Raw genomic sequence first — 72,089 nt, forward strand, 5'->3', positions numbered from 1 at the left:
AGAGATGATCAAACACCACCAAAATAAATTTTGTTTGGGTGCTGCGCCACACGACCACACAATTGTCAGTTAAAGCGATTCAGTGCCGAATCGCAAAAAATGGCCTGTCATTCAGCAGCCAAATCTTCCTGGGCTGAAGTGGTTAATAAAATTAGGAATAATGGTTTTACTATTACATGGCTAGGTTCTTTGAGAACTCTCGGGTGTTAGCCACCTAGCCCTGGTGGTTTATTTATGGTAAGTTTTTCAAGTATTTTTTTTAGACACTGGCCAAGCGTACATTCAGTGATGTGTTACTAGCATTACAGTCCTGATTACTTATCCCTGATAAAAACAGAGAAGAATGCATTTAGGACAGTTGCCTCCTTATCATTTGTAACCAACTTCTCCCGATCGTCTTTTGTTGGGCCAATATGCGCTAATCTTGCTTTCCTTGTTATTAATATATTAAAAAATTTGGGAGGGGGCTATACTCCCCTCAGCTATGTGTCTCTATTGGTCTATTTTAGCTGCCCTGATTGCGCTCTTATATTACTTATTGCTATCCTTGTAGTGTTGGAATGTTGACAATGACCCCTCAGCCTTCTATTTTTTTAAAGGCCATTTTTTTTCTCTTTTAAAGATCTTTTTACATCAAAGTTTAGCCTCCCAGGTTTGGCTTGCTTTTATTTGCTGCCCATTGGCACCCCCAACAAGTCATGATTTCCCTTGGCTGTGGTAATTACTATGGCAGTGAAACTGATCAAATCACCTGTGCAAAATAATGGGGAGCCTGAAAACATGACCTGTTGGGGGTCCTTGAGGATTGGAGCTTAGAAACATTGCTCTAAAGAGCTCCCATTTTCCGTCAGTGTTCAATATTTCTAGAATTTGATCCCATTTAATATCTTGTAGTATGGAGCGCAGTTTAGAAAAGTTGGCTCTTTTGAACTTCTGTGTTCTTGCAGTACCCTTGTGCCTTCTTTTCCTATGATTAGAGCAGAATGTAATTACTGTGTGATCACGGTTTCCTAAATTATTCCTTATTTCCACATCTGCAATCAGATCTATGTTGTTTTTAACTAGTAGATCTAGCAGAGCATTATTTCTTACAATTTAAGGCATAATAATAATAAGATGGAAAATTTGCAACCCCGCCAATCATACCTGACCTGCAAGTGGCTGAGTTTTAAAGTTTATAAGAAAGGCCATACATTGCTACATTTCTTTTGTTCAGCCGGAGGACTGAGCTATTTTTCTGTTTCCTAGAGGCTTTTTTGAGAGGAAGGGATTATGTTTTGTGTGTTGTCTTTTTTTTCTTTTTTTGTGTATATTTGAATATTTGTATTATTTATATACTATAACATTTTTTATGTTACTTTTTTCACTTCCTTTTTTTATCTGTTAAAAAAATAGCAAGTCATTGAGTTGATTTCCTTGGTATGCTTTGTATTTAATGTTTTCCTTTTTTTAGTTTATTTGACTATTATTTGCATACTGTAACTTTAAAATATGCTTATCTACTTAACTACTACTTTTCTTTCTGTAAAAAAAAGGATAAAATAATGGGTAGAATCATTTATATCTTTAGTGTTCTTATATATTTTTTTGTATATTTGATTAATATTTGTATACTTTTACTTTAAACTTTTTATGTTAAATTCTTTTTATTCATTTAACGAAGGGTTACAAAACACAATGTACAAAAGACCTTAAAATCTCAGACACGATATAAGTACAATAACTTACATTTATAAAAGGTGTATCTCCTAAAACCTTATCACAATTACCAAATATATTGAGATTCTTCCCCCAGGAGGAGGCAAGAGGTAGCATGAGAGGTGTGGAGACACCCCGCATCTAAATGCAAAAACTCCAGCAGACCCCCCCCCCCCCCCCCCCCCCCCGGAACAAATCTACAAATCTAAAAAAAGAAAAAAACATGCCTAAAAACACAAGAGAAAAAGAAAAAATCATTGTGATAATCTAGGGGGCAAGATCTAGGAAGAACATGCACCTCCCCAGTTCTACCCTTACCTTCCCTCACCATACTCCCTTATCCATCCCCTTTATCCCTCTCTCCCACCCTCGTGATTACCCATTTAGACCCATTATGGGACATTTTTTTTCCATGAGCAAATTTACTATTCTAAATTACAGTAAAAAAAAAATCACCTGCCGCTCTATTGAGGTGTATGGAGGGTCCAATTGGGTCAGATAGATTGTGTGAGAGGCCAAGGCTGTTTTCACACTGATGCACTGCAAATTACCCTACATCGTGGGTGCAGAAAAGTGCACCTGTGGCTTTCCTGTAGACTTCCATTATGTCCTGCAGGTATGGTGCACTTTCTGAAAGTGCACCGAACCCGCAGGTAATAACAGAAGTCTATGGCTCAGTGCAGATAACCCGCAGGTACAGTGCAGTGCAGGATCAGTTTTTAAAGCAGCCCAGTAACCACTGCAAAACAGATATGCCCATATATACTGTAACGAAAGGTCCCACACTCCGCTTGAGTGCTTCTGTCAGCACACTGCTTCCTCCAGTCTGGAACTTTCAGATATTGTAAGAACCAGGCAAGACTAGCTAAGTTACACAGCTTGAACATGGAATGTTTATTTTAACAAACTCACCCAAACATATACATGAAGAGGACATCTCTCCAGCAATACAAACTGTAACCAGAAACATAGCTAATTAACTAGTCCCTTAAAGCAGCTGAGGTGACTTCATGGCCAACCTGGCCATTGCTGTGATTAACCATTTCAATACCAGGCACTTATACACCTTCCTGCCCAGACCAATTTTTAGCTTTCAGCGTTGTAGCACTTTGAATGACAATTGCTCAGTCATGCTACAATGTACCCATATGAAATTTTTATTATTTTGTTCCCACAAATAGAGATTTCTTTTGGTGGTATTTGATCACCTCTGGGATTTTTATTTTCTGCTAAACAAATAAAAAAAAGACCGAAAATTTTGAAAAAAAATGTTTCTTTTTTGTTTCTGTTAAAAAACTTTGTAAATAAGTAAGTTTTCTCCTTCACTGATGGACACTGATGGGGTTGCACTGACTGGCACTGATAAGGCCGTCCTGATGAGGTGGCACTGCTGGGCACTGATGATGGGCACTAATATGCAGCACTGATGGGCACCGATGAGGTGGCACCAATGAGGTGGCACTGATGAGATGGCACGAGGCACTGATGATGGGCACTAATATGAGGCACTGATGGGGCACTGATAGGTGGCATGGATGGGCACTGATAGGTGGCATGGATGGGCATGGATGGGCACTGATAGGTGGCACTGATGGATGGTACTGATGGATGCCAATCAGTGCCAAACAATGCCTGCCAATCAGTGATGCCCATTGTGGGCACTGATTGGCATCCATTGAAGGCACTGACTGGCATCCCTTGTGGGCACTGATGGCATTCCTGGTGGTCTAGAGTGGCATACCTGGTGGTGGCATCCCTGGTGGTCCTGGCGGCATCTCTGGTGGTCCAATGTGGGCATCCTCAGGGGAGCTGCGCTGATAATCAATCAGCACAGACCCCCCTGTCAGAGGAACAGCCGATCGGCTCTCCTCTACTCGCATCTGACAGACGCGAGTGAGGAAAAGCCAATTAACGGCTCTTCCTATTTACATTGTGATCAGCCGTGATTGGACACGGCTGATCATGTGGTAAAGTCTCTGTCAGAAACTCTTTACCTAGATTGGAGTTGCGGTGTGTCAGACTGACAAACCGCATCAACGATGGCTGTGATGCCCGCCCCCAGGGTGCGCAGTGGCTTGATATCCTGGCGACGTCATATGACGTCTGGTCAGGATATTGCAACCACTTTGCTGCCGTCATATTGCTATATGGTGGGCGGCAAGTGGTTAATCAGAATTTCACTACAGATCAGACTTGTCACCGAGCTTCACACAGTATAATATACATTATCATAACTATAAACACAGGATACCCTCTCACAATAGCAGGAGCTTCCAGTAGCAGACAAACCGTCTCCTACATTGAACAGAGGCCAATGGGATCAGCTCTTTCAATTAACATGTCGAGTTCAGAATCAAACAAACCAAGAATAGTCTTTATATATATCCTGGGAGATATTGTGGATAAATATTACTGTCTCATTTTAAGTAATCCAAGCCACATTTTCACAGTCACCCTGTGCCCCTAATGGACACAGGGTGACTTAGACATAGGGGGTACATGGGGAGCTGAAACAAGGGTTTCCCAACCTCTCCAAGGGATTCTGGGTTCCACGGGCCCTCCCGTCACATCTCTCCCCTTTCAGCAGAAGAGTAACACATGAGGAGACCTCAGACAGGTTGACTCTGAAGTTAGTCCATAGTTCCATTCCCCAAATGCCTGTAACCACACAGTGCCCCAAACAAATTGTTCCAAACAGAGCATTACTCACCCAGCCTACCTCTGCCTCTCTCAAGTGCGGACAGGTCCTTCCCCTGGAATACCTTCAGCCACTGGAGAGAAGACAGGGTGGCTGTGCTCGGTCCGTCATGCTGTTGGGGATCTGGACCGACTGCCTAGCCTCCCTGGGGTATACAAGTGGAGACAGTAGTCCCATCCACTTTCACAGGAAATCCATCCTTTGTTAGTGGAGGGCAGAGGCCAGCAGCACTCTGTCCTGTTGCCAGCGGTTCAGCTGGGTGTAGGAGCTTCACTACATCATCTGTTCCAGCTAACTGTTGGGGAGGGAGGCTGACTGCCCCGGCTCCCGGTAACTGCGCAGCTGTTGCCGGATCTGGGCAGAGGTTGGTAGCACGCTGCCCGGTTGTCAGCACTTCTGCTGGTTTTCTGTTAGTGGAGACCGAGGGCCCATCCACCGACACCAGATCAAGCTGCAGTTGTGAGATGCCGACTGCATTCTCTCCTTGATCTGCAGCTCGGGAGTGACCGCCACCTCCTCACCCTGGGCCTCCAGAACTGCGACAGAGGTGTGGGACAGAGGTCTTGGACCCTCTGTCCGGTTGCCAGTGCTTCAGCTGGGTTGGTGTCATAATTCTGGTGCATCTTCTGCTGCTGGAACTCTCTTTCTCTGGTATTGTCTCCCAGGTTGACAAATCCTTGTTGGGGAGGAGGAATGGCAGCTTTCCCCTCCTGCATCTCTGCAATCCACTGGGGAAGAAGAAATACCACCTCCTCACCCCGGGCCTCTGAAGCTGCCACAGGTGTGGAGCAGGGATCTGCAGTACTCTGTCCTGCTGCCAGCACTTCTGCTGGGGGTTTGCTAGGTGGTTCCTCCTCTACAGAAACGTCTATTAAATCCCCAGTCTCTGGAATTGCTAAAAGTCCAGGGCATGGGCTGGTGCCCCTTGGGTCTAGTACCAATACTTTGGCAGGGGACTTATCATGGATAACATCCTCTGATGAAAAGTCAATTAAATCCATTGCTGACACTTCAGCTGAGATTCCAGAGCTGTCTACTGGTACTTCATGATAGTCCCAGGCAAAGGGAGCCCAGCCCTGGTGCTGAGCAGAGTCTAGCAGCTGTATGTAGGCAATCTCCAGCTCCCATTCCTGAACGACCAGAAACTCTACATCTTCAAGTGCCCAATGCACTTCCGAAAAGTTCAGTATCTCTTCTCTGAAATCCATGATTTCGTCCAACCGCCACTCCAAATCGCCCCCAAAGTTAGGGTCAGCTTCACATACAACAGTCCCAGGCCACCATAGCCAAAAGCCTTTCATCCACTATCCAAGGGCATGCTTGGGATACATGCCACTGGAGGGCTCTGTAGCTCTCATCCAGCCACATCTCTGCCCAGACCAGCCTGCTTAACTCAGCTGTCTGCTCCTTGTGCATTTTTTCTCCCAAAAAAAGCACCTGCAATCCATACTGTGACCAGTACCTTTCCTAGATGGAGGGGAGAACTTTTCCCCGGTGGCGCTGCTCACGGGTTAGCGTTTCCTTCCAGAGTTTGCAGTGGATAGAATCATATCATCCCAGCAGAACCTGCACAGATACTGGTCCTCTGTGCTGTATCTGCATCTCTCGCAAACTTCCTTCCGAATTCCTCTTCCATGGCGGCTGGTATCTGTACCTCTCCTCTCCTGCTATCCGGACCTTGAATCCAGGTGGAGGTTTGGATGTCCCAGGCTGCAGGAAGTGTTCCACTGCTTGCCACCAATGTAACAAAAGGTCCCACACTCCGCTTGAGTGCTTCCGTCAGCACACTGCTTCCTCCAGTCTGGAACTTCAGATATCAGATACGGTGGAACCTCGGTTTGCGAGTAACGCGGTTAACGAGTGTTTCACAAACCGAGCACTGTATTTCTAAAAAACCTAACTCGGTTTGCAAGTAATACTCAAAATGACGGTACAGCGTCCTGTGAGCCACCACTAACTACCCAACCATAAGGGTCTCCAAAACCAATGCTTTTATATTAACTCAGCTGCTAGCGTTACACATGCCTCATAAATCATGCAAAAGATCAAAATAGACTATATAAATACGCTGCGCTATCAAAGAAGCATATAGCATAAATTGCTAAAATATGCAATCCATGCAATATTGCTATTAAAGTGATAATGTGCAAATACGTGAACAACTCAGTGACAACAATAATAGAGAATATGAACAAAGTCCTTTGAAAAAAATCTCAAAAATATAAAATATATATATATATATATATATATATATATATATATATATATATATATATATATATATATATATATATACTAGATGAAGAATATGTATATATCAGTGAAATATATTGAAAATTAAAATATAAAGTGCTGCAGTGTATTGTGCAATATTCAAAATAGTCCATAAGTGCTTAAAAAATCCATGCGATTCAGTGAAATGCCAAAGGTAAGGTGCTGTATCCACACACAGGTGCTCCCCCTAGGTGATAGCTGCTCACCTTAGGGTGTGTGACCTTGCTGCTAGGCTTGGTCAAAACACGCTTTTTGAACCACTAAAGGGTTCAGTAGTGCATCCGGGATCCTGGGTGGATCTTATGTCACTGTACATCAAAGGAGTGCCACTTTTACCTGCTGATGCTGTTACTTCAAGTTCTCCAGTTTCTCCTTTTAGCATTCACAAGAGTCTCTTTTAGCTGTATACAGCTGGTTTCTGTGTCTGCCACATTTATAGTTCATTTAGGTTTGCGAGTGTTGTCTCGTAAAACGAGCAGGATTCAGACCAAAAGCGGTGTGCAGTACCACTTTTGGCCTGAGGTGGGGGGCGCCGGAGCCGAGCAGAGCCGAAATTCGCCGATCGTCGGCGTTCGGAAATGCACGGAAAGGCCGTTTCCGAGGCTCTCCCCGGCGCACCCCGCCTCTGGCCGCATGCGGTATTGCATCCCATTGAAGTCAATGCGGAACTAATTATTTTCGCTTTGATATGAGAGTACTTTGGATTACGAGCATACTCCTGGAACAGATTATGCTCGTAATCCGAGGTTCCACTGTATGATGTATGATTATTATTATACACGATTTATATAGCGCCAACAGTTTACACAGAGCTTTACAATGTAGAGGGGGGACAGCACAATTACAGTAATTACAGTACAGTACAATACAGAAGGGACAGGAGGGCTCTGCTCGTAGAGCTTACATTCTAAAGGGAGGGCGTGGTGGTACAAAAGATAGTGGACACAGATTTATTGAAAAAAAAGAGTGTTTTTTTTTTTTTTTAAACAGAGTAGGTCAGTCTAGATCAGGGGTATGCAACCTTTCAGAGATTGAGATCTGCCTGGACAACATGGAGGAAATCAAACCAATAAAAAGAGGGCATTAGGAACACAGTGTGTCACTGTAGTGCCCTCTGCCCCCTTCACATCACCCCCCAACCCCCCACAATAATGTACTGTGGCCCTTCACAGTAATGTCTTCTTTCCGCTTCCCATCAGCAGTGATCTCTGTCCAGTCACTAGGCAGAACGAGGAAATGCTTTGTTTACAAAAGCATCTCCCCGTTCTACCTCTCCGTGACACGATAGCGGGCACCCGGCGGACATCGAGTCCGCGGGACCTGCGGTCACGGAGACCGCGGCGGACGTGGGCCCACAGCATCCCTTCTGTATGCCCTTTAGCCCACCAGTGCCATTCTGCCGACGTAAATCGGCGTGCGCTGGTTGGCAAGCAGTTAAGATACCTTTTAAAGCGGAGTCCCCACATCAAATAATGTAGCTGCTGACTTTCAATATTTTAATATTAGAACACTTACCTGTCCAGGGTTCCCGCAATGTCAGCACCCCAGCTGATTTTCGGAATGGCTCTCAGGTGCCATTCATGTTAAGGGCAACCGGCAGAGAAGCCTTATGGCTTCCCAGCCGGTTCTCTACTGCGCATGCGCGAATCGCACTACGCTTTCTAACTGGCCCGGGGCGGAGGAAGGAGGAGTGGGGGCGAACTCTCCTGAGCAATAGGCCATGCCGCTGTCTCCTGGATGTGGGGAAGGGTACCTGTCAAAAACCGGACACCAGAGGGGGGGAGGAATCTGATAAGCAGAGGTTCCACTTTTGGGTGGAATGCCACTTTACCACTCAGTATTTATTTAAAGCTTTATTTCAAATGAAAAAACAGGTCAGTGAGGGTGTAGAAAGGATGGATCCACAATATGTTGTTGTCTTTGCACAATGCAATGAACATATGTTCATATTACACATTTCATCCTTCGAAAATAAATCCCTTTCTTCCTGCCAATCGATTTGTGTCCAAAACAGCACTTGAAAATTATGGTGCAAAGACTAATCGTTTTCACTGTAAGTTTTAAAACCACTTGCCGACCACAATACATGTACTGTATATATGTTGCGGTTCGCAAGTGATTTACCGGAGTTATGGCTGAGGATATCAGCCATAACCCCAGGACTGTTTTATTCTGCATGCGGCAGGCCTTCTCATGAAACCAGTCCAAGCGGCTCATGAGCCACTGGAACGGTTTCCAAAGCAGCGGGAGGGGACGTCCCCCCTTCCCGTCGCTTGCTGGTGTTTCTCTGGTTTCCGCTGGGTCGCCTGAGAAAGGATCCGATGGTGTGGCCGGCTGCACCCATAGGCGATCAAAGCGTTCACACGCTTTGATCGACTCTATGGCCTTGGAGGATCAGAGTCGATCAAAGAGTATTTTTTTATTATTATTATTACTATTACTATTATTATTATTCTTTTTTTTTTTCCAAAGCTAAAAGATCAAAATTATTATTATTATTTTTTTTTTTGCTCTTTTGCTTTTAAAGGAGAGATTTGGGGTCTTTTTTGAGCCATCATCCTTACTTCTAATAAAAAGTGATCATAAAAAAATTAATTATTATTAAACGGAGAGTGTAAAAATAAAATAAATAATAAAAAAAATTAAAAATTAAAGCACCCCCATCCCTCCGTGCTCACGCGCAGAAGCAAATCCATGCACAAATCGCACACGCATATGTAAATGGTATTCGAACCACATGTGAGGTATTGCTGTAAAAGTATTTACAGGGGTAGTAAACCACTAAAACCACCCCCCCCCCCAAAAAAAAAAACCTGCAAGACAAAGGCATCGCATACTAGCTCATTATGAAATACTTACCTTAGAACGATGCCCTGCAGCGATGCCACCACAACGCTGACACGGCCGACATCTTTCCTGGAGTTATTTACGTGTTCGGGGGCTCCAGCGATGTGATTGGCTGGAGCCGCAATGACTTTACTCCCGCGCATGGCCGCCGGTGCCGCCGGTCATGGCACAGGCTCTGAAGAAACGGAAAGAGCGGGCCGTTCCTTCGCTGCGCATTCGCCGTTGACATTGGCGGCAGAGTATATAGTAAATATCTCCTAAACGGTGCAAGTTTAGGAGATATTTACAGTACCTACAGGTAAGCCTTACTATAGGCTTACCTGTAGGTACAATTAAAGAGGAAGATTTTATTTCCTCTCTAAAGTATCGCCTGGAGATTTTTTGTGATGGAGATTTTTAAATACTGTAGTTTTTTTCGGCCTTCAACGAGTGCGCGCAATTTTAAAGTGTGACATGTTAGGTATCTATTTACTCGGCGTAACATCATCTTTCACATTACACAAAAAAAATGGGGAAAACTATTGTATTTTTTTTTTTTTTAATCCATTAAAGTGTATTTTTTCCCCAAAAATTTTGTTTGCAAAACTGCTGCGCAAATACTGTGTGACATAAAAAATTGCAACAATCCCCATTTTATTCCCTAAGGTCTCCATTAAAAAAAAATGTTTGGGGGGGTTATAAGTCACTTTCTAGCAGAAAACTTGTAAACAAAAAGTGCCAGAGAAAGCCTAGTCGGCAAGTGGTTAAAAAAAAAAAAAAAAAAAAAAAAAGCAATGTGATTTCTTTTTCTTTATCCAAATATCAAATTCAGTAGAAATACTAAAATGCAGTATAGCAAATGTGAAAGTAAAACCAATGTAAAGGGATCTGAATTCCAACAGAAAGATATTACATTTTTAAACCTCTGCATATCAAAAAACAATTACTTTTAATAATTTTTGCACTTTCTTCATCCATTGTTACATCTTCTTGCTGCTACCGCAGCTTCTTTTCAGCCATATACTCTCTACATGCACTTCAGGGATGGCACAATCATATGAGATGTGCTAAGGAGCAGATCTGCACAGCTTGGTTTGGGTAAACTGCAGTGAAAAATGGGCCTTGTGTAATTTTTACAAGTCCCTTTTCCATTCTATGGGAATTTTTATGTTCCTTGCATGAACTCACCTCTGCTCACAAGCAAGTGGAGGTTTATATGGGCAAGTCATCATGAGAAGTGGTGATATTTTTTTGATAAGTTGAAAGGCATCTAATTATCTCTGAGGAAGAGATTCGTTAATAAATCTAGAATAGCGTTATTTTAAGGAACATGATCGTCAAGCAAACTATCTGCTGAATATCAAATCCTCCAAAGAGATATATAACATTGCCAAAGTATCTACTGCATATTGATGTGTACAATGGATCTTGCCTAAATATGGCCATGTGTGTTTTTAACAAGGCTAAGTCTTTTTAGAGTTTTGTCATAAAACGTGGTTTTATATATAAAACAGTTATGCGTTTTTCTTTTTTGGTTGCTTTCAAAATCCCACAAGAGGGTCTTTTTCCCATTTCGAGTTTTGATAGAGGTTCCTTGAGGATCCACACAGGTAGCACCAACACCTTAATACAGCCTTTCTCAAATGTATTATTTCAGAGGAACCCTTGAAATATTTTCAAGGTGTTGGGAAACCCCTGCTAAAACCAGTTCATTTGGGGTTAGTGGGAAAATATGCCCCCTTTTGAGTGGTGATCAGAAAGCCACTTTTTCAAACAGATATAAAGATCATTGGCATCATGCAATTGGCAATGCCAATCAGCCACAGCTCAAAGAAGCCCAAGCAACCTCAGGAGGAACCCTAGGGTTCAATGGACCTCTGGTTGAGAATGGTTACCCTAATCCAAACACCATGGAAAGGCAGATGTTAATTGTCCAAGAACAGGCTGGAAGATCTGAATGTTGTGAAGCCATCCTGTTCTAGCTACATAATTCAATTCCTAGTGCTACCTATCTTGATTCTATCTGGAGGTTGGGGTATCTTCCTGACACTCATTAGAACTCAAGATATAGCCTGGATAAGATATGAAACGTTTCTGCATTATAGAACAAGTCCAATTGAGTGTGACCAACTACTACTAGATAAGGTTTTCATGTTTTTTTTTAGAGATGTGGTACCTAGATAAATCTAATTGTTGTCATACTGTTGGATTCATATATGCTTGAAGTATAGAGTAAACTTTTATATCAGTACAGCAGTAAAAAAGAATGCTTTTGTTTGCCTTTAGAAAGGGAGGGTCAAGATGTCAAGAAAGCCGAAAGATTTTAAACCATTTGATAACAAAACAATCTTTTCCAACTTCACACCTAAAAATAGCTGTTGAAAGCTTAGAGATGTTTGCAGAAAGCCAAGGAAAAGCATTACAGAAATGACTATCAGAATACATTTAGTCACCCCCTAACCTCTCTGCTTCACTGTTTGAACACAACACAACATCAACCTCACTTAAACGAATGGAAGCAGACACAATAATTTAGGCTCAGAAGTCAGGGCATTGTGAATAGGACAATTATCTGCAGAAGACATCATCCCATAGATTGTTAAAAAAGAAATAATGGCCATGATGCAGCCTATGCCTTTCAGATGTTGTGCTTGTTTCAAAATGACCTTTTGTTCCTGTGATGTACTTTCAGGGAAAATTATTGATTGAACCATGGTTCAGTTCAAAGGGGTGTTTTTTTGTGTAAATTAAAGTAAATCTAAACTTGAATATAAGCTTTGACATGTTAAAGTAGAAGTACAGCCAAAGTTTGTTTGGCTGTTCTTCTCCTGTGGACCTTCGTTCTGCACTCCTGTGACCGATTTTTCAGCCAGCAACAAGCTGACGCCTGTTGTCGGCTGATGTCACAGAGCCAGTCCAGGCTGGGGAAAGATCACGAACATATGGTCGGGATCCACCCAGAAGCCTGGACCGGCACCTGGCTCAACATCTCAGCGATGCGCTGAGACCCTGAGGTGGCATCTCACACCCCCTTCACAGCCCAGTGCTCCAGAAATGGACAGCCACTGGCCTCTGCTCCAGATGTTTGCTATAAAGAAGGGGGACTCAGAGACCATGTCCACTGCTAAAAGCTTACATGGTGAGATGAAGACCTGGTCTTTTCTGCTTTGCACAATGACCTGGTACAATGTTTTGCACCAGATAGATCATGTCAGCAAGCTGCTACAAAGTCCAAATGTTTCCATGGAAACACTTAGATCAGAAACAGAAGGAGCAAAAGACTACCTTGAAGACTTCAGGGAAAATGGGATTGCTTCCTGTCAAACTGATGCAAAAGACATTGCAGAAAATCTGGATATGGAAATGACCCTTCCCGAGAAAAGGCAAAGTAAAAAGAAAAGACAGTCTCTATATGAAGGTACAGAGGACACTCAGTCTACTCCAGACGAGACTTTCAGAAGAGACTTCTTTCTGCCCATGGTTGACACAGCCCTCAGAAGCCTAAGTGACAGGTTTTCAAGATTGAAGGGTGTTTATGACCTTTATGACTTCCTGTTCTTAAAGGACAACATGAAGCAGACAATAAAGAATGGAAAGCTTCATGAACGATGCAAAAAATTAGAACAAACCCTCCATGACATTGATGCTGATGACTTGGCACTTGAGATCAATTCATCTCTCTACACTTTTCCAGACCATGATGTAGCCACTTCCCCATTTGACATGCTTAATTACCGTATTTATCGGCTTATAACACGCGCCCCAAGTTTAGGAGGGAATTTTAAGGAAAAAAACTTTTAGGAGTAAACTTTAAGGAAGAAAAACTTACATTAAAATGCCCATCAATGCAGCGTTATCGGTGTCCATCTGCAGCCTTGTCAGTGTCAGTGCAGCCTTGCCACAGTGTCCAGTGCAGCCTTGTCAGTGCAGCTTTGCCCCAGCGCAGCCTTGCCCCAGTACAGCTTTGCCCCAGCGCAGCCTTGCCCCAGTGCAGCCTTGCCCCAGTGCAGCCTTGTGTGATTGCCGCGATCGCCGCCGACATACACAGCCGCGTTTAAATTCAAATATGGCGCCGAGACTGCAGGGACTCGTCAGAGCCGAGATACACATACCCGAGTGTCCTCGGCTTTTCTCGGCGCCGCTCACAGTCACGCCCAGTCCCGCCCTATGATGGACATAACACAGGTCCAATGGCAGGACTGGGCCTGACTGTGAGCGGCGCCGAGAAAAGCCGAGGGCACTTGGGTATGTGTATCTCGGCTACGACGAGTCTCTGCAGTTTCTGTGCCATATTTGAATTTACACACGGCTGTGTATGTCAGCGGCGATCGCGGCAATCGCTCCGATCAGAACAAAATTGGCGGGGATCGGCCTATGACATGCACCCACGATTTTCCCCTGATTTTAAGGGGAAAAAGTGCATGTTATATGCCTATAAATATGGTACATATACAGTGAGGAGCTACTGGATTTGTACAGTAATTTAGGCATTGCTTTGCGTCTACTCCTGACTCTCCCTGTGTCAGTGGCCTCTGGTGAGAGGAGCTTTTCAGCTTTGAAGCTGATAAAAAATTACATGAGGTCCACCATGGGCCAAGAAAGGCTCACAGGATTGGCACTTACGTCAATTGAGCGTGATGTTCGCCAGTCTTTGGACATGGAGGACATTGTGATTGCCTTTGCAGAAAATAAGGCTCGCAAACAGCAGTTTTAGATAATTTGCACATGTTTGTGAGAACTGAAAAATGTTAATGTGAGTGTGAGTGTGTGCGTGTGTTTTAAGTATGTTGGATTTAGTTATTGTGCACTTTTTTAATGTATATTTGATTTTATGGTACAGTCGTGTTTCTTTGCAAATCTTCAATTGTTGAAAATGTTCAAATTTTATGCACATTATATGCAACAGCAGTATTTGCACTGTAAACCTTTTTATTTATATAAAGTGTTGGTGAACTTAAACTGTATTGCTATGCTGTGATTCCTGTAGGCTTTGCGTGCATGCAGGGGGGGGGGGGGGTGTATGGGCCTCCATGTCCATTTTGCTTGGGGCCCCCAAATTCCTTCAAACGGCCCTGTCTGCTCAGAGCGGCAGAGAGAGCTGAGTGATCGGTTCTCAGCCAAAGGCCACTTTTACACTGAAGTGCCACTAGAACAGCACTGAAGCGCTGGTCGTTTTTGCAGTGCTTTATCGGCATTTTAGCAGAGCTTTTTGGGTGCTAGCGGGCTGTTTTTTTTAAGGTCACGTGACAACGTGTCCGTGAAAATAAGGAAAAATTACCCGTTTTTGTTTCAATGGGCAGGGGCGTTTTCGATGCGCTATTTATAGTGCTTCAAACCCGCCCCAAAGATGCTGCTTGCAGAACTTTTTTTATCGTCCCACAAGAGCACCGCACCAGTGTGAAAGCACACATTGAAATGAATGGGAGGCAGTTCTCAGGCGCTATTTCTAGCGCTAAACCGCTTGAAAACTGCCTCAGTGTGAAAGGGGACTTACAGACAGCAGGGAACAGATGCAGTATCGCATTGATGCTGCATCCACCTAGGTAAATGATTTAACCACTTATAGACCAGGCTTTTTCTGGCACTATTTGTTTACAAGTTTAAATCAGTATTTTTTTGCTAGAAAATTATGCAAAAACAGAGAAGAGTGGGAAAAAGGGGACAGTGGCTGATGTTGGCCCGGTAATATTCCCACCCTGGAAAAGACTGGACTATATCGGTACAGATAGACAACAATAGTAAATAATAAATAAAAAGTTTATTACAAAGACGATACATGTTATACTTGTTAAAATTGCAAAGACAGAGGCTCGGGAATACCCAAGAAACATCTGTAGTTACAGGGTATACAATGGTCTGGTTCTCGACTAGTTTCGCGATATTACCGCTTCCTCAGGAGGACCAATCTATGGGACAGATAATAAAAATAATGCAACAATAATACATACAAACATTATAATGCAGCGTGTAAAAACCAACATAACCTAAGAGGTAAATACAAAAATGGCTTACCCTATATTTAGGTGAATATGTGCGGTACCCAGCTGCCCAAACATAACTCCCCAGCGGCGGACAAGGGGATTGTACGGAATTCCCTGAATGGATAACAAATAGCAATTGAGGGGTCTAATATATCAGCTGGTTGGGAGTAAAGAAGATTAGCCGTTAGCATAGGAGAGGGAGATGAATAAGGGCTGAAAGGAAAGGGGAATAAGAAAGGAGAAGGAAGGGGATAGAATTAGGAAGGAGAATTAGGGAATGGGATAATTGGGATGGAGAGGGGAAGGAGGAAGGAAGGGGAAGAGGGGAAAGGAAGAGGGGGGGGGGGAAGGGCAGGGAGGGAGGGGAAAAGGGGAAGGACAAGGCAGGTGGTGGGGAGGGAGGATAGGGCTAGAGGGGAAAGGAAGGGAAGGGGGACTGGGGGTGGGAGGGGGAGGGAAGGACCGATGGAGGGAGTGGGGAAAGAGGAATGGGGGGGGGGAAGCAGAGGAGGGGGGAAAAAACAAGGTAAGGCAAGTAAGGCACAGAAACAAAGAGAAGAAGGAGGGAAAGTAAAGTGCCCACACCCTCGCTAATGATATTGAGGCATATGGTGTAACTTACCATGATTATTAGCCCAAGGGGTGATATAATACCAAATCACATAGAGGCTTGTTGAAAACGCAGAGGTCAGATGGCCCATAGGAAACAGGAGCACCTACTGAGTCCACCGAGGAGGGGATCAAGAGGGGTACATGACTGTGGGGGCCCAACGGTATGAGGGGATGCCCATAGGGTAACATGAAAATCTATTGAATAAAAACGTATCACATATAACATGAGATACAGGATAGTATCCATAGGGCAGTATCAGTAAAAGATAACGTAAGGTAAAGGATAGTATCCAAGGTAAAAATTGAGGATAAACGTACCCAAAGATGTCCCCGGTAGGGCAGCAGAGGCGTCCCTTCCATCCAAGCCCCACGTATACAAGTCTTAAGTGGGGAGAGCCGCACTGCTCACGTCAAAGGGCCGAGGGTCCTTTAAGTGAGCTCCCCAACCCAGAGACGCCCACGACGCCGCCGTCCGGCGGCGTCTGACGTCGCCATCCGGCGGCGCCCAACGTCGCCGATTCAGTTTCCCCGCACTGCGCAGGTGCGCGACCAGCGCTATTGCGCAAGCGCGTTCAAGGCGAGCCTGTGGGCGGGGAGCCCTGGGCTCGACGAGAGCAAGCAGGGGATAAACAGGACAAGTCTTCCCTGCCAGGGGAAACACAAGTCCGCCGCTAAGGGAGGCAAAGGCAGCCACGAACCGCACCAGGCACCCAGGGATCGCCAAAACAATAGAATTGACATTAAAAAATAATGAAAAGAGAAATAATAATTATGTAAACAATTATAGGTAAAAATAAATATGAGTGGCGGTATGAATGCCACAATAACAATTACGGTGTTTGGTAAACACAGAGGGAATTGACACTCCATAGACGGCTAAGATTACAAGGGGAGCCCATTAGCGGAAGCCATTATGCAAAGTGAAGGGGGTAGTGCACAGGGACAGGTTGTGGGAAAGTGGTAAAAAGTGGGGAACTGTAGCCAGGGATGATCACTGGACTGCGGGCACATTCTGAATGATAGGAGGTGGATAAGCGGAACAAATTAAGGAATGATGAGGTGAAGGGAGTAGTGAAGAAGGTGGGACAGTGAGCTTGGAACAAGTGCACTGTAAGTGAAATGGTGTGCTGAGTATGAGGAAAAAAAAGGGTGATGTGGTGTGATGACGACCCGTAGGGGGAGGCCAAATTAATTCAAATGAAAGTGAAGGGTATCCCAAAGGTGATACAATTGGGGATCTAATGACATAAGAGGCAGAATTCACCATACAATGTCGTACTCAAAAATTATACAAGGATAGTTGCAAATGATGCGATAGTATAGCGATATGATAAGGTTAATTATAAGGTTTATCATGGGTAAAGATCAGCTGGGGATTATAAATGTGGATAACAAAAATAATCACAATTGGGCCGGAGAGTTTCCGGTCCATAAAACACATGCTCTTAAGTAAAGGCAGTGAGTTAAAGCTGAATAACCCAACTAATGAAGCATAGTAAGTTGCACCTAAAGTCTAAACTTGAAATAATAAGGTGGCTAGAAGAGTGGCTGTATGGAAATGGTAAATCTGCCTGATCCGTAGTGGGAGTATCCAGGTGTCTGAACCGTGTAGGAGGGGCAACTACCAACGTAATCGATAATAGATACACATGATTGGTAGTAAACTTAAGAATTAGAGGCACTCAGGGGAGAGAGAAAGGGGTGTGTTATCCACCCAATGAATATGCACAAATTTTGAGTATAGCCTCATGTAATAAAAGATAACAAATTTGTTTGTAAAAACGTACCATCATCCAAATTAATATGCAAAAACAGAGAAGAGTGGGAAAAAGGGGACAGTGGCTGATGTTGGCCCGGTAATATTCCCACCCTGGAAAAGACTGGACTATATTGGTACAGATAGACAACAATAGTAAATAATAAATAAAAAGTTTATTACAAAGACGATACATGTTATACTTGTTAAAATTGCAAAGACAGAGGCTCGGGAATACCCAAGAAACATCTGTAGTTACAGGGTATAGAATGGTCTGGTTCTCGACTAGTTTCGCGGTATTACCGCTTCCTCAGGAGGACCAATCTATGGGACAGATAATAAAAATAATGCAACAATAATACATACAAACATTATAATGCAGCGTGTAAAAACCAACATAACCTAAGAGGTAAATACAAAAATGGCTTACCCTATATTTGGGTGAATATGTGCGGTACCCAGCTGCCCAAACATAACTCCCCAGCGGCGGACAAGGGGGATTGTACGGAATTCCCTGAATGGATAACAAATAGCAATTGAGGGGTCTAATATATCAGCTGGTTGGGAGTAAAGAAGATTAGCCGTTAGCATAGGAGAGGGAGATGAATAAGGGCTGAAAGGAAAGGGGAATAAGAAAGGAGAAGGAAGGGATATAATTAGGAAGGGGAATTAGGGAATGGGATAATTGGGATGGAGAGGGGAAGGAGGAAGGAAGGGGAAGAGGGGAAAGGAAGAGGGGGGGGGGGGAAGGGCAGGAGGGAGGGGAAAAGGGAAGGACAAGGCAGGTGGTGGGGAGGGAGGATAGGGCTAGAGGGGAAAGGAAGGGAAGGGGGACTGGGGGTGGGAGGGGGAGGGAAGGACCGATGGAGGGAGTGGGGAAAGAGGAATGGGGGGGGGAAGCAGAGGAGGGGGGAAAAAACAAGGTAAGGCAAGTAAGGCACAGAAACAAAGAGAAGAAGGAGAGAAAGTAAAGTGCCCACACCCTCGCTAATGATATTGAGGCATATGGTGTAACTTACCATGATTATTAGCCCAAGGGGTGATATAATACCAAATCACATAGAGGCTTGTTGAAAACGCAGAGGTCAGATGGCCCATAGGAAACAGGAGCACCTACTGAGTCCACCGAGGAGGGGATCAAGAGGGGTACATGACTGTGGGGGCCCAACGGTATGAGGGGATGCCCATAGGGTAACATGAAAATCTATCGAATAAAAACGTATCACATATAACATGAGATACAGGATAGTATCCATAGGGCAGTATCAGTAAAAGATAACGTAAGGTAAAGGATAGTATCCAAGGTAAAAATTCCTCTTTCCCCACTCCCTCCATCGGTCCTTCCCTCCCCCTCCCACCCCCAGTCCCCCTTCCCTTCCTTTCCCCTCTAGCCCTATCCTCCCTCCCCACCACCTGCCTTGTCCTTCCCCTTTTCCCCTCCCTCCCTGCCCTTCCCCCCCCTCTTCCTTTCCCTCTTCCCCTTCCTTCCTCCTTCCCCTCTCCATCCCAATTATCCCATTCCCTAATTCCCCTTCCTAATTCTATCCCCTTCCTTCTCCTTTCTTATTCCCCTTTCCTTTCAGCCCTTATTCATCTCCCTCTCCTATGCTAACGGCTAATCTTCTTTACTCCCAACCAGCTGATATATTAGACCCCTCAATTGCTATTTGTTATCCATTCAGGGAATTCCGTACAATCCCCCTTGTCCGCCGCTGGGGAGTTATGTTTGGGCAGCTGGGTACCGCACATATTCACCCAAATATAGGGTAAGCCATTTTTGTATTACCTCTTAGGTTATGTTGGTTTTTACACGCTGCATTATAATGTTTGTATGTATTATTGTTGCATTATTTTTATTATCTGTCCCATAGATTGGTCCTCCTGAGGAAGCGGTAATACCGCAAAACTAGTCGAGAACCAGACCATTGTATACCCTGTAACTACAGATGTTTCTTGGGTATTCCCGAGCCTCTGTCTTTGCAATTTTAACAAATATAACATGTATCGTCTTTGTAATAAACTTTTTATTTATTATTTACTATTGTTGTCTATCTGTACCGATATAGTCCAGTCTTTTCCAGGGTGGGAATATTACCGGGCCAACATCAGCCACTGTCCCCTTTTTCCCACTCTTCTCTGTTTTTGCATATTAATTTGGATGATGGTACGTTTTTACAAACAAATTTGTTATTTTTTATTACATGAGGCTATACTCAAAATTTTTGCTAGAAAATTACTTACAACCCCCAAACATTATACTTTTTTAGCAGAGACCCTACACTACCCTGTCACACAGTATTTGCGCAGCGGTTTTTCAAACGCAGTTTAAAAAAAAAAATACATTTTAATGAATTTAAAAAACAAAACAAAATAGTTACCCCAATTTTTTTTATAAATGTGTAAGATGATTTTACGCCGAGTAAATAGATACCTAACATGTCACATTTAAAATTACGCATTCTCCTGGAATGGCGATAAACTACGGTACTTAAGAATCTCCACAGGCAATGCTTTAAACACTTTTACGGGTTACCTGTTTAGAGTTACAGAGGAGGTCTGGTGCTAGAATTATTGCTCTCACTCAGACGTTCAGGGCGATACCTCACATGTGTGGTGCGAATACATATGCCGCTGCGACTTGCGTATGCGTTCGCTTCTGCATGTGAAGGGATAGGGGTGCTTTTTTTTCCTATTTATTTTACTTTTATTTTACACTGTCCCTTTTTAATATTTTTAAATGTATTTATTTATCACTTTTATACCTATTACAAGGAATATAAACATCCCTTGTAATAGAAATAAAGATGACAGACCCTCTTTATCGAGAGATCTGGGGTCAAAAAGACCCCAAATCTCTCATGTACCTTTAAAAGCAAAAGCTAAAAAAAATAGTTTTTTTGATCTTTTGCTTTAAAAAATAAAAATCTTGTTTAATTCCAGCCTGCACTGGAAGTATGGCTTCATGACGTAGCTCTGGTCCTCCAAGGCCGTAGAGGCGATCAAAGCGGATCTACTGTTCGTCTGTGTGGCCAGCCGGCGGCATCGTCTGTTTTTGGGGCGAACTGGCGGAAACGGTAAGCACTCGCAAGCGGTGGGAGGGGGGCCGCTTTTGAAAGCGTTCCAGCGGCTCATGAGCCACTGGAACGTTTTCATGAGAAAGCCAGCTGCTGGCTAAAAAAAACAATACCAGGGTTATGACTGATATCTTCAGCCATATTCCCAGTAAACCACTTGCAAACCGCAACATATATATACGTTTTGCTGCCAGCAAGTGGAAAGCCATACTTCTCTTTTAATTCCATTTCTAAAGTTGTTTTAATTATTTTTTTAATCTAAACATGCAGTTTTCATTAAAATAATCCAAGGTGATCCAGCCATGACAGTCCTTTTTAAAGAATATTTATACCCAACATTTCATATTCCTAAAATGTGCCTACTCTACCATGTACTTGTATGAGGAAGTATCCTGTTCTGTTTGTATCGCTTCCTTTGTGTGAAATCTCTGTGTTCCTCTGCTTTCCTATTAAAAACGGACAACATTAGCGTGGTCAGTTTTCTGGCTGTACTGGGACCTCAGTCTGCTCTCCTCCAATGATCAGACTTGTCCTGACCCCCCCCCCCCCCCGCACAGCCATTTACTGTTAAGATTAGTGTGCTGCTGTTTCTCCTCCCCCAGCTCTCTGAGCTCCTTATGCAGCTAAGAACAGAGATATGTGATCACTTATAAAAAAAAGGTAGAAAAGAATATAAATATATATATACATACAGTATCTCATAAAAGTGAGTACAGCCCTCACATTTTGTGAATATTTTATTATATCTTTTCGTGTGTTCAAATTAGGCCCAAAGTGTCAATATTTTGTGTGCCCACTATTTTCCAGCACTGCCTTAACCCTCTTTGGCATGGAGTTTACCAGAGCTTCACAGGTTGTCACTGGAGTCCACTCCTCCATGACCACATCACGGAGCTGGTGATGTTAGAGACCTTGCACTCCTTCACCTTCCGTTTGAGGATGCCCCACAGATGCTCAATAGGGTTTAGGTCTGGAGACATGCTTGGGCATCCATCACATTTACCCTCAGCTTCTTTAGCAAGGTAGTGGTCGTCTTGGAGGTGTGTTTGGGGTGGTTATCATGTTGGAATACTGCCCAGTCTCTGAAGGGAGGGGATCATGCTCTGCTTCCGTATGTTACAGTACATGTTGGCATTCATGGTTCCCTCAATGAACTGTAGCTCCCCAGTGCCGGCAGCACTCATGTAGCCCCAGACCATGACACTCCCACCACCATGCTTGACTGTAGACAAGACACACTTGTCTTTGTACTCCTCACCTGGTTGCCGCTACACATGCTTGACACCATCTGAACCAAATAAGTTTATTTTGGTCTCAAAAGAACAATGGATAATGGTTCCAGTAATCCGTGTCCTTAGTCTGCTTGTATTCAGCAAATTGTTTGTGGGCTTCCTTGTGCATCATCTTTACAAGAGGCTTCCTTCTGGAACGACAGCCATGCAGACCAATTTAATGCAGTGTGCGGCGTATGGTCTGAGCACTGACAGGCTGACCCCCCCACCCCTTCAACCTCTGCAGCAATGCTGGCAGCACTCATTCATCTATTTCCCAAGACAACCTCTGGATATGATGCTGAGCACGTGACCTCAACTTCTTTGGTCGACCATGGCGAGGCCTGTTCTGAGTGGAATCTGTCCTGTTAAACCTCTGTATGGTCTTGGCCACTGTGCGACAGCTCAGTTCAGGGTCTTGGCAATCTTCTTATAGCCTAGACCATCTTTATGTAGAGCAACAATTCTTTTTTTCAGATCCTCAGAGAGTTCTTTGGCATGAGGTGCCATGTTGAACTTCCAGTGACCAGTAGGAGAGAGTGAGAGGGATAACACCAAATTTAACACACCTACTCCCTATTGACACCTGAGACCTTGTAACACTAACGAGTCACATGACACCGCGGAGGGAAAATGGCTAATTGGGCACAATTTGGACATTTTCACTTAGGGGGTGTACTCACTTTTGTTGTCAGCGGTTTAGACATTAATGGCTGTTGAGTTATTTTCAGGGGACAGCAAATTTACACTGTTATACAAGCTGTACACTCACTACTTTACATTGTAGCAAAGTGTCATTTCTTCAGTGTTGTCACATGAAAAGATAGAATAAAATATTTATCTCAATGATGATTGGGATGTGAGATCAAATACCTGAAAGACATTTTTTTTTTCACACATGTATTGCAATTTATTACCTTTTTGGGTCATGCATACTAAATTGCAATCCATGGATCAGGATTAAAAGAAACTCATCATCTTCATTGATTTATCTGATTGCGCTGTCAAGTGGGGCCCGTTTGATGTAGACACATTCAAATTGAACAAGCGCTATGTAAACTGTCAGTGCTACATAAATCCTGTATAATAATAACTGCAAATGCGGCTTGCCCGCAATTAAAGAACCAATTTTTTTTTTCTTGTTTAAATTGTTTATTGATAAAAACAAAAGCACAGTAACAGGTTAAACTTTTGTGAGAAAAATAATATACAACTGTACAACCAAAAGCAGACCGAGTAACAACCCTAGTGTGTCAAGTCCCTTAAATCCATGGTTGTCTAACTAGATAAGGCACAGATTAGACAGGCAGAATGGAAACATTTGTTTTATTTCGGATAGATTAGTTATGTTATTAATTTTGTTTTGTTGATTCCTTTTGGAATCCGTTTAATTTTGTTACGTTAATTAATTTTCTAACGAATTCCAAATTTTCGGAACGATTCAAATTCGGATCGGTTAAATAATTATCGACCAATTCAAATTCTGTGTGGAAAATAGCTGGTTGATGAGGAGTGGGCCAGGAAGCCGACCACCCCGTCTTTAACAATTGATTACTCATCAGCTTCCCCGCTGGCAGCTGAAATGTAAACAAAAGAATGCCAGCAATGGTATGGATTTCAAGGGGAACCACATGCCAAAATTTATAAAAGAAACGGAGTGGGCCCTCCTCCCAAAATCCATACCAGACCCTTATCCAAGCATGCAGCCCAGCAGGCCATGTAAGGGGGGGCGAGCGAGCACCCCCCCGAACCATTTTAGGTATGGTACCTACATACATGCCCTCAACATGGGGGGGGTGCTTTGAGGCAGGGGGGCTCCTCCCCCCAAAGCACCTTGTTCCTTTATGGAGATAAGGTTCATAACAGGCCAATGTCAATCACAACGCCCCGCCCCTTGTGACATCAGTGACCCAGCATGCCTTGACCGATGACATCACAAGGGGGCAGGGTACCCGATGACGTCATTGGGTGGCCTTCGCCAATTAGTTATTTAAGAACTGTCAGACATCAGAGCTGGCAGATTTCAGGAGCCTTCGTTGGGACCAGGGTTTTTTTTTTCTCCAGGTGCGCTGGGCTTTATGGTTTACGATGGATCTACACCTGGGGACTCTTTTTTATTTTTTAATAAAGGACTTGTCAAAAGCTTGTGTTTTTATTTACTTTTTACACTTTTTTGGTGAATGAGTAGGGGGTACCGGGATCTGGGGGCCCCCTTATTAAAGCCCCCCACCCGCAGACTCCCACAACCACCGGCCAGGGTTGTGGGGAAGAGGCCTTGTCCCCACCCCCCATGTTGAGGCCAGGTGGCCTGGTATGGTTCATGGGGCAGGCACTCGCTCGTCCCCTCACTTTCCTGGCCTGCCAGGCTGCATGCTCAGGAAAGGGTATGGATTTTGGGGGGCCCCGCAATTTTTTTTTTTCATATTTAGCGTGGGGTTCCTCTTACAATCCATACCAGACCGGAAGGACCTGGTATGGATTGGGGGGGGTTCCACACTTTTTTTTTATGTATTTTTTTATGCATTTTTTTTTTGCCAGCATTCTTTTTTTACATTCATCTGTCAACGGGTAAGCCCACTGACAGCTGTCGAGTTATCGGTTGTTAAGGATGCAGTAGTCGGCTTCCTGGCCACTCCTTAACAACCAGCTGTTCTTCACGCAATTTGAATCGGTTGATCTTTTTTCGACCGATCCTAATTCGAATCATTCCGCAATATACAAAACTAAATTTCTGAATAGCCAAAAATTCATCAGAATCTATATTCGGACCAAAATGAATTGCATATATCTAGCGCAGACCTCTGATGATTGAGGAACATGTTGTTTAGGCCTCTAAGTGTGTGCCTGGGGGTCATGTAATATTTGAAATCAGTAGGGTGCTTAGAGATTCAGGGGCCGAGCAGTTGCTCATTCTTTGGTGCTGGCTTACTCCCTGATTTTACATGAGGGATCAATTTTTTTTTTTTAAACAAATTGCTTTGTGAATGTCTCAAAATCATGAAAGGGGGAACTCTGGTGTGAAGAAGGGAATCTGATGTAATGGGGAACTCTGATATTAGGAGGGGCATCTGATGTGAAGGGTGGACTCCAATATAAAGGAAGGTGGGGGAAGGCATTGCTGTGATTGGGGACTCCCTTGTGAAAGGCGCTGACTGTGATGTAATGGGGGGGTGTCTGATATAAAGAGGGACCTTGATGCGAAGAGGTGAAGAAACTGTCATCAGCACACCAAGGATTCCACAAAAGGGTTCAAAGCCTTACTTCCATGGTCACATGAAAAACATACAGCAAAGTTTCAGAGCCACGCAGGGCCCCTTCATCAGGTAAGTGACATCACTTGCCTGACAAAGAGTCACTTGCCTGACATATGGGCCCTGTGTGGCTCTGAAACTTTGCTGTATGTTTTTCATGTGACCACAGAAAAAAGCTTTTGGACCCTTTTTGATTAATCCTTGGTGTGTTGATGACATTTTCTTTACTTTGATCATTCACGGTTTGCAGCCTATGGTCATTACAGCACCAAGCACTATTCACTTTCTTGAATGTGTGCGTGGGGAATATTGCATTTTGATGTGAAGGGGTGAATCTGGCGTGATGGGGGAGCTCCCCCTATGTGCCACCATGGAGAGGGTGACGTCATTATCCAAACCAGAGGTCACTGTCCTTCGGTCCATAAAATCTATTTTGGAACTGGGATGCCTGGTGATTCTGCATACTTTTAAACAGAGCCATGACTGAAAAAAAAGTAGGGAAAAACTGATCTCACCCCCCTCCCATTTTTTTTAACCCCTGCTCAACGGTTTGAGGGTTCTTCACAGTTAAGATACTTACCCACCCAGCAGATCCAACGATGTTCTGCCAAGATCCTCTTCTCTGCTGCCATTGCTCAAGTCCAACGCAGCCATCTTGTGTGACGTCACTGGGAGGCTTCCCGATGGCGAGCCACTAGGCCTGCCCCTTCCTCCTTTGTGAATGAAGGATTACGCCTCCTGAGATATGTATATATCATGCACTGTGCTCCCTGTACCTCCTATCATTTGCCTAGGCGTGTGATGTGCATGGGGGTGGGACAGCAACATTTTTCTAAAAAAAACAAGCTGAGGGGTGGGGAGGAGGGAACCGTCAGAAACCATGAAATAGACCAAGACAGAACTACAGTTAAATCACACTTGTTTAATAATAAAAGTAAAAAGAACAAACTTAGTCAAAACATAGCCAAAGTGCAGTAACTGGAACGGATAGTCAGCCAAGCCAGAAGTCAGGGATCAATGTAGTGGAACAGCAAGCAGGATCTGGTGCCAGAAGGGATGTCAGCAAAGCAAGTCTTTAAACAGGAACGCAGGAGTCTCTGCGATGTTGACCAAGGTGAAGACAGAGATCCACTGGGCTGAACGGCTTAAGTAGGCAGGACTGACGAGTAGGATATCATCAACAGCTGAGTAACTGTGGAGAGATAGGAACTGGCAACTAGCCGACAGCTGAGTGGCCAGCTCTGAGAAGGAAGGGTTGAGCCCAGCCCTGACAGGAACTTTGTTTTTAGGGTGAAGATCCCCTTTAATCCTATGACAAAGTAACAGCACAGCTACTAAACACGCTACGTCAAGTACAGCTAAAAATAAAGCAATGCTAAATGACAAAATAATGGAGGAAATCTTTTGATTCCTATGGCTCTATGAAAAACACTCCATGAATAGCCACTAAATAAATGCCTATTACACTTATTTCCTTCTCCGTTTTTCTTAGTTTATTGCAAATATAAAGTGTTCAATGTATTAAAAAAAAGCATAGCTTCAAACAAATACTTCAGCCTACTCAAGGCAATCAGAGATTCGGACAAATGAGTATAATGGAACCATTGTTGCCTTTTATGTTCTTTTAGACGTTGCCAAAGCAATGCAATATTCAAGGGTACAAAACAATGCACAGTCATTATCTCTTTGTATTGAATGTGTATCAACATTATGAAAATGAGTTCCTAAGGTTATTCAAAAGCCTTTGAAATACTTTACTTAATATTATATTAAAAGGGCCTATTATTGTGATGAAGTCAACATTCACGTATAAGAAACAGTGAAGAAGTGCAGAATTCATTTGCAAAAAATAACTTAAAACGTCGTGGCTATCCACAAATGTTTTCACCCAAGATTCATACATTTTTAAAATGGAATTGATTTGGGTAAATGTGTGAATCCTGGGTAAAAGTTGTATAAATTTTGTGTGAAAAAAATTATAAATAGACCTGAATTCGATTTTTTTTTTTTTTTAATTTATTTTATTTATTTTTTGAGGATTAAATTCTAGACATGTGCATGATGAAAAAAAATGTTTTGTTTAGATTTGTTAATCTAGTTATTTAGTTTCGTTAAATTCGGTTGATTTGTTCATTTCATATTCGGAATTCGGAATATGTCTTTTTTGAATTTTCTTTAAATTTACCCCTTTTTTTGTTTTTTTTATTCGAAACGTTCAAATCGATCGCATCAAAAACTTTAGATTTTTTTTTTTTGCGATTAGAATGTGGCAAAGTGAAAAAACAAAAGAAAAATCTTCATTAAATTATTACAATGACTTTTTAAATCACCTTTGGCTTAACTAAAACAGCATTTACAGCATTATTTAGAAATGGTACTCTAATAACACACAGTCTTTGATTTCAGAAGCATGTGTACAGTTCAAATTCGATGTAAAATTCGATTTGAACTTCAATTTGAATTTCGGAAATATGGACGAATTTCGTTTCGTTATTCGGAGCATTTGGTAAACTTTGTTTTTTCGGAGCATTCGGTAAACTTTGTTTATACTGTAATTCGAGCATTCGGATATATCCGAATCTCCGACTAATAAAAAATTTGTCCAAATATTTATTCGGAATGAAACGAACCGCACGTGTCTATTAAATTCTAAGCAAAAAAGTTCAGAAAGAAACCTGTAATATAATGTACATTGTTAGTAAACAATACAACCAATCAGGATGTACTCTGTGACTATAACCAAATTATATAGACGTAGTGTTAGAGTATTTTGTATCATACAGGTTATTATGTATACTCAAAACAATTTGTTGAAAACATAGAATATCAATAAAAAACAGTTATTCTTGCTGGGTGCAGTGGAATGCGAATGAGCCCCCCAGTAAACTGACAAAAAGGCCAACTCCGCCCCGCCCAGATACACATACAGAAGGACCAGAATAGGGGCAGGGCAGCCCCAAATGGTACCAATCAGTCCAAATGATGATCTATAATAGAGTAAATAGGTAATATAGAGTACTCATATGGTGGTAACATGTAAAGGCAATTTGAAACATGAAGGTACAGTATATCATAGTGACATGGGAAAGGCCTGTATGATAATACAATAGGGCCTTCCTTAAAAACAGAGGAGGGTTTTTTTTTACATTAAACCATCACATAATACATACTATAACACTATGGTTATATAATATGGTTGTAGTCATACAGCCTAATCGGTTGTATTGTGTCAGGGCTGGGCTCAGCCCTTCCTTCTCTGAGCTGGCCGCTCAGCTGTCGGCTAATTGCCAGCTCCTATCTCTCGCCACAGTTACCCAGCTGTTGTTGATTCTGCTCATCAGTCCTGCCTACTTAGTCGTCCAGCTCACTTGATCTCTGCCTTCGCCTTTGTCAACATCACAGAGACTTTCTCCTGCTTTCCTGTTGAAGACTTGCTCAGCTGACGTCCCTTCTGTCTCCTGATCCTGCTTGCTGTACTACTATGTTTACCTCTGGCTCTCTGACATTGGCTTGGCTGACTACCCGATCCGGTTACTGAACTCTGGCTTGTTTTAACCACGCTTACTCTGTTTATCTTTTTATTATTATTATTAAACAAGTGTGATTTAACTATACTTCTGTCTTGGTCTGATTCATGGTTCTTGATATTTTGTTTATTAACATAATGTACATTTACATTTTAGAAACATAATACCCAATGTACAACCCCTGAGGAAAGACTGTAGTTAGTCCGAAACATGTCGGGTTTCATCACAACTGGTCACGAGAGCTAGCCTGGAACCATATATGGGTAGCTCTTTGGATGGCATATCTTTTGTGTTATGGCTATTTCATATTGTAACATACCAATGTTTGATAATGTATGTACACGCTTACTTTGCTAATTTTGCTTCTTTATTTTAACTATATAAATGTCAAAATAAATATATGTTTTTACTTTACAATATGAGTCTGCCTTATAGTCCATGAGGGGTTCAATGTGCATTATATGCACTTTATTTTGTACAATTTCTATGGTGGACATTGGCAGTCTCTTTCCTGGTACACTCCACCCCCCCTCTTATAAATTTGACTTGCAATTCTATTTGGGTAGCCAAAACCCTCCAATCCTTTCATTTTTAGGCAGGGGGAGTGTACACTAGTATACAGGTTATTGTGAAATACTGGGAATATTTCTTCTTTCATTCTTTCAAGCTTACTCAATTGCATTTTCTTTTTTCCCCCCTCCCTTCTCCCCCCCTTTCCCTTGTTTTTCTTCTTCAATGGTGTCCTACCAGATTGATGAATGGGGGACATTTCATTTTCATGTCCAATTTACAACAGGACTTTGAAGCTAAGGAATCTGTTGAGTCTGAAATCTCCTTTAACTCAAACAGTGGAGAAAAAAGCTCTACTTTTCAGGCACATTAAATCCTTTGAGGATTATAAAAAGGAAGGTATAAACCCCTTTGGACTATGGGTTCAAATTTTTTCATCATTTGAGAACATTGAGCCCGATTTCAAAAAGGCATGGGAAAATATCTTAAAACAATGTTCTGACGGTTTGATGACCCTTTTAATCCAAGAATATCGTTAAAGAATTTCTAATCTGGACAAGAAAACTGATACTCTAGACCAGGGGTCTCCAAACTGTGGCCCGAGGACCAGATGTGGCCCTTTGCTAGCCTTAATCCGGCCCTTGGGCACTATTCCTTCCACCGATACCAATGATGGGATACTATTCCTCCTACTAAGAGGGGCACTACTCCTCCTATTGACCACCAACCCTGAGGCCATATTTATTCTTACTGATGCCGGACCCAGGACATTTCTACCCCCGCTAGCCACAATCCAGCCCTCCTAAAGTCTGAAGGACAATAAACTGGCCCTTTGTTTGGAAAGTTTGGAGACCCCTGCTCTAGACTAACCTCAAGTCACATGCATTATTTGCGGCGTCAGAAACACGGTTATAAAATAGCCTGGAAAAATATAATAAAGATATACTGATTAAAAAAGACAAGAAATTCCAACGTGACAAAAAAGCCTTCCAAGAAGGAAAAGCATACAAATGGCATAATGCTCAGAACATAAAAATAAAAAGAAATTAACCACTTAAGGACTGAGCCTCTTTCTGAGATTTGTTGTTTACAAGTTAAAAACAGTTTTTTTTTTGCTAGAAAATTAATTAGAACCCCCAAACATTATACATTTCTTTTTCTAACACCCTAGAAAATAAAATGGCAGTTGTTGCAATACTTTCTGTCACACCATATTTGTGCAGCGGTCTTACAAGAGCACTTCTTTTGGAAAAAATACACTTTTTTGAATTAAAAAATAAGACAACAGTAAAGTTAACCCAATTGTTTTTATATTGTGAAAGATAATGTTACCCCGAGTAAATTGATACCCAACATGTCACGCTTCAAAATTGTGCCCGCTTGTGGAATGGCGACAAACTTTTACCCTTAAAAACCTCCATAGGCGACGTTTACAAAATTCTACAGGTTGCATGTTTTGAGTTACAGAGGAGGTCTAGGGCTAGAATTATTACTCTCGCTCTACAAATCACGGTGATATCACACAGGTGTGGTTTGAACACTGTTTTCATATGCGGGTGATACTTACATGTGCATTTGCTTCTGCACGTGAGCTCGGCGGGACGGGGAGCGTTTAAACTTTTTTTTTTTTCTTATTTATTTTACCTTTTATTTTTTATTTTTACACTGTTTAAAAAAAAATGGGTCACTTTTACTCCTATTACAAGGACTGTAAACATCCCTTGTAATAGAAAAAAAGCATGACAGGACCTCTTAAATATGAGATCTGGGGTCAAAAAGACCTCAGATCTCATATTTACACTAAAATGCAATAAAAAAAAAAAAAGTTGTCATTTGAAATTTTTTTTTTTAAAAATGGCCCTTTAAGAGCTATGGGCATAAGTGACGTTTTGACGTCACCTCCGCCCTGCAGTGGTATGGAGATGGGTGGGGGCCATCTTCCCCTCACTCGTCTCCATAACCAGGAACCGCTGCTATGGCTCCAGTAAGTGGCTGAGGGCACCGGAGAGTGGCAGGAGGGAGGCCCCTCTCCCGCCGCCGATAAAAGTGATCTTGTGGTGAATCCGCCGCAGAGACCAGCCATAACAACGATATTCCACTTCAAAGACAGGACGTATATCGGCGTGCGGCAGTCCGGAAGTGGTTATATAATATATCCGGGGTATTAGAATACACTCATAATTCTAGAGTTTCTAAACATTTATTTTTGTCATCCATTTCTTCTCAGTCACTGCCTCCCACAACACAACGGATGAAGGTGTCAAAAACTTTGTTGTCACGGCAATGCATCACAGGACAACTCCTCCGATACAGAGAATTCCCCTTCACCGCGTATCAACGCACATGGTAACACTAGGGGGATATGACAATTGCCCAGGCCCCATATTCAGGTACAAGAGCACTTCAGAGCACTGGCAGTCACAATGCCGCATCATCCACTCCCCAATCCTATTTCCCCACACAAGGTATTTTTTTAGACAAGATGCGAGGGAAAGTTCAAACAGATTAAGAAAGCATAAAAACATACACTCGGAAGACACAGAAATCTCACCCACACAAACCTCATTAAATATTATTAATTTATCCAATTATCATCTCACACAGGACAAGAGGCAAGTGCTTGCGAAAGGCTTCTATTTTACCCTGTTTTCCAGCTTGATAAATTTGAAGCCATTAAAGACACACACTTGTTTATACGTAATTTATTATTAAAAAGTCTACAGTGGGGACAGAAGGTATTCAGACCCCGTAAAATTTTTCACTCTTTGTTATATTGGAGCCATTTGCTAAAATCATTTAAGTTCATTTTTTTTCCTCATTAAAGTGGAGGGCCACCCTAAAAAAAAAATTGCACCAAAAAATCTGCAAAAAATTTTTTAAAAAAAAGTGAAAAAAAAAAAAATTACTTACCTGAAACCCTTATTTCTCTAGGCAGTCTTCCTAATCTGCCTCTTCCTATTCCCGCGGCGTGTTCTGCTCCTCGGTGAGCGGCCCCGTTGCCTTCTGGGAATTGTGTGTGTTCCATTCACAGAGCGGAGCGCCGCTCGCGTGTGCGCAGTAGGAAACTGGCAGTGAAGCCACAAGGCTTCACTGCCTGTTTCCCTTACCTAGGATGGTGGTGCCGGGACCCGAGAGCCGAGGGACGGGTCGGCCTCGGGCGGTCGACATCGCGGGCACCCAGGACAGGTAAGTACTTATTTAAAGTCAGCAGCTACAGTGTTTGTAGCTGCTGACTTTAACATTTTTTTTTTCGCGGCCGGAACCCTGCTTTAATGTACACACAGCACCCCATATTGACAGAAAAACACAGAATTGTTGACATTTTTGCAGAAAAACTGAAATATCACATGGTCCTAAGTATTCAGACCCTTTGCTCAGTATTTAGTAGAAGCCCCTTTTGATCTAATACAGCCATGAGTCTTTTTGGGAAAGATGCAACAAGTTTTTCACACCTGGATTTGGGGATCCTCTGCCATTCCTCCTTGCAGATCCTCTACAGTTCTGTCAGGTTGGATGGTAAATTGGTGGACAGCCATTTTTAGGTCTCTCCAAAGATGCTCAATGCGCAAACCAATCAATAAACGCTTATTGCAATTTTTTTTTACCAAAAATATGTAGAATACATATCGGCCTAAACTGAGGAAAAAAAATTGTTTTTTTATATATTTTTTGGGGATATTTATTATAGCAAAAAGTAAAAAATAATCTGTTTTTTTCAAAATTGTCGCTCTTTTTTTGTTTATAGCGCAAAAAATAAAAAACGCAGAGGTGATCAAATACCACCAAAAGAAAGCTCCATTTGTGGGGAAAAAAGGACGTCAATTCAGTTTGGGAGCAACGTCGCACGACCGTGCAAATGTCAGTTAAAGCAACGCAGTGCCGAATCGCAAAAAGTGCTCTGGTCTTTGGCCAGCCAAATGGTCCGGGGCTTAAGTGGTTAAATGACATTTTTTCCTTTTAGAAATGTCATTTTGCTGTGGTATTGTTCTAAACACAGGGAAGATGCTCTACTTTACAGGCAGACTAAGGACACCCCCAGGCATGATATTTAAAGGAATATTTCATTTTTATTGTTTCATGTTAAGCATTCTTAACCTGCAATATAGCAAAAAAAAAAAGTGGTTTCAATATCCTGACTGGGCGTCATATGACGTCCTCAGGATATTAAGCCGCTGCGCGCCTCGGGGGGCATCGCGGCAATTGTTGTTGCGGTGTGTCAGTCTGACACACTGCAACTCCGATCTAGGTAAAGAGCCTCTGACGGAGACTCTTTACCATGTGATCAGCCATGTCCAATCACGGCTGATCACGATATAAATAGGAAGAGCCGGCGATCGGCTTTTCCTCACTCGCGTCTGACAGACGCAAGTAGAGCAGAGCCGATCGGCTGCTCTCCTGACAGGGGGGGGTCTGTGCTGATTGTTTATCAGCACAGCCCCCCCTCGGATCCCACCCAGGACCACCAGGGAAGCCACGCAGGACGACCCGGGAAGCCGCCCAGGACCACCAGGATGGCCATCCACACTGGACCACCAGGTATGCCCCCATAGACCCCCAGGGAAATACTAATCTGTGCCCAGGCAGCTGCCAATTAATGCCCAGGCAGCTTCCAATCAGTGCCCACTCACAATGCCTACCACTGCCAGTGCCACAAGGGATGCCTATCAGTACCCATCAGTGCCACGTATCAGTGCCCAGCAGTGCGGCCTAACAGTGCCCATCAGTGCCGCCTATCAGTGCCACCCATAAGAACCCATCTTTGCAGCCTTTCAGTGCCCATCAGTGTCAACCACCAGTGCCACCCATGAGTGCCCATCAGTGCCGCCTATCAATGTCCATCAGTGCCACCTCATCAGTGCCGCCTTATCAGTGCCCATCAGTGAAAGAGAAAACTTATTTACAAAAAATTTTAACAGAAACAAAAGCAAAACTTTTCTTTTTTTCAAAATTTTCGGTCTTTTTTTTATTTGTTTAGCAAAAAATAAAAACCGCAGAGGTGATCAAATGCCACCAAAAGAAAGCTCTGTTTGTGGGAACAAAATGATAAAAATTTAGTTCGGGTACAGTGATGGATGACCGCGCAATTTTCATTCAAACTGCGACAGCACTGAAAGCTGAAAATTGGTCTGGGCAGGAAGGTGTATAAGTGCCCTGTATTGAAGTGGGAAAAATCACTGCTCCTGATTAAAACTTTTTTTGCATTGATGCATGTCCCCTGGGGCAGGACCCGGATCCCCAAACACTTTTTATGGCAATAACATGCATATAAGCCTTTAAAATGAGCACTTTTGATTTTTCGTGTCCTATAGACTTTAACGGTGTTCTCTTAAAGTTTTTCCTGTTCGCATGTTCTGGTGCCAACCGAATGGTGGTGTATTCAGCTCATCCCCAGTGCTTATAAATAGTTGATGAGTTTGTTAGCTCTCACGTGGATGCGGTTAGCAGGCTAGATAGTGAGCCATGGGGAGCAGAAAAGAACCTGCGTAACAAGGTAATGGAACTTTATAAAGATGGAAAAAGATATAAAAAGATATCCAAAGTCTTGAATATGCCAGTCAGTACTGTTCAATCATTTATTTAGAAGTGGATAATTCGGGGATCTTTTGATGCCAGGTCAGGTAGATCAAGAAAGATTGCAGCCACAAGTGCCAGAAGAATTGTTTGGGATACAAAGAAAAACCCACAGGTAACCTCAGGAGAAATACAGACTGCTCTGGCAAAAGACGGTGTGGTTGTTTCAAGGAGCTGAATACGATGATACATGAAAAAAATGGAGCTGCATGGTCGAGTTGCCAGAAAGAAGCCTTTACTGCGCCAATGGCACATAAAAGCCTGGTTACAATATGCCCGGCAATACCTTGACATGCCTCACAACTTCTGGCACGCTGTAATCTGGTGTGACAAGACCAAAATAGAGCTTTATGGTCACAACCATAAGCACTATGTTTGGAGAGAGGTCAACAAGGCCAATAGAGACAAGAATACTATGTCAGTCTCCTGACCTTGATGTCATCGAGCCACTCTGGGGAGATCTCAAACGTGCGGTTCATGCAAGACGACCAAAGACTTTGCATGACCTGGAGGCATTTTGCCAAGACGAATGGGCAGCTATACCACCTGCATAAATTCAGGGCCTCATAGACAACTATTACAAAAGACTGACCTGACCACTGTCATTGATGCTAAAGGGGGCAATACACAGTATTAGGAACTAAGGGAATTTAGACTTTTGAACAGGGGGCCTTTCCTTGGTTGACTTGTTGACATGTTTTGTTTTATGATTGTGCCATTCTGTTATTTCCTACAGTTACAGAGTATAAATCTAGATATAAAATAAATGTGTTATGCCTGCTCACGCGTTTTTTTTTTTTTTAAATGGTACATTCTGTATATTACCAATTCTCCAAGGATATGCAAAGTTTTGAGCACAACTATACATTAAAGTGGATCTTCAGTTTTTTTATTTTATTTTTTTTAATTGATGTCGAAAACATTTTTTTTTCTGTTGTTAAATCTTGAAGGCTTACCATATCTATTGCTCTTTTCACTGCAGACTTGCCTCTTTGATGTCCATCACTCCTTGCTTTTGAAGTTGAATGGCACACAGCATCATTCTGCATCATTAACTATGCCCCCATCCTCCCTGAGATTTCAGTACTTCTTAACTGACTAAGTGGTGCTCATGTATCATTACAGCCAGCAGGAAGGACTACCCACCACCAAGGAAGAAGACATTACTAGAATGGCCTGGAGAGTGCAGAAAAAAGGTAGGCTGCTTTTTCTAAAACAAAATAAATAAAAAAATAGATTCAAGAGGACTGCAAGGATGTAGGGAGGGCAGGGGATGGAGGACCCCCGTGGAGGAAGATGATTAAATCTTCAAATATAGCAAATTATGATCATCCTTTTAAAGTTAAATAAAGGACTTTTACAGTATGTGTTATGAAAGCAGTAAGAAAGTGTTTTTAAAAATATTTGAACCCACTTCTGTAGTCTTAAAAACAATGAGATTTCACAAAATGTTGCCATTTTGGTTAAATTTATCAACATCATTGGGGAATGCAATTGAATTTTCTCTTTTTTTTTAAGCTCAACTATACTCACCTTCTATCCAGCGCTATGGTCTCCCGGAGATCCCCACCAGCTTCTGTCATCTTTGGCCAGATCGGCTTCCGGGTACTGATCTTTGGCCATTTTTATTAGCCTGGCCAAGAGGATGTCACTCCCGTGCATGGGCAGGAGTTCATTTATATCAGCATTGCCAAGATTTTGTACACTGAGTTGCACGTACGCAGCTCAGTGTACAGGGCATATAGACAGGTAATGGAAATAGGGGTAGAGACATAGGGGTTGACCTACTAAAACTGGAGGGTGCAAAATCTGGTGCAGCTGTACGCAGTAGCCAATCACTAGAGTTGGGGAACAGTTCGAGCCGAACAAATTTTCGGGTGAGCATCGCCTGTTTGCACATTTGACAAAAACCCAAATTTGCAGGGCGCTCGGCCGGATGTTTGCCCACCGAATGCCCCACAATGCAATGCGCACTGCATTCTAAGCCCTGATTGGGCAAAGCTTTGCCCAATCAGGACACAATGAATAGCTGGTTGTTAAGGAGCGGGGCCCAGAAGGCGTCCTTATCAACAGATGAGTCATCAGCTGTCAACAGGCTTCCCCGCTGACAGCTGAAGAAAAAAAATAGAAAAATGTTTAAAAAAATGGCGCGGGGGTCCCCCCCAGTCTATACAAGGCCCTTATCTGAGCATGCAGCCTGACAGGCTGGGGGGGGGGGTGAGCGAACTGCTGTTTTTTGCCATGGGGTTCCCCTTAAAATCCATACTAGACCCAAAGGGCCTGGTATGGATTGGGAGGGACCCCCACTCCTTTTAAAAAATATTTTTCTTTTGCTGGCAAAGGTATTTTATTGATGCCAATTTAATTGTCATTTTTTTTTTCTTTATAAATGTCAATTTTGCTGCAGCAAGTTCTACAGATGGTACAGATGCGCCACTTTACTGGCAGACTAAGGGGACCCCCAAGCACTATATCTAAAGCAAATTTTTTCCTGGACGCTGATTGGTCTCTATGCAGAGCTGCACCAGATTTTGCACTCTCCAGTTTTCGTAAATCAACCCAAACTGTTTTTTACATTTTTTTTTTTTTTTTTTAAGAGTGCCCTGGACTTTGAATTTCTAATGAGAGTTACTGAAGCTTCTCTCAACTAGCCTGGACCTATTCTTATGAGCATTTCAGGAGTTGTACAATCTGTTTCATGAAATTGGTAACAAAGTGTGGAAAAAAAAGAAACATTTCTTAACAAAGACAGCATTATAAAACACTGTACTTTTATCAAATCCCAAAGGTACACAAGAATGCAGTTAACCCCCCTGGACGACCCATTATCACCAGCATGGATGGGTTAACATGCTACATCTCCCAATATGTGGACTCTTTCTTGCAGCCTATAGTGAGATCCCTTCCAGCCTATGTACGCCATTCATCGCATATCTTGGAAAAACTAAAACATCAAAATTGGTTGTCTAGTTTTACTTGGTTGTCTTTAGACGTGTGTTCTCTATACACGTCAATCCCTCATACAGCTGGAATTGGGGCTTTAAAATATTTTCTGTTCAATACCGATTATTTGAATCCCCTTCAAGCTCAATTTATCAGTGACTGCACAGCATTTGCATTAGAGCACAATTATTTCCAATTTCAAGACTCATACCACCTACAGAAATCAGGAACAGCTGTGGAAGTAGATTTTGCTCCAAGTTATGACTTCTTATTTATGGGCTTTTGGGAGGAAAGGCACATCTGGAGGAATAACCCGTTCAGCCAACATCTGATATGGGAGATTTATTGATGATATCATCATCTGGGAGGGGCCTCCAGATGTGCTTTCAAAATTTGTTGAATATTGAAATAGTAATCCGTATAATATTCAATTTACTTTTGTTCCTGATCCTTACAATTTGGTATTCTTGGATCTTGTTTTATCATGGGATGAGGATCTCAACATTGTATCCAAAACCCATTACAAAGATACCGCAGGTAATTCTTATTTGCACCAGAATAGTTGCCATATAGCAAGTTGGAAACACAATATACCATACAGTCAATACCATAGACTGAGGAGAAACTGCATCCATGCAACAGATTATCTGGAGCAAGGGAAAATCCTACATAAGAAATTTATTGAAAAGTGTTATAGTGAGGAACATATTCAAAATGCGTCCAACCGGTATTTGGAAGTACCAAAAGGTCATGCAGAGAATCCCACTAACTCCAAAGCGCCCAGAGATTTTACAACTAAATTTATCACGAACTACAAAAGCCAACACTGGGCAATTAAAAACACAATAAAGAAATAATGGCCAATATTGTTACAAGATCCAGATCTATCCAAGACACTGCCCACCATACCTAATAATGTATTTAGAACGGCACGAAACATTAAGAGTTGTATAGCACCAAGTAACATTAAAGGATCTAAACCTAAAATTAGTAACATTCCTTCTATGTTTAACTTTCAAAGTACCTTTAGGTGCAAAAAATCCAATTGTATGGTGTGTATATTCATAAAACATGGCCAGAAAGAATTTAAGGACTCCAATGGAAAATCCTTTCAGAGCAATTCATTTATCACATGTGGTACACAATGTGTGGTGCATGGATTGAAGTGCTGTTGCGGCCTATGCTATGTGTGTTGCACTATCCATACTATGCGCACCCGATTCGGTGAACACAGGAGGTTCGTCGAGAAGGGTGTCAGCAAGCATAGTGTGCCGCACCACTTCAGCACTCACCGTAGGGGGTGCACTGGTGGTCTGGAGCTGTTTGGAATAGAGGCTATTTCAATGCAGCTACCGAAAGGCAAGAGGTCTTCACAACTATGTCACCGTGAAACCTTCTGGATATTCACCCTGAACTCTGAGTCCTGGGGGGCTCAACGAGAAGTTGGAGGTTAGTACTATCATCTAATCACAACTCATCCCTTCTTTCCCATCCTCTTTTTTCACCCCTCCTTGCCAACAAATTTTGAGTCTGTTCTATTGTGCTGTAGACAGATTAGCTTGGTTTGACACCAGGTACATTAGTTAGTGTACAACTAGTACTAGTATACATTGTTCTTATGGCATCATAGTGATGTCACTGGTACTTATATGGGGGGGGGGTCACTTTTTCATACACATCCTATTGCATTGCATGGGATTATTATCCCGCCTTTAGCTTACAATCTCTTCCCCTGTTGGTGTCCAATGGTCTATCAGCATTGGTTTACTGATGGGTGGAGAAAGGTAAGGACCCATGTGTGTTTAAATATATTTTTTTATATATATGTATATATATATTTGTGCGTGATTCGGATTTGTGTATACATGCGTATATATGTATTTATGTGTGTACGCGTGTATATGCATATCTCTCTTTACAAATATCTAGCATATGTCAGGTATACATATTTTTAACTATACCAATTATTATGGTTATCTATAAAGTGGATGTAAACCCAATGTCATCCTTTCTAAACTACTGCCATAGGGGTTATCTACAAGGATATACATGCCTCCTGCATGTATCTTTACCTGTCAAATGTCTCCCCTCTGTCTGTTATGAGCCCCGAAAAACTGCATATTCTGTGGGTGGGTCTGTTGTCTGGAGCTCGGTGGGTGGAGTCGTGATGTCAGTAGACTCCCCGCCCACCTCTACACTCCCCTTGTCAATATGCATTTTCTCCTGTGTATTTCTTACACTGAACTTCTGCTATGATCTCTAACATCTAGTGAAAAGACAGGAAAGCAACCACATGACTTCAGCATGCCAAATCATGATGAGGTGTGGAACACCCAATCCTTGCAGAGCTGCTGAAGAAAGGAGTGGGAGGGAATTAAAAAATAACGCATGTCTTAGGCTAGTGCACGAGATATGTAAATCACCTGTCACTCACAGCAAGGGGGAGGATTTGACAAAGTTTTTCTCTGTTTGTCAAGTTTTATCTCACTGAACAATAAAAGAGGATTGCTCAGAGCTGGATTAACTCTTTGTGGCAAGACTGGGCTCAAATGATAGGAAATCTTATACTCTACACTATGACATCAAAAATAAAAAATAAAAATTTCGGGTTTACATCCACTTTAACCCTACCTTTAATCTTATTCTATATTTTTATTTCATTCAGATTCTTAACTATTTTTTCAGGTAATAAGTCTTCACTTAGTTTATAATTTATAATAATTTCTATATGAAATAATGATAAGTATGTGCACTATTCATTTTTTTATTTACCTTTTATTAACTTGTACTCTATAATGGATTCACCATACATGTCTGTCTAGTATAATCGATAAATGGCTACAGTTTTTAGTTTTAATCAATTGTATCCCAATAAAACCTATCATGAAGTTTTATTACTTTTCAACCAGTAAACTAACGTACAAAACACCCTCTATGTCACACTAGGAGTTAAAAGGCCAAAAAGCAAGAAAAATCATAATTAAGGAAACTAAAAAGTTATCTGACACAAATAATCAATATGTTAAAAAACACGATTTGATATGTATAAAAAGAGTAAAAGAATCAACGTGTGTGTGTATATGTATGTGCAGATATATACGCATGTATATAGAAAGAACCAAGGAATGAATTATAGAACAATCCTAGTACTATTTTCTACCTATCCAATTTTATTGAAATTTATGATTTATTATTATTATTATTATTATATATTATTGGGGATTAGTGGGGATTGGTCAGGGCTCCTTAGAATACCCCAGGCAGTTCCACCTATCCTTCCCTCCACTCTTTCCAGAATCTTCTTGAAAGAAGAGGGAGGTCTCAGTAATGCTGCCTGTGAGTCACCAGCTGCTACTCTGAGCCAATCCCAGCCCAGACCAAATCAAAACAAACAGGCCTGGCGACTAGCCAAGCCTGTCTAAATTTACCTAATTCTAACCAAAAATCTTCACTCTAGCACCTACCTACCTAGAGGGTGCTACAAAAGATGATCAAGAACTCATACAATGTGTATGCTCTTGCCTTCTATCCGCATGCTCCTTAAACTGATTGGCTCCTTGCTTCCCCTTCCCCAGCCTAAGCTCTGCTGTTCAGGGACTGCCAAGTCAGATTCAGCCACTTACAGTGCTTGTATTAAACATTTAAGAATGTATTAATGAAAACAGAGCTGCATAATTTGTGTCTTTTACATCTTGCTGACTGGCCCATAGTAAAAATACGTCATTATTTTGACGTTAGATACCGGTGTTATGGCAGCAGCTAACTGCCCCTAACCCCAGTATAATTTTTTTACAACGGCTGATTCTCCGTAAGATAAAAGTGGTCCCACGGGCAGATCCACTGTTGGATCACTTTCAGAAGCAGTGGAAGGGGTGGGGGTGCCCACCCCCACACCCCCGGTGCCCACCCTCCACCGCTTCCTGGTCATTCCCAGGCTTACCTGACCCATCCATTTGCTGGGAAGGAAGATAAGTGAGGCCAAGATGGCTGTCACTTGTCCTATACCCATAGAGAACCGGAGCGACATCTGACGTCACTTCCAGTTCTCGGGCCAAAATATATATATATATATATATATATATATATATATTTATTTATTTATTTATTTATTTTTTATTTTTTTTTATTTTTTTTTTCCAAGGTAAAAAAGCAAAAATAAATATATTTTTTTTTTCTTTTGCTTTTAAAGGTAAATGAAACATATCTCTCAATAAAGTGGACCTATCATCTTCATTACAAGGGATGTTTACAGTCCTTGTAATAGCAATAAAAGTGATAAAAAAAAAGTTTTTAAAGCGTCGCCTATAGTGATTTTGAAGAACCATAGTTTGTCACCATTCCACAAGCGTGCGCAATTTTATAGCATGACATGTTAGGTATCAATTTACTCAGCGTAACATCTTCTTTCACATTATAGAAAAAAATTGTAACTATTGTGTTTTTATTTTTAATTTTTTTTATTCATTAAAGTGTATTTTTTCCCCAAAAAATTGCGTTTGAAATACTGTGTGACGTAAGAATATTGCAATGATTGCCATTTTATTCTCTAGGATCTATGCTAAAAACAATATATAGTGTTTGGGGTCATAAGTCATTTTCTAGCAAAAAATACTAATTTAACCACTTCCCGCCCAGCCTATAGCAGAATGACGGCCGGGCGGTGGTTCAGTTATCCTGACTGGGCGTCATATGACACCCTGCAGAATAACAGCCTCTGCGCGCCCATGGGGGCATGCATTGCGGCGATCAGTGGAGCGGTGTGTCAGTCTGACACCTCCCGGCGGAGGCTCTTTACCACGTGATCAGCCGTGTCCAGTCACGGCTGATCACAATGTTGACAGGAAGAGCTGTTGATCGGGTTTTCCTCACTTGTGTCTGACAGACGAGAGTAGAGGAGAGCCGATCGGCGGCTCTCCTGACGGGGGGGGTCTGCGCTGGTTGTTTATAAGCGCAGCCCCCCTCAGATGCCCACACTAGACCACCAGGGAAGCCCCCAGCATGTGGATGGCCAGGTACAACCCCCATGGCCTTCACATGTAAAAAATATGCCAAAATATGCCAATCAGTGCCTACAAATGGGCACTGGCTGGCACCTCTGTGGCAATTTAAAAAACAGGGATGCCCAACAATGCCACCCATCAGTGTCCATCAGTGCCACCCATCAGTGCCCACCTATCAGTGCCCATCAGTGCCCATCTGTGCCACCTATTAGTGCCACCCATAAATACCCATCAGTGCCACCCATAAGTACCCATCAGTGCCGCCTATGAGTGCCCATCAGTGCTGCCTACGAGTGCCCATCAGTGCCGCATACCAGTGCCACCTATCAGTGCCACCTATCAGTGTGCATAATCAGTGCCTGTCAGTGCCACCTCATCAGTGCCACCTCATTGGTGCCACCTCATCGGTGCCCATCAGTGTCTGTCAGTGCAGCCATATCAGTGCCCGTCATTGAAGAAGAAAATTTACTTATTTACAAAAAAATGTAACAAAAACAAGAAAAAACATGTTTTTTTTTTTTTTCTAAATTTTCTGTCTTTTTTTATTGTGCAAAAAATAAAAATTGCAGAGGTGATCAAATACCACCAAAAGAAAGCTCTATTTGTGGGAACAAAATGATAAAAAATGTGTTTGGGTACAGTGTTGCATGACCGCGCAATTGTCATTCAAATTCAAATTGCGACAGCACTGAAAGCTGAAAATTGGCCTGGGCGGGAAGGTGTCTAAGTGCCCGGTATTGAAGTGGTTAAACTTGTAAACAAAAAGTTCCAGAAAAGGCCTGGTCTTCAACTGGTAAATTGGAAATCAAATACCGGTCCGTAAACAAAAAAATATATACTATACAAAAGCCACAGGTCCTTTCAAAACCCACACTATATTGTGATGAAAGCAGCCTATTAGAACAATATTCCTGTTTAGTTACATCGCTCTGCGCTTTTACTGATTTCAATTTTTCCTTCTTCATTTATCTATTTAAAAAGAGATGAAGTGTGCATGTCACCACAGCTGTCACTAAGGCGTAAGCTTTGTTTTTTTTTTCTCACATAGCAGGGGGTGCATCTGCTATACGGAACAGAACACAAAGCGGTTATCTTGGATTTGTCTTTACACGCTAATTATATAAACCTGCTTTAGATTTCAAACACGTTTCTGCATCTGCTATAATATTCTGTAAAATGCTGCTTTTCGTTTCTTTTAGTGCAAAGGGGACTCGTAATAATCACATCTGCACATTAGGGGAAGGATCTTTTGTATTACAATGATCTGTAATCTGCTTTCCAAGAAAGTAGCTCTGGTCTACTATTGGGGCCCATTCACACTACTGTGTTAGTGCAATGTGGTGGCAGTCATTTCAAGGGCACTTTGCTGATGGACATGCATTGCAGGGTGCCATTTAATGTAACAAATGGTAACATCACTCAATGCAGAACTCGTTTTCTGCCACAAGATGGCAGTAACAGGTGTGTCTTATTTAGCCAGTACCTGACTCTGGGCAGAGGCATCATGGGTGATGTGGTTTGGAGGAGGGCCTGGACTGCAACCATGACTGGGGAACAACTACAATAGAAAACATAGAATCGCGCTACACATATGAAGAGTGATAAATAGACATGTGCATTCGTTTTCATCCGAATTTCAGGTATTTTCGTTATCGTTTTATCAAACGATAACGAAAGTGCAGAATCCAAAAAACGAAAGATCCGACCTAAACAAATGCTTTATTTTCATTTTCGTTGTTACAACAGTTCGATATAGATAGGAGATTCGACATGATGACAATAACAATCTGTCTCCATCAAACCTGTAGTCGAATGTGCCTAACCTTAACTCTATTAGTCCAAGATTATTCCACATAGAGAGAAAAGATTCGACGTAGGGGAGAAAAGATTCGACGTAGGGGAGAAAAGATAAATAAAAATAATGATGATGATGATGAATGTTATTGGCTGATTGTAACCAAAGAGGAGGAGCAGTAAAATAGCTAGAACTAAGTACACACGTACTTTGGCTTATGGTGTCTGTTGAAAGTTCTAAGAAGATTAGACGGAGCAGGTAAACTATACGGCGTCGTACAGTTTAGTTGCTCCGTCGAATCTTCTTTGAACATTCGACAGACACCATAAGCCAGGGATCCTCAAACTACGGCCCTCCAGCTGTTGCAGAACTACACGTCCCATGAGGCATTGTAAAACTCTGACATTCACAGACATGACTAGGCATGATGGAAATTGTAGTTCCTGAACAACTGGAGGGCCGTAGTTTGAAGACCCCTGCCATAAGCCTTCAATGACAGATTCGACCTCAATTTGGATTTTCGGACGAATGCAATTTTTAAGGAAAAACGAAATAAATAAAAACGAATTTCGGGAGTAACTAAATGTATTTATTTTTCGGACGAAAACGAAATTCCGAAACGAAATATTTCTGTGTGCACATGTCTAAAAATGAATGTGTTCTCATGTACCGACCAATTGAGTGAATGGTCATATACCCAAAAGGTACAGTCATGTGAATGTGAAACAAAATATAATAAAAAAATAATACAATTGAAAATCGACAACCCCCCCTATAATGTGTGAAATTGTCCAAACAATAATCTTGTGACAGTTTAGTAAGCAAAATATGGTATAACTACAAGTAGGGTCCAAAAAAGGGGGCTACACGGCAATGTCGTCAGCGCGTCGCTCCGCCCTACGCGTTTCGTAATAGGTTATCTATATGCAGGCTCCCCTTGATCCTCTGTAGTGGGGGATCGTGGTCTTTTGGTAAGCAGTAACCCCTTACTTACCGGTGGTGGATTTCTTCACTAGTTCCTTTTTGCTAAATTGCACCATGGATTGATGGACTTTTTTACTCACTGACATTGCCGTGTGGCCCCCTTTTTTTGACACTACTTGTAGTTATACCATATTTTGCTGTATATACTACTGAGTGCCTTGGGTTCAGACTGTCTTCTGTCCTCCAGCAAATTTTTTTTACTCGCAGTTCACCACAGCAATGCTCCACCAGGCAGCTAGTGTGATCACCTTGGCCAGCACAGCCCACAGCCTTGAGAATACTGCACACACAATGATCCTGCCCCGTTCTGGTACTCAAAGAGGAAAGCAGGACAAGCAGGGGATCAGAGGAGGGCGAGCCAAGAGGGGATTTGGGTTGTGGAGGTGATCAGGGGGGGTTGAGATACAGACATGATTAGAGGAAGGGGGCTGCAGGGTTGAGCAGAGTAGGAGGGTGGGGGTGCAGAGGCAAGCAGGGGGGTTGGGGGTCCGATGTTGAGCAGGCCTGGATTGGGGTGTAGAGTTTAGCAGAGAGCGTGGGGTGCAACAGTGAGCAAAGAGGGTAACAGGGATTAGGAGAAGAAGAGGTTGTGATACAGAGGTTATAAGAGAGGGGAGTTGGGATGTACAGGTAAGCATGGGGCGGTTGGGGTGAAGAGTTGAGAAGAGAGGGGGTGAGATGCAGACATAAGCAGAAAAGGGGGTTGGGTGCATGGGTTGAGTGTAGAGGTAAGCAGGGGGTTTGGGTTATAGAGGGGTTTGGGGAGCAAAGGTTAGCAGAAGGCTAGGAGTTTGGGGTGCAGAGTTTAGCAGAGAAGGGAGTTTTAGATATTAGATGTAATGGTAAGCAGACAGAGAGGGTGTCTTGGGAACAGAGGTTAGGGGGAGGGTTTGGAGTTGTGGTGCATAGGCTAGTGGGGGTAGTGGGTAAGAGTCCAGTTGTGAGCAGAACGGAGGGCTGGGGTGCAACTTCTCCCCCAGAAATCTCACCCCAAAGGGAGAACAGGGAGAAGGGCAGTGTGTACAGGGAGGGGTGGTAGTGCCCAATTTTTATCATAATTTAACTACGCCCACTTTTGCCACAGCTAGCTGCGTGTGCACAGCAGGTTGCTGTCTCCCTAATATGTCCTTCAAGTCCAAAAATTGGGAGGTATGTTCATCTGCACCAAAAGAGGCCCCTCTTTTATCTTTTATCTTTATCTTTTATCAAATTCAACCTCTTAGATACATTGCTGCATTTACATTGACATATCCTCATTACTCTGCACCCCAACGTTCTTAAACGGCCCCATTGTAGCCGGCAGACAATCCAACACAAAGGATTATTTAAGCCACTTTATCCTGAGGGCAGATCTGTGTCTGACTTTAAATCTTCATCTTGCAAGCCTAAACCTAGCCCCTTGTTTGAGAGACCTCAAATGACATAGTTGGCCTACGTTCTTTCTTTTGTTTTGCCCCTTGGAGTGCTACATCTCATATGGAGCGCTACTGTTTATGCTCTTGGGGTCTCAGTATATGCTGAAGTCTGAATCCTCTACAAGAGGACCTGGGAGGTAAATTAAACAGTCAATATTCTGTTTATTCGCATTGACGTTTGTATGCCAATATATTTTGTTATACATTTATGACCTTAACCTGCCAATGCAGTCTGTTTATCTGTTATCCCATCCTTTTGTGGCTAGAACTATCCTAAAGGGTGACTAATATCATCATCCCATGAATAGCAGCTTCAGATATCGACATGGAGACCCCCATTCAGGGGAAAGGGGGGGGGGGGGGGTCAGGGATTAAGGGGGAGAACAAGAGACAACAATATAAAGAGAAATAAAGGGAGAAAGGTGGCATATCGCTACAGTTGCAGGCATTTAGGAATCTGAAAATACTTTACTATCCATTTCAATGTTCAAGCCTTTTGGGGTCAAAGTGCTCAGCCTTTAAATCCGCATTTTTCTTTATGTAAAAAAACAGTAGTAGGTAATGCAGAGTGGATGGGTCAGTATTAAGTAATGCAGAGTTCAGTAGTGTTTACCGCAGAGTGCAGGGGTCAGTAGTATGTAACCCACATTGCAGGGGTGAGTGTTATGTAATGCACAGTGCAGGGGTCGGTAGTATTTATTGCAGAGTGCAGGGGTCAGTAGTAAATAATGTGGCGTTCAGAGGTCAGCAGAGTGTAACAGAGTGCAGGTGTCAGTAGTATGTAACCCAAATTGCAGGGGTGAGTTTTATGTAATGCAGAGTGCAGGGGTCAATAGTCAGACGGGGGGGGGGCAGGAGCACTGCCGAGGGACTCGAGAAAAGGAGGATTGGGACTGCTTTGTGCAAAACCACTGCATAGAGCAGGTGTCAGAGAAGTTCCCGGAATAGACTCAGTGCTGGGCGCCCTGGGGTGCGCCTGTGCGCGCGGGCGCGCGCTATTGTGCTGGCGCATGCGGGTGTGCGTGTGTCGGCGTGCGCACGGTGCTTGGCGCCAACCACCCTATTTAAGCTGCCTGTGCATGTTGCTCTGTGCTGTCCCATCTGCAGCTCCCTGTAACTGTGCTTTCTGTTAACCCGTCCAAACGTCTGATCTCCTTGATACCCGGCTTGTCCATTGGATAAATCTCTCTGCCTTCTGTCTGCATCTGACCCTGGCCTGACCTTGAATCTGATAAAAGTAATAATTATAAGCGCATATACAGAAAAAAGCATACAATAATCGGAGTATATCAGGTTAGCCAGGCGTATAGTCCATGGCTATAGTATTGGCAGTCCAGGGGTTAATTAGGATCTGACAGTTCAGAGTATGTAAAGTAGGTTGGTGGAGTGGTAGATCTAGGAGGCGGCTACCGTCCTCAGAGAGCTGGCTAGAGGGGGTGAAGAAAGGAAGCGCCACCTGAGTGCAGTATTAGTGGGTATTTTTAATGACACATAATAAAGTAAAACTTACAAGAAAAACATGAATAAAAAGGCTCATCCGTAAATGGGCAGTCCTTGTGGATTCCTCGAGCTCCAGTCCGGAAGGTGTACCAGCGATGTTGGGCTGCAGATGGAAGCTGTTCAGCAAGTGGTTCGTGCGCTCCATGCCGGCCCCAGCTTCTCCTTGATGGCCACAGGAAGAACCACTTGCTGAACAGCTTCCATCTGCAGCCCAACATCGCTGGTACACCTTCCGGACTGGAGCTCGAGGAATCCACAAGGACTGCCCAATTACGGATGAGCCTTTTTATTCATGTTTTTCTTGTAAGTGTTACTTTATTATGTGTCATTAAACATACCCACTAATACTGCACTCAGGTGGCGCTTCCTTTCTTCACCCCCTCTGACCTTGAATCTGCCTGCTCCTTTGTACTACGCTGCCCGCCTGTTGCCAACCCTGCCTGTGACCTGAACTCTGAACCTGCCTGCTCCTTTGTACTGTGCTGCCTGCCTGTTGCCAACTCTGCCTGTGACTGGACCTGCCTACGCCGCTCCTGCTTTGCATCTGCAGCCTGTGTCCCAGCCTACTAGGGATCTCCAACCCACCTGCACCAGGATCCTGGGCCTTACTTCCGCAAGTCACCCGCCAGGCTCTCATACCATTCTGTGCTCCTGTTCATACTAAGAGGGGCCAGGAACCAGATACGTAAGGGAGACCTTCCCCTGCTGTATCAGGCTTGTCAGTCAGATACGTGGAAGTCTGACAGCAGGTAAGTATAACATGTTTCTAATTTGTCTCATAGGTGCATAGGTGAGCACAGCCAAACCACACGTGTGAAAGGAATCACGTAGGCAAAGCACTGCAGCAAGGACAAATCTTAACACCATTTGGTGGTAGGTGGTAGGCTACATGATCATAGGCGCAGACACAATCACTAGAGGCCTCTGAGGATGCACTAGCATGTAAAACGCGTTGGACGGAGCTTACTGCGTGACGTCATGCCGCCACAAGTGGCGGCGATTGATCTAAGCTAGACCCCTTTCACACTGGGGCATTTTTCAGGCATTTTTCAGGTGCTTTAGGCCCCTTTCACACTGGGGCGGTTTGCAGGCGTTATTGCGCTAAAAATAGCGCCTGCAAACCGCCCCTAAACAGCCTCCGCTGTTTGTTCATTGTGAGAGCCCGAGGGCTTTCACACTGAAGCGGTGCGCTGGCAGGAGAAGAAAAAATCTTCTGTCAGCCGCATCTTTGGAGCGGTGAAGGAGTGGTGTATTCACCGCTCCTAAACCGCTCCTGCCCATTGAAATCAATGGGACAGCGCGGCTATACCACGGTAATACTGCGGTAATACCGCGGCTATAGCCGCGCTATACGAGGGGTTTTAACCCTTTTTCGGCCGCCAGCAGGGGGTTAAAACCGCACCGCTAGTGGCTGCATACCGCGGTAAAACAGCGTTAAAAATAGTGCTGTTTTACCGCCGACGCCCCTACTGCCCCAGTGTGAAAGGGGCCTTAGCATTAAAAAAAGTGCCTGAAAGAAGCCTCACCTGCAATCCCAATGTGAGAGCCCGAGTGTTTTCACACTGAGACCCCTTTCACACTGAGGCGTTTTTCAGGCGCTTTAGCGTTAAAAAAAGCGCCTGTAAAGCGCCTGAAAGAAGCCTCATCTGCAATCCCAATGTGAAAGCCCGAGTGCTTTCACACTGGGGCGCTGCGCTGGCAGGGCGTCAAAAAAAGTCCTGCAAGCAGCTTCTTTGCAGCGCTTTCATGTTTTTGCCACCGGGCTGGGTGCACCAATGGCCCGAGCCCTTTTACATTGCCAGCGCCCGAAAAACACCTGAAAAACGCCCCAGTGTGAAAGGGGTCTTAAGCAGCGCTTTACCAGTGTTTTTCGGGCGCTGGCAGTGTGAAAGGGCTCAGGCTTTCACATTGGAATTGCAGATGAGGCTTCTTTCAGGCGCTTTACAGGCGCTTTTTTTAACGCTAAAGCGCCTGAAAAACGCCCCAGTCTGAAAGGGGTTTAAGTTTTTTAGCCGGTTTATCTGTAATATATGTACTGTATATACTCTTGCTGCTGCTCGTAATAAATAGTACTACACTATATGGTTCTTACCTTGTTTATTGCCCTTGGTGAACCTGAACAACGAGTGGAGTATTACCCCCCAAAATCATGGATGCTCTTAACTGATGCCTGCAATTGTTATCATCATTAAGCTCTATGTGCTGCACACTCACCCGGCAGTGAGTGCGCATTGCATGCGTGTGAAGGCTGTTAATTGGTTGGGCACTCTTTCTTTGCACAGTGTGGCACTAATCTCACAAGCGTAACTTTTTAGTTGACAAGCCATAACAGTGGATTTTGAGCACTCACTTTACGAATTTCTGAACTTTATGAATTTCACTGCTTATACATATTTTTTATATTTTTTCAAAAACTATTTATGAACTTTAGCACATTATTTGATTTATTTTATTCATCTTGTTATGGGAATATTGATTCATAAGCGGTACAGATATACAGTATATATGTTTTTGTTTTACCACTGAAGGTTAAGTATATTACCTTTCCACTTACTAGCAGCTGTCTTCTGGTGTATAGTGCTGACTTTGTTTTCCTATTTTTTCTATAGCTTTTACCGCAACTCACTGAATATAATAAGAGAGAGCCCGGGAGACTATCTTGCCTCCTCTAATGCTGCAATAATAAACTCTACTTACTACAGGGCTGCCTAACACTACCAGCTTTATCTATTATTTGTTTTCTCATTACAGGACTTAACATATGTTGACGCAAGATGATGATATGTTATTGCATGCAATAACATCAAATGGAATAGAATCATGTTTTTTTTTTTTTTTTGTCTTGAGAATTTTATATATGTATAATAATAGACCCATGCAAATTTACTTTACAATCCTATGCTAAGCAGCATTTATTACTAGCCCTGGCACTCTTCAGGAGACTGTGGAGGTGAAGGTTTGGAAACAGTTGGTGATACTGCTATTTTCACTGATCTCCCTAAATCTGAGAGTAGTTAATTTTCATCTAACAGCGAGTTTTTGTCTTTTGAGGATTTGATGTATAGGGAAGATTGGAGGCCATGAACCCATATCTTCACCTTACAGCACGTGTTAAACACAAACCCAAGGGCCAAATCTGGTTTAGGGTTGCTTAGTGTCTGGCTCTGATTACTTCCCCATGTATTCTAGAGGAATCTAGAATTAAAATGGAAGGAAGAACAGAGTAAGCAACCTGAATATTTTTTGGGAATCCAGACAATTCCTGGGGAGGTGTGCCCAGAAGGTGGTGGAGGAGCCTATAAATCTTTTGGGACCTGAGGCAGAAGGTACTGAGTTCCTGGGACCAGTCTTGCTGCAGGAGACCCCTGGGGCAGGATTTCTGGATTCTCCATCTAGAAGACATTGCGGTTCCAGCTGAGGCTTCAGCTGGGGGGGGGCCTATTCACAAAATTTTTATCCTGGAGTACCAGAAGGAAGTTGGGGGGGGAAGGTGTCCAGATGTCCTATGGCGATGTGAGTTTGTGTCTCCCTCACTGGAGAGTGCCTGGTGGATATAGGAAGGAGGCAACCGATCCTGTGGCCGCATGGGTAATGATCCTGGTGCTGGACGTTAGTGACTGTGTGCAGTTTTTGGTCCTTTGGGAAAAGGTCCTAGTAACCTGTCAGCATTAGAGACTCTGTGGGACATTTTTACATAGCTCAGCAAGCTGGAGAAGAGTCCTCAAAGTGTTCAGTTAATCAGTTTTGGGGTATCCCATGCTCCCCTCACCCCATCCAAGTTCAACATTCTAAAAAACAGAGACACCCCTAGACTAGTCCATCGAGCAAGTGGAAGAGTGAAGAAAATGCTATGTGCCTGAATGTATGTCTTAACTAAGGGGAAAAGAAGCATGTAAACCAGCTGCTTTTTTGGGGGTGTATATTTGGTGTGCACCTGCTGTCCAGACATGGATTTTGGAATTTGACAATGTTGTCAATTTTATTGGGTTAAGGCAACATAATTAATCTGGTTTAAAAAGGACACAAGTCCATCCACGTGTTTAAAATTTTTGTGTAATTATTTGGGTATAGTGCAATTAAAAAGTTTTTTTTTGTCAGTGTAGCATCCTCTAGCTAGTTTGCTAGGTGTAAATAGTAGGCTGTTATTGTAGGTAAATTGGTTTGGCTGAGTGCCAGGCCTGGGTTGAATCTGGGTCAGGGTTGAGTGACTCAGGGAGGCTGGATGTCTCTGCAAGCAGCATCTCTAGTGCCTCCCCCTGTTTTCTAGAACCTTGGAGAAGCTTCCAGATATAGTGGGTGGAGGCTAGGAGGAGCTGTTTGCTGGAGGAAGAAGTAGTAACTGTATATAGACTGTATATAGAAGTGTCCCTAAAGTTTGTTCCAAGTCAAGTGGGCATCCCATAATACCCCTATCCCCATCCAAGTTTATTACCCTGGATAAAACAAAATAAACCAAAGTCACAGACTTTTTTCTGAGTGACTGTAAAAAACTGGTGTGCCTGGCTGTGCAGGGTGGGGGATCCCAGTTATTTGCGGCCCTTAAGGGGGTGCTCTACATCTGTATAAATATATGTATTTCTATTTAATTTATAAGTTACACTGCCTGCTTCTAAATAGTAACTGACTATTTTTAGGAGGTTTCCCTTAACCTCTGAAGGTTTTTTGTCATGTAGAATTTTTGGTTACAAGATCTGCACCTTTAAAATTTGGTTATTCATTGAACTTAGGTACAATCTTTCCTTATTATTGAGTTTTTAATTACATACTACTGACCCCTGCATTACACACCACTGACCCCCTCACTCTACGTTACACACTACTGAGCTCAAGTTACCCACTACTGCTCTTTGAGCTCTGCTGCAGACCTTATAGACCATATACAATATTTTGGCTCAGACTTTATTTAACCATGCTCCTTTAGGCCATGCCCAGTATTCAGCACCATTTAGCTACACCCATTCTCAGTGCAGTGCCGTATGCCTTCTGCTTTCTAAAGTGTCCCTCCTTCCTAAGTTCCAAAGTTGGGAGGTATGCCAACACATTAACATTACCTTGCATTAGGGTAAAGCGTGCAGTAACCTAGGTGTTACAACAACACAACGTGCGACCACTGGTGTGAATGACCCCTTAGGAATGTTAAAGCCCAAATACAACTGTTTTTGTAGCAGGCCCCCAAGAAGGGTGTAAAAAAAATTGAGAAATTCTTCCTCCACTCTAATCATAGGGCACTAGCATCTCAACTTATATCAAATGTTCTCATTAGAGACACAGTTATTGCTTGGATGGAAGTGCAGAGACTCCTGTGGTTGCCCTCAACTTCAAGTATATCTTGCCATCTAACCAGGGCTTTTTTTTCTCAGAGAATAGGTGCAGGAACTCCCCCTTCTGAGTCCCCGCCTTGTCTCCGCCCCCTACCCTCCTCCAAGCACCGTCCCTTGATTCCACCCCCTACCCACCTCTCAGTACTGCCCCAAGTATCATTTGCTAAATAATTTGTATGGAATTTGTTCTTGTCTAATAACAAGAAAAGCAGTAAAAATAGATGCACTGGACCCAGCAACAATAGACCCAACCCCAGTAATAATAGATCCTCCCAAGCAACAATGGATTCCCCTCCCACCAGTAATAGACCCCACCCCAACAACAACAATAGGTCCTCCCAAGCAGCAAAAATTCCCCTCCCAGAAATAATAGACCCCACCCCAGCAACAATAGCTCCCTCACCCAACAATAGACTCCCCCAGCAACAATGGACCCCACCCCAGTAACAATAGTTCCCCCCAGCAACAGTAGACCCTACCCCAGCAACAATAGTTCTCGCGGACTACTGGTAGTGATACAGCAGCCACAAGAGCACGGTGGGGTATGACTGCCTGTTAACATTTTAATAGTCCGTGTAGTAGCGGTGGTCAGCTGGGATGAACAACACGGAGTAGTACCATATGTAGGCTTGCAGGACTGGGAGCTGTAGCAGGCTGGATGAGCGAGATGCAGGGTCAGACAGGCCGGGTCAGTAACAATCAGGTAGATCAGGCATAGGTGGTAGGCAGAAGGGAGGTCAGGTCACAAGCTGAGTAGTACCCGAAGATCAGCAGACAGAATCAGCAGGCAGTATCAGAGTCTAAAGGCAAGCCGGGGTCAGGACAGGCTGCAGACAATCACAGTTAACGACAAGCTGGATCAGGATCAGAGGTCACACAGGAATCAGGATATAACACAGAAGCTGTAGACCAAACAGCAATGAACCTCTGTAGGAACCCTGTTTAAATAGCCCACCTGGCATCAGTATTAGTGACAGGCATGTGTCTAGAAGCACTAGTGCGCATGCGTGCGTGCCAGGCGCTTACATGGAGAACCTGTCTTTCCTGACATCGCTTTTCAACCTAGAAAGGCTGGATACCGGAGGAGAGGGATGTGACGTGCACAGGTGTAGGGGAGGGGCTCGTCAGTGGGGTGGAGGAAGCGACGGATCCGAATGGAGGCATTGAGGGACGAAGAGGCAGCAGGCGGTTAGAGCAGACACTGCCGCTGGTAAAGCAGCGAAAGCACCGCATAAACCCGAAGGCCAGAGGCAGGAGACCCGATCCCGAGGAGAAGGATCTGCGGTGAGTCGCAGCCTGGGCGGTGTGAAACCTCTGCCCAGCAGGACGTACAGTATACTCCGGGACACTGGTTACGGTGACGGAGTCCCTGAAGCCTGACCAAGGGATAATCCCCTCCTGGTTCGCATCCCCCCCCCACCGTCCCAATAGCCCCCCCCGCAACTCACAAGTGTACTGGGAGTTACCAAGTGTTCCCCTATGCCCCACGGAGGAAGCGCACACAGTCGGCATAGTAACCTGCTAAAGAGACGGCAGTGTGGAGGTCAAAGGGCGGCTGCAGGAGACAGTGCAGCGAAGCGCAGCACAGCTGGTAAAAACGGCACAAAGCACACTGAAGTCTAGTCGGTGAAAGCAGCCTTACAAATACCTACAAATACCTACCAGAGCACAGAACCATTCCTGAGCAAGGACAAACCGCCAGCTAAACAGCAGAGGTAACCCCGTCTGATTAGCCGGAGACCCCCGATCGTAAAGTGGCCGAAGGTAGGACTATTGTAGACTGTCTGCGTTTTTTTCCTTTGTACTATTTTTTGGAAATCTATGCTTAGCACAACACACGGGGGGCCACAGGAGGGGCGTTAACAGAGAGGCTCAGGAGTAAAGTAGAAATAATAAGCCCTGAAGAAAGGTGATGCAGAGTGGAATCTGATTGGAGGGGGAAAAAAGAATATGAAAAGCCGCTCCAATAAAGCATCAGAGCCGAAAAAATCAAGAGATAGCTTAAACACCAGCAACATACAAAAGTATTTAAAAGACCCACCAACGAAAAGTCCAGCTATGGAAAATAAACATCAAAGTGCTAAAGATAAAAAGAAAGATCCTCAGAAAAACAAAGGGGCAGTTGGAGGAAGCTCTAGAGGAGATATATCTCCAGAACATGATATGGACTTAAGTTCAGACCCAAGTATAGAGGTTCTACCAACGAAAACGGAGATCCAAGAGATGTTTGGGAGATTAGAAAGTGTCTTAAAGGCAGAGGTCCTTAATTTGAGGACAGATATGGGGTACCTCTTGAAAAGGGTGGAAGTGGTGGAGGAGGTTACTGAACAACACACGGTCAAGATGGAGGAACTAAAAACCCAAATTCAAAACCTCCAGATGGGGCAGCGGGAGTTACTTCTAAAATTGGAGGAACAGGAGAATCAGAATAGAAGACAGAACCTCAGGATTAGAGCACTACCAGAGGGAAGAGGGGAAGATCTATTCGCCACAATGAAGGAGATTTTCAATCCGCTACTGGGCAGAGATAAAAAGGAGGACTTAAAAATAGATCGAGTCCATAGGGTGAGGAAACCCCCTAATATGAAAGAGGAGATACCAAGAGACATCATAGTGAGATTTCATCAGTATGAGGATAAGGATAAAATCTGGAAAAATTTGAGAGGAGCTCAACCAGTGAAATATAATAATAGTGACATACAGATTTTTTCAGATCTCTCTCCCAGAACGCTCACAAGAAGAAGACAATTAAAACCATTGCTGGAGGTTTTGAGAAGGGCAAACCTGAAATACAGTTGGGGACATGCTCTGGCGTTGGTGGTAGTAAAGAGGGGAGAAGTTGGAGACTAAACCAGCTTGAGAACTTACAGGACTTTTGTAGAAACTTGAATATAGAGGTTCCCCAAATTACAGGAGAGGTTTTCGGCTGAAGGGGGGGGGGGGGGGGGGGTTGAGGGCATGGAGGGAGAGAGGAATGTAGAAAAGGGGGCAATAAGCACTTATTTAATGGATTGGATAATGCTCTCCACCCGCCCTGGACCATAACAAGGGAGGGGAGGGTGGAGAAAAGATCCGCTCCCACTGGTAGAGCCAAACCCTAGTGCACAGGGAGCCGGAGGCACAATGAAAAAAATACTAGATGCCACGGTCCCAAGGTCAGGAATGACGAGGGGGGGCGGGGAGGGGAGGGTGCTTGGGGAGGGGGGGGAATTGGGAGAAGAGGGGGGGTAGGGGGGGAGGGGGGGAGAAACCACTGCTGACATCACTTCCTTTGCTTATTTCTCTATTTTTGGTACCCTGTGGCTTCTTTTCCTCTTTTTGGCGGGTTGTGGGGGATAGCCTGGGTAGGGTCTACAGGATAAAGGGGAGAGAGAGTAGATGGAGCTCTGAGAACGAAGGGAGGAAGCCCAAAAAGTAAATAACAATGGAAGTCAAATGTTTATCGTATAATGTAAAAGGTTTAAACTCACCTGGGAAGAGAAATATGGTGTTAAAAGAAATACAAAGATACGGTACAGATATAATTTTTCTACAGGAGACACATTTGGTTAAAGAGGATGGTATTAAGCTCGAGACAAGGATGTACCCCACCTGGATATATTGTGATTCACCATCCAAAAGGGCGAAGGGAGTAGCTATCGGGTTTGCACAACGGATAAAGATTAAAATTGTGGACAGGAGGGTGGATATAGAGGGGCGATTTCTGTTTATAAAAATACAACTGTGGGGCAAGACTTATACGCTGGCCAACATTTACAGCCCAAATAAAGATCCAACCAGATATCTCTCCCGGACCCTGGAAAGGTTGGTGGAATTCAGTGAGGGGGAAGTGATACTGGCAGGAGATTTGAACATGTGTATGGATCTGGTCTTGGATAGGTCATCTGGAACAGGTGGTGAGGTAAATAAACAGCTACTGAGTCCCAGGCGGAAACTATATGATAATCATCTAGTGGATGTCTGGAGAATCCAACACCCTAAGGAGAGGGACTACACTTTTTTTTCCCCGGTCCATAGGACCTATTCAAGGCTAGATTATTGGTTTGTCGATCATGCTTTGTTAGATTCAATAACGGGATCGAGGATAGAAATTATGACCTTATCGGATCATGCTCCAGTAACAATAACAATAAGATTAGAGGGCCAACAGAGGACCCCCTTTACATGGAGGTTAAATGAAAAATTACTTGAGAAGGAGACTATTGTGGAGAGAGTCCAGTCAGAAATCGACAAATTCTTTCACAATAATGACTCTGAGAAGATTTCCGGGACAATAATATGGGAAACCTTTAAAGCCTATATTAGGGGGTCCTTATCTCGATTGGTGCAGGGGAGAAAAAAGAAAAAAAGAAAAAGATAGAAGATCTTATAGTAAAAATACACCAATTAGAACAAACACACAAAGCCAGGGGGAAAGAGGAAAAGGAGGTGCTTGCAGAATTAATGATAAAGAGAGAGGAACTAAGGGAAGTAGTAGCAGAAGACTCCTGGAAAAACAGAAATAGACATCTTAAAAATTTGTACCAGAGGGGGAACAAAGTAGGGAAACACCTAGCAACAATAGTTAAGAAAAAGAAGGAGGAGAATTATATTGAAAAGATCAGGAATAGAAATGGTGAAAGTAGATACACTTCTAGAGAAATAAGGGAGGAGTTCAGACAATACTTTTCGTTGCTCTAACTCAGTGGGGAAGAAGGAAAAAGGTAGGAAAGAGGAGGTAAAGATGAGGGAGTTTATCAAGGAAGCAGACTTACCAACACTCACAGAAGTAGAATCAGCGGAATTAGAGAGACCAATGACACAAGACGAGATAATGCAGGCACTAGAAGCAACCCCTACAGGGAAGAGTCCCGGGCCTGATGGTTTCACAGTGAGTTTTTTAAAAAAGTTTAAGGAGTCCCTGATCCCTAGACTATGCCAGTTGTGGAATACGATGGGGAAACAGGGGGAACTGGGCAGGGAAGCTTTGCTGGCGTCAGTGACATTGATACCTAAGGAGGGTAAGGACCGTACCTTGTGTTCAAGTTACAGGCCAATAGCATTATTAAATGCAGATACAAAATTGTATGCCAAAGTGCTTGCCCTCCGATTAAAAGAGAAAATGCCCTACTTGATCCACCCAGATCAGGTAGGATTTGTCCCGGGGAGAGAGGGCAGAGACAATGGGGTTAGATCCCTACTAGTAATGGAAGCGTTTAGGGCAGGTAGATCTCCAGCTGTTCTCTTGTCAATAGACGCCGAAAAGGCATTTGACAGAGTCGACTGGGGATTCATGTTCACTACGTTAGAGATGATGGGAATAGGGCCAACAATGTTAGAGTGGATTAGAACACTCTATAACCAACCGACAGCGTATGTGAAAGTAAATAACCTGCCCTCAGCCCAGTTCACCATGGAAAACGGGACTAGGCAGGGCTGCCCTCTCTCCCCGCTTCTATTTGTCCTGGCGTTGGAACCCCTTCTCGCCCGGATTCGGAAGAGTCCGGACGTGAGTGGGTATAAGGTCAATGGGGAAGAACATAAATTAGCCGCATTCGCCGATGACGTACTGCTATATATTTCAAATCCAAGAATCTCTATTCCTAATCTGCTAGCAATCCTGAGACAATATAGTGAACTCTCTAACTTTAAAATTAACTTAGATAAGTCAGAAGCCCTAAAAATAAACATCAATAAACAAGAGGCCAGTATCCTAGCTGAAGTGTTCCAATTCCCATGGAAAGATAGCATAAAATACTTGGGGGTAATCCTTGCAATTACCAGGGAAAATCTTTATAATTTAAATTTTATACCCCTCCTGAATGAAATTAGAACAGAAATAAAAAGAATAAGCTATTGTCCGGTCTCATGGATAGGACGAGTAAATGTTGTGAAGATGGTCTTAGCACCAAAAATACTGTATAGGATCAGTGGTGTATTTAGGTTTTGTGCTGCCCTAGGCCTGACTAAACTCATGCACCCCCCTAATTTAAATATGACCCACCCCTTGCTGCCGAGGCCACACCCCTTCCTGTTTAAGACCCACCCTATCATCTGTAAACCACACCCCTTCCTCTTTTTAGGCTCATTTGGCACCTTTCAGGGGGGAGGGGGGAACAGGTACCTGTTTTTGACAGGTACCCTTCCCCACTCCCTGGAGACTGCAACTAAATGTGGACTGTTTAAAGGGTTTGCATTGATTTTAGCATGCATGGAGCACTTTGCACATGCCAGTGGCGGCTGGTGCTCAAAATTTTTGGGGGGGTGCAAACAAACTAAGAAATTCAAAAAAAAAGACATCAATTGCAGCCTCACTGTGCCCCATCAAATGCAGTCACTGTTCCATCAAACGCAGCCACTATTCCCACCAAACGCAACCACTGTGCCCCATCAATTGCAGCCACTGTGCCCCATCAAACGCAGCCACTGTGCCCACCAAACGCAGACACTGTGCCCACCAAACGCAGACACTGTGCCCACCAAACGCAGACACTGTGCCCACCAAACGCAGCCACTGTGCCATCAAATGCAGCCACTGTGCCCACCAAACGCAGCCACTGTGCCCACCAAACGCAGCCACTGTGCCCACCAAACGCAGACACTGTGCCCACCAAACGCAGACACTGTGCCCACCAATTGCAGCCACTGTGCCCATCAATTGCAGCCACTGTACCCATCAATTGCAGCCACTGTGCCATCAAATGCAGCCACTGTGCCCACCAAACGCAGCCACTGTGCCCACCAAACGCAGCCACTGTGCCCCATTAAATGCAGCCACTGTGCCCACCAAACGCAGCCACTGTGCCCATCAATTGCAGCCACTGTGCCATCAAATGCAGCTACTGTGCCCACCAAACGCAGCCACTGTGCCCCATCAAATGCAGCCACTGTGCCCACCAAACGCAGCCACTGTGCCCACCAAATGCAGCCACTGTGCCCACCAAATGCAGCCACTGTGCCCACCAAATGCAACCACTGTGCCCATCATTTGCAGCCACTGTGCCATCAAATGCAGCCATTGTGCCCCACCAAATGATGTCACTGTGCCCACCAATTGCAGCCACTGTGCCTTTAAAACGCAGCCATTGTGCCCCATCAAATGCTGTCACTGTGCCCATCAATTGATTTATTCAATAACTTTACCTGCTGTTCTTTGGGGTTCCCTTGTGCCTCTCTCTCTCTTCCTGACGTCACTGCCAGACCCTGCCCCAGTGCCGAGGAGAAGGGTCAAGCAGTGTGGAGGAGGGTAGGCGGAGCATAAGGCTCCACCTCCGCCAGTCATCGGCCTCTTATGGGGGCATGAGTCACATGCCGCCCCCCCGCATGAGAGGAAGTCCCCCCACCCGTCTTTCTGATTCCCGGCTCCCGCGGCCGCCCCCCGCACACATGCAGCCCACGGCGGCCGCCTTGCTGTAGCGAGCGGCGCTGCTGTGTATGGGCGTGCTTGTCAGAGGGTGGAGGGGCGTGAGCTCTGCTAAGCACGCCCATACACACGCCCCTCCACCCTCTGTCAAGCACGCCCATACACAGCAGCGCCGCTCGCTACAGCAAGGCGGCCGCCGTGGGCTGCATGTGTGCGGGGGGCGGCCGCGGGAGCCGGGAATCGGGTGGGGGGACTTTCTCTCATACGGGGGGGGGCGGCTTTTTTTTGCCGCCCCCGCAAAGTGCCGCCCTAGGCCTAGGCCTTGTCGGCCTAGGCCAAAACACAGCCCTGTATAGGATGCAGATACTTCCAATTTCCTTAGCGCAAAATTTCTTTAGAAGACTGTCAGAATTAATAAGTAAATAGGTCTGGGAAAAGAAAAAACCTAGAATAGCACATAAAGTATTGAGTAGAGGAAAAACACAAGGGGGGTTAGCAATTCCCGATTTTAGAAATTACTTTAAAGCGATTATTTTAGCACGGGCACTAGAATGGGAGAAAAGTAGGGAAAGTAAAAGATGGGTTAGTTTAGAGATGGAGTTAAGTAACACGCAGTTAAATCACATGATATGGAATCCTCCGGTCAGAGGAAGCTAGGGACAGAAACGCACTTTATTACACACTTTACACTGAAAATATGGGATCAGATTCACCAAAGCAACAAATGGGAGTATAATTCACCCTTGATATATTCTTCCCTCCCGGGATGGAAGAGGTGGGGGGAAATTGGATATTAAAGAAGGAAGCACAAGTAAAATATTTAATCACAAGGGGGAAAATTCGTACACAACAAGAACTAGAGTCACAAAGGGATTTATGGATAATAAACGGGTGGAGGTATAGGCAATTCATGCACTTTGTCCAAGGTCTTTCCCGGGGCCCTTAAGGGGGGGAGAGGACCTCAGAGAGATCGAGAAGTTATTCTGTAAGGAAGGGGGGAAGAGGAAGATCTCCGCAATCTATAAAATCCTGAAGAGTAGAGAAGTGTTGGAACCACCGCCATATCTGAAGAAATGGGAAGAGGAATTAGGATTAGGGTGTAGCTCTGAAATGGTGGAAAACATTCTGGGGGCCACATATGGAACTGCATTGGATAAAAAAACAATAGAGAGCAACTATAAGTGCCTGGCCAGATGGTATTTGACCCCGGTAAAACTTAGTAAACTTGCAGCAGAAAGGTCAGCGGATTGTTGGAGAGGATGTGGGGAACTAGGAAACATGGCACACCTGTGGTGGAACTGCCCCAAAATTAAATTATATTGGAATGAAGTGATTAAAATAAGCGAAGAAATAACGGGAAAAAAAATATATCGTACAATCCCTGGGACTGTCTGTTTCACGGGTCGGAGGGAGGAAAGAAGGGGTATCGGTCCTCTTTAACCCCAATATTGTTAAATTCTGCAAAAAATGTGATCCCAAAGAAGTGGCAGGAATTAGAAGGCCCAAACCTTAGAGATTGGATCAATAGAGTAAATGAAGTGTACCTAATGGAAAAAATAGAGCCAGAAACCCAAGTAGAAAGAAAACATGAGGAGGAAATGGGCAAGTGGGGCCCATGGGTGGCATTTAGGAAATCCAAACAGTATGTGGAAGTAATGATATTGTAAATCTCCAGATTATTGTTGAAAAGGGAGAGCACGAGAAGTGGCATGTTGAGTGAAGAAAAGGAATGTCTGCAAAGGTGGGGTGGGGGAGGGAGGGAGGGAGTGGGGAACAAAAGGGAAAATATCACTATGTAATTAAACTTGAATATGAGTATTAGATATATGTTGTGATAAGTTTTATAGAGCTCCATATAAATATAGGGGTGAAGGTTTTTTGTATTTTTGTAAAAGAAAATAAAGAATTAAAAAAAAAAAAAAAAAAGAAAGGCTGGACACCATCGTGCTGAACTCTCACTCTACTCAAATCTATTGTCTGTTATGCTCCCTTTCCGCTACACTGACTGGTACCTGAAACGGGAATTCACCAATTCTTTGGGCAAACCTAAATTACCTGATCTATCTTCAACACCTCATTACCCTAAACCTCTACGCTCTTAGGGGGCTCCTGACCGGATTTAACCGCATTATCCCTGACAGGTAGCCTTGCCTATTACTTTTGCTAATGATTAAATCTCTGAGATTGCTTAATTATCAAGTGTTGCTTCCACTCCTGAGGGTATTATAGTTTACTGTATTGTCAATGTGTTTTTTATGGTCTGGCATTTTTTGTCATTTTACTGTTTACAGGTAAATATATATATATATACAGTCTAGTGTGTATCTCTCTCTCTCTCTCTCTCTCTCTTTCTCTCTCTCTCTCTCTCTCTCTATATATATATATATATATATCTATATATATATAGATATATATGTTAGAAGGCCAGTGTGCTGGCCTGAATTTATGGGAGGAGCCCGGAGGGTATTTAAGCTGACCACTTCCCCTTCCTCTTTGTCAGTTTCAGTGAACGATACTACATGTCACTGTGCTGACTCTTCCCAGCTTACTTTGTGTTCATAAGTCTGTGCGTTCGATTACAAGTGGGTTGCGGCGTCTTCGTCGGCGGTTCTCGCTTGCTGTTGCAGGTAGGGTTCAAACCTTTTTTTTCATATGCAATGTTACCATTGGATATGTTTCCTATACCTGCAAACTTAGATTTGCAGGCTTGCTCTGCCTTGCTTGTCATCCTATCCACAAACATACGATTTGTTTGTAGATCCAGGCCTCTGAGCCATTGTTGGTTGTTCTCTGATATCACTCGATACAGGCTTCATTTTCTCATAGGATTCACTGTCTATGGGGTTGCCGTCTCATCCATTTGGAGATCAGCATGTATTATTTGCATGGGTTCTGTGTCTGATTGAGGTGGTAATTAGACCCACATGGGGCCTTGTCTGCACTTTGATTAGCCTGGGGGGCTGGGCGGTTGGAATGTGTTCGGTTTTAGAAGTAAGGTGTGGTATACACGCTGCAACTGATTTGTATTGGATTCACTTCATACATCTTACAACCGATTTGTATCAGTGCCATCTCTTTACAGCCGATTCATATTGCATACCTGCTACAATCCGATTCCAATCTAGTCGCATCGGCAGCACAACGGTTCGCATCAGATGCATCCCTCTCACTGATTCTTATTAGTCCCTGTTGTACCCCACAAATGGTTCGTTGTTTATGTAATTTTCTACTGACTGTTTCGTATTGCTTTCATGTCATACGAATCACAGTCGGATTCAAGCCTAGTCGCCTCGGCGGCACAATGGTTTGCATCGGTCTTATCCTGCACACCAATTTGTAGTGGTTCTTACCATACCCTATGATTCATTATTTATTTTTTGTCCGATTCACATCACCTCAGCAGCTACATGCATCACAGTCCACTCCGAACCTAGTCGCACAAGCGGCACAACGGTTCGCGTCACGAGTATCCCACACACCAATACGTAACAGTCCCTATAACAAATCGACGATTCGTCACGTATGCCACTTCGCAGTTCCTTCCTACATATACAATTTCTGCTATCCTTTTCTTTTTCGCCTATCAGTAGGTGACCTTTCTTGCAATCGCTGCAAGCTACGCATCTCATCATAACTCCTTGCAATCGCTGCAAGAACACGCATCTCAGCATATACCCATTTGCAATCGCTGCAACATGCATCTCAGTATAAACTCCTTGCAATCGCTGCAAGAACACGCATCTCAACATTTACCCATTTGCAATCGCTGCAACATGCATCTCAGTATAAACTCCTTGCAATCGCTGCAAGAACACGCATCTCAACATTTACCCATTTGCAATCGCTGCAACATGCATCTCAGTATAAACTCCTTGCAATCGCTGCAAGAACACGCATCTCAACATTTACCCATTTGCAATCACTGCAACATGCATCTCAGTATAAACTCCTTGCAATCGCTGCAAGAACACGCATCTCAACATTTACCCATTTGCAATCACTGCAACATGCATCTCAGTATAAACTCCTTGCAATCGCTGCAAGAACACGCATCTCAACATTTACCCATTTGCTATCGCTGCAAAAACATGCATCTCAGTATAATCTCCTTGCAATCATTGCAAGATCACGCATCTCAACATTTACCCATTTTTGCAATTGCTGCAACATGCATCTCAGTATAAACTCCTTGCAATCGCTGCAAGAACACGCATCTCAACATTTACCCATTTGCAATCGCTGCAACATGCATCTCAGTATAAACTCCTTGCAATCGCTGCAAGAACACGCATCTCAACATTTACCCATTTGCTATCGCTACAAAAACATGCATCTCAGTATAATCTCCTTGCAATCATTGCAAGATCACGCATCTCAACATTTACCCATTTTTGCAATTGCTGCAACATGCATCTCAGTATAAACTCCTTGCAATCGCTGCAAGACACGCATCTCATCATAACTCCTTGCAATCGCTGCAAAAAACACGCATCTCGGCATATACCCATTTTGCAATCTCTGTAAAATTATGCATCTCAGTACAAACTCCTTGCAATTGCTACAAATACACGCATCTTACCATTTACCCGTATACAATCACTGCAAAACATACATCTCAGTATAAACTCGTTGCAATTGCTGCAAATACACGCATCTTAGTGTTTACCCACTTGCAATCGCTGCAAAACATGCATCTCAGCATTTACCCATTTTTGTAATCACTGCAAAACACGCATCTCAGTATATACTCCTTGCAATCGCTGCAAAAACACGCATCTCAGCATATACCCATTTGCAATTGCTGCAAACATGCATCTCAACATATACTCCTTGCAATCCCTGCAAGCACACTCAGTGGTGCTCATACAGCCCACTTCATTTTTTAGTGGCACTTAATCGGTCACTCGTCTCCAGTGGCATTCATACGAGCCACTCATTGTTTTTGTCTATCTTTTCTCCCTCAGGTCAGTCGAGTTCAGGTTCCATCCTGTACAAGGTTGGACGTTATTTCCCAGGTTAAAAAAAAAAAAAAAAAAAAAAAAAAAAAAAAAACGCTATGTTTGCATCTTCACCAGGGCCAGTCGCATACAAGGGGGACACATAAAAAAAGAAAAAAAAAAAAAGTAAAGAAATCTTGTTGCACTCATGTCACCCCTACTGCAGGTGTTCCCAGTCGACCGAGTTTCGATCATAACCAGGACCTCGCTACTAGAGCGTCAGTCAGGGCCTAGTTCATGGGCTTTTCTATCGCATCATTCTGCAGCACCCTTTCACTATACCGTTACTTCACATACATCATTGGACGTGATCTCCAGGCGTTAGTTCTGTCACATATGTCTATACATGACACTCTGTTTTCGAAGGGCGACCCTTCACCTCGCAGACAAGGTCGCTTAACAGTAGACTTGCTGGCAGTGCAAGTGTTAGCAGGCCGAGCACACGTCACCCCCTACAGACCGCAACATTCCTACGTAGGCCATACCAGACTTCTACTTCTCGCCCCAGTACGCCCTGGGGTTCTGGTCTTCAGGTTTGTGCTTGCCACAGACAGGCACCCGAGCTATCGGTTATCTGGCCAGTCACCTCCTGGCCCACCTCGGTCGCCACGCACTCTTCTGAGTTTTCTAAATTTCCACTCAACATAAGTTCTGCACAACAGAACTCTGTCAGCTCCTGTCTATGCCTATCATTCCTTTTTCTGTACTTCTTCCTTTTTCCTCCTCTCTGAGTTTTCTCTTTACCACTCCGCTCTCTATCCTATGGCTATGACTCCTCTTAAATATGAGCACCCAGCCCCCTTTTTGTCTTCTGGCAGCGAGGACTTCACACCCGCCCCTCTGTTACCCCCCCCCCAAACGGCTCAGAGCGCGGCTGCCTGCAGTCCCTCAGGGGACGGAACATCCCCAAACTCATAGCTGAGTCGCAGGGATATTCCCTTTCCTGCTAACGGCCAGGAAGGCAAAGCTTTTCAGGCTCCTCTTCCCGCCTCCAGCTGCAGCTGGGCCCAACAGGCATCCCTACAATCCATGCACTCTTTGGTCTCCCCCTTAGCCGCAACAGTTCAGACGTCCAGACCAGAGTCACACCTTTGAAAGTTCGCCCATCCATGGCCCTCCCGGACCTGGTCATGGTCCCGATGACAGCTTCTCCTTCTGCAGGTACACCAGGCTCTGCACCTATCGTCCTCCCCATTCATCTTGTCCCGACCAGCATCAGGGAGGATATATTGGAGGGCAAAGACGTCAATTGGCATCCCTGCTCATCTCAGTCCATGACTTGGCTGACAACAAATCATACGCCTGGGGGGGATGTCTCAGTGGTTGTCAAGTCGAGAGACCCCAGCCTCAGTCGTAAGCTGTCAGCCACTGAGTTCACCCTGGCCTTCGGGATGTTCAGAGATGTACTTTGTTCAGCCACCCTCAGCAGTAGGGAGGAGCGGGACTTATACCTTCATGCAATGACAGATCTTGCTTACAAATATGGAGGTTTTGCCGTCTACGACCATCGGTCGTTTTCCAGCCAAAGCAGCAGCGAGACTTGCCCAGTTTCAGATAAGCTCTGACTGGAGCCTCACAGACACGGAACTCTTTTGTCGCCACTTCGCCCACAAAGCTGACGGTTTTGCCCAATCCCTCACTTAAACCTGTCACACCAGGCCCAATGTCACAGGGTTATCCATTATCCGGACGATTTTCTGCTTATCGAACACCTAGACATACCCCCCCCCCCCCCCCCGGTAGATCTAGACAAGCTAAGAGAGGTCTTCAACAATCTCAATGAACACATAGTGGAAGGCCCAACACATTTCATAAGTTTCTCAGGCATCGTCCTGGATACGCACGCCATGCAGCCTAGCCTGCCTTCTGACAAATTAGCTTGTGTTAGGTTGGTCATTCAGGAGTTTACCCAGTCACAGGAATGTACTAAAAGACAGCTGCAGTCCTTGATAGGGATGCTCAATTTCGCTATGAGAACAATTCCTCAGGGGCGGTCGTTCATCTCAAGGCTCTTAGTCTTTCTTGCCCGAGTGCAGGACCCGACCAAGTCCTCAGACTAGACCCAGCAGCAATAGCAGACTTGGCTATGTGGGACGAGTTCCTCTTCAACTTCAACAACATATCAATGTTTTTCCCTCAGTATCAGCTCAGTCGCGCCAGGTAGTCACAGATGCTGCAGCCTCCATTGGCTTTGCTGCAATTTTTGGCCATCACTGGTTTGCCAGACCTTGGCCCCCGGAAATCTGCCTGATTCCTGGCTTCCCTCGATCTTCGTCATTGTTCGAGCTGTACCCCATCATGGCAGCAGCCCAAGTCTGGGGCCACACGTGGACAGATCAGACAGAGCTCTTCACCACAGACAACCAGGTTACAGCTGACATCATTAATGAGGGTAGATCCAAGTCGCTCCCCGTCATGTCCTTCCTGCGCAGTCTGCTGCAATTGTCACTACATCACCAAATTTAACAGTTACTGTAAGCATATCCCTGGCAAGTGCAATACCGCAGCCGATGCACTGTCCCGCTCCAATTTTGTCTTTCTTCCAGGAGGAACCCGGAGCCGACCCATCATCCACTCCTATCCCACCTTGGTCTCAACTAACAATGGATTGATGCCACACATTGCCAATGCAACCCGGCTCATCTACCACTCACTGTCTAGCAACACACTAAAGGCTTATCCTACGGCCTGGAACACCTACCGTAGGTTCCTTGCCACTTGTCCCGGAACCACAGTAGATGACGTCACTCATGTCCTAGCCTTTATATCTTATTGCCACACACAGCTGGCTCTCCCTCATACCCCTATCAGGCTGTACCTGGCCGGTATCCAAGCCACTATGTCCTTTTATCTTTCAGAAAACGCAACAAACCGGACCCGGAGTGGATATAAACTTCTTTCGAACCAGCAACGCCTGGTGCCCAACAACGATCTTTTGACCGTCTGCTCTTTCACCCAGCCAGCCAGTCTCCAGCCCGTTACTGCCTTTTCAGGTCAACCTCCTGAGTGGAAATCAGTTTATTAAACATGTTTGGGTCCTACTGGTCAACTTAGGCCTAGACCCTGGGCGGTATTCTGGATATTCCTTTGGATCGGCGCAGCCTCAGCCACATCTCAGCATGGAGTACCAGACCATGTGACCAAGAAGCTAGGCAGGTGAAAGTCTGCCTGCTTTACCAGATATATATATGTTCCCTCAAGATGGCCCTTTCTCCAAGCTCACTCAATGAGGTTAGAGGCAATAAAGATACTTCCCTACCTGGTTATTTTTGGCCCCTTTTCTTGCCATACCTACCAGACGACCAAAAGCCACACCTCAGGTCTATTTATGTTGTGAGTCTTGTCGCGTGTTTATGTGATCCACATTTGTCTCGGTCTTAGGGCCACGACCATAAGTTAGAAGGCCAGTGTGCTGGCCTGAATTTATGGGAGGAGCCCGGAGGGTATTTAAGCTGACCACTTCCCCTTCCTCTTTGTCAGTTTCAGTGAACGATACCCTCCCTCCCATTCCCCTTTTTACAGCACTTCTCAGCAAATTCTCCTCCACAATCATCCATTACTTATCTTGGGTATGGCCCCTTTTCTTGCCATACCTACCAGACGACCAAAAGCCACACCTCAGGTCTATTTATGTTGTGAGTCTTGTCGCGTGTTTATGTGATCCACATTTGTCTCGGTCTTAGGGCCATGACCATAAATATATATATATATATATATATATATATATATATATATATAGATAGAGATATATATATATAGATAGAGATATATATATATAGATAGATAGATAGATAGATAGATAGATAGATAGATAGATAGATAGATAGATAGATATAGACACTTTTTTTTTTAATAAAGGAATTGTCAAAAACTGTATATAGTATATATTTTTTTCCAGATGTATACCCAATTTGCTTCTATTTTATGTATTTGTTTGAGGGGTTGTTTGAATTTCCATTTCTCTGGTTGCTCCATCATCCTGCCCACTGGCAACAGGTGACCCAAGAAAACAGCGGCTCCTTTGAGGGTAAGCGCTACATTAATAAAGAAAATAATTGAGCTTTTCTGAGAAAAGATACTGTTGATGTATATTGAGATTTGTCAGGAAATTATTCATGCAGACTTTAAACTTATAAAGTTACTGCAAGGAACAGGAATGGTTGCCAACAACCATTTGTTGGAAGCTTTACACATAAAAGATAAAATAATTAGATATTCATCAACTGTTCACAGATAAATTCACATGTTGTCAAAATGTAAAACAAAAAAGAAAAAAGCCTCGTTAACATTTCGCAGGTACATCTCTCTCACATGTTATATTGCCAGAGTAATCTGTTCAAAACACTTTTTCAGCCATTTGACAAAAGTAATTTTTAATATTTTTAACCACTTCCTGCCGACCTGGTGCATATATGCAGCCTCTTGGCAGGTGGGCTTTAGCGCTGAGCTGCCGCATATTTGCAGCCCTTGGTAAACACTATACTGTCCTCCCAGCACAGTAACAAACAGGTACCAGAAAGCTCCCAATTGCGTGTATGCCAATCACAGCAGTCACATGATTGGAATGCCCACCTACGCACCCCCGGGATTTCGATTGCAGTGAGGTCCTGCAGAGCCTACGATGAAGGTCCTTTTTCATGCACTTCCTGTTATAGGGTGACAACGCTCTGTGCTTGCCTCCTAACAGTTCTCCTGGGTTGTCACCCTGTCACATGGGCTTTCAATGGAGACTACATGTGTCCAATTCAACACATATTACACAGGCCTGATCCAATGTCGTCACCGTTAGGAAATCCACCCTGAGAAATGCCATGCAGCCATAAGAGGAGTGAAAGTTGTCAGAACATAGTTGCACAGAGACTGCAGGAGATCAGCAGCACTAAGATGTAATAATGCGTGAAAAAAAAGTATTTTATTATTTTTAACCACTTCCCGCCCGGCCTATAGCAAAATGATGGCCGGGCGGTGGTTCCATTATCCTGACTGGACCTCATATGACGTCTTTCAGGATAACAGCCTGCGCGCAGCGTGGCGTTCGGTGGTGCGGCATGTCAGTCTGACACACAGCAACACTGATCTTGGTAAAGAATCTCTGACAGAGACTCTTTACCACGTGATCAGCTGTGTCCAATCACAGCTGATCACAATGAATACATGAAGAGCCGTTTATCGGCTTTTCGGCTTTTCTGTTAGACGCGAGTAGAGGAGAGCCGATCGGCTGCTCTCCTAACGGGGGGGTCTGCGCTTATTGATTATCAGCGCAGCCCTACCCAGGATGGCCACTACTGATGACCACCAGGTATGCCACCCATGGCCACCAGGGATGCCAATCTGTGCCCAAAAAGCATGCCAATCAGTGCCCATATATAATGCCACACGGTGCCCATCAGTAATGCCTGCCAGTGATGCCTTTACAGTGATATCTATCAGTGCCATCTATCAGTGCCCATCAGTGCCACCCATAAGTACCCATCAGTGCAGCCTTTCAGTGCCCATCAGTGTCGCCTATCAGTGCCCATCAGTGCCACCTGTGAGTGCCCATCAGTGCCACCTATAAGTGCTCATTAGTGCCACATATTCGTACCACCTATCAGTGCCCATCAGTGCTGCATATTAGTGCCTATCATCAGTGCCCATCAGTGCCACCTCATCAGGGCCACCTCATTGGTGTCCATCAGTGCCGCCTTATCAGTGCCCATCAGTGAAGGAGAAAACTTACTTCTTTACAAAGTTTTACAACAGA

This window comes from Aquarana catesbeiana, linkage group LG09 (assembly GCF_042186555.1).
Source record: "Aquarana catesbeiana isolate 2022-GZ linkage group LG09, ASM4218655v1, whole genome shotgun sequence".
Lineage (NCBI taxonomy): Eukaryota > Metazoa > Chordata > Amphibia > Anura > Ranidae > Aquarana > Aquarana catesbeiana.